The sequence below is a fragment of the Martes martes genome (genome assembly GCF_963455335.1).
Source record: "Martes martes genome assembly, chromosome: 10".
NCBI classification, from domain to species: domain Eukaryota; kingdom Metazoa; phylum Chordata; class Mammalia; order Carnivora; family Mustelidae; genus Martes; species Martes martes.
In genome coordinates, this window is record NC_137898.1 from 9,385,669 (window position 1) to 9,457,264 (window position 71,596).

Below are 71,596 nucleotides of genomic sequence, written 5' to 3' on the forward strand. Positions count from 1 at the left end.
ATGGGAGGATGGGTTAACCTGGTGGTGGGTATTAAGGAGGGCATGTATTGCATGGAGCACTGGGTGTTATACACAAACAATGAATCATGGAACACTACATCAAAAACTAATGATGTTCTGCGTGGTGACTGACATAACATAATAAAAAAAAAAGAAAAAAGGAAGTGTGTGTGTGTGTGTGTGTGTGTGTGTATTCTTTTCCCTCTTTGGCATTTTTATTTACATTCCCTAAAAATTCCACAAAGTGAAGGAGCAAGTTAGTACTGGGACCTTTTCTCAATGTCAAAGTATTCACATGCACCCACAATTAAATTCACTGAAATAAAATAAAGCATGTGTAACACTTGCTGTGGCATAATGAGTGACCAACTTAAAACCTGCTTGTCCCTGTTCAGTGGATTGAGAGCTCAACATAAGAAAACATAGTTACCGGCAGCTGTGCAGCATTGCTCAGAGTTTCACTTGACTGGCTGAGAAAACACTGCTTCAGTTGTCTCATGGCCTCCTCAGAATCAGGAAGAGATGAGTAGTAAGGTCTAACTAAGTTTTGGTATTCATCCATGCTCACTTGAGGATCGATTGTTTTGTTAATCATTTCTTCCAGTAATGGGCATCCAGAACCTGGAAAAAAACATGCAAAAGTGGTCTCAGTTATGTAGGTATGAAGCCATTTGGGGGTGTCCCTAGGATGCTGGTCATCTTCTTACATCCTAGGAGACACACATTCAGAGAGATCATGGTAAATGGTCTTGAGTTCTCAATTCTAGCAGAATAAGCTCAGGATCTAGGAGTTCCTTTAAACCTGAAAACATGTGTGCCCCCTCTCCACCCACACACTACCTCCATAGCCCAGAGAAGCCAAACACTAGTAACCATGAAACAGAAGACACTGGAGAAATGAGATGCTCTGCACTGGACTTTGGGGAACAGGAGGTCTTCTAGAGGGCCCTGACACAATCTTCTCTCCAAAGACTGTCCTCCCCAGACAAAACTCACCTGCAAAGCAGGAAAAGGGGAAGGCAATCAGCACAAGGACTCCCAGCAACTTCATGGCTGAGGGCAGCTCTGGTTGTCTGGTGTGTCAGGGAGGAAGGAACTCACTTTGGTGACAAGCACCCAGGAGTCCTCCTTTTATTCTCGGGCTCACTACCTTCATCCCTCCCATAAATGAGGGAATGGTCACACGACGAACCTGGCTTTGGACCAGGAAATGACAGCAAGAATCAGCTGCAACCCAGCTAGCTTGTGCTCTGTTTGTAGAAACCTAGGAGACAGAGCTGCTTGGATCCAAAACAATTTTGGAAATGCTGTAATGATACATGGCTTTAGATGAAATGAATGCAAAAGTGCTTGCTAACTAATCCTATTACAACAAAGTGAGCATGTGTTTTCATCCTTGTTCTTTTATTAGTGTGGTCTTCAATCTGCTTGCACCCTTCCCTCCTCCTCCTTCAAGGTTCATAAAGCTTCCTATTCTGTGTGTGGGATCCTGCTCCCTTAGCACACCATCTAGGCTCAGTGCAATACCACATACTTTTTCTTGAGGGCAGACTGCTCTGGCCCATAGACACTTTAGTCAGGGTACTTGATATTTGGGAAATAATCACAAGTTAGAATGGCCAAAGTTAACAAGATAGTAAACAATGTGTGTTGGAGAGGATGTGGAGAAAGAAAAACCCTCTTACACTGTTGGTGGGAATCCAAGTTGGTGCAGCCACCTTGGAAAACAGTGTGGAGATTCCTCAAGAAATTAAAAATAGAGTTTCCCTGTGACTCTGTGACCCCATTGCACTACTGGGTATTTACCCCAAAGATACAGATGTAGTGAAAAGAAGGGCCATCTGTACCCCTCTGTTCATAGCAGCAATGGCCACAGTCACCAAACTGTGGAAAGAACCAAGGTGCCCTTCAGTGGACAAATGGATAAGGAAGATGTGGTCCATAAATACTATGGAGAATTGTGCCTTCATCAGAAAGGATGAATACCCCACTTTTGTATCAACATGGACAGGACTGGAACAGATTATGCTGAGTGAAATAAGTCTAGCAGAGAGGGTCAATTATCATATAGTTTATTTATGGAGCACAAGAAATAACATAGAGGACATGGGGAGATGGAGAGGAGGAGGGAGTTGGAGGAAATTGGAGGGTGAGGCAAACCATGAGAGACTGTGGACTCTGAAAAACAATCTGAGGGTTTTGGAGGGGAGGGGGGTAGGAGGTTGGGTGAGCCTGGTGATGGGTATTATGGAGGGCACGTATTGCATGGAGCACTGGGTGTGGTGCATAAACAATGAATTCTGGAACACTGAAAAGAAATTAAAAAAATAAACAAAAATTTTTTAAATTTCTTTTCAGTGTTCCAGAATTGAAGGGGCGGGGGGTGGGAGGTTGGGGGAACCAGGTGGTGGATATTAGGGAGGGCACAGATTGCATGGAGCACTGGGTGTGGTGAAAAAACAATGAATACTGTTACGCTGAAAATAAATAAAAAATTTAATTAAAAAAATAAATAAAAATTAAAAAAAATAATCACAATGTCTCATTCTCTCTGAAGGCTCTTTTTGCAAAGAATATCTCATTTAATTAATTCAATTTCATTAATTCAATCTATTATAAATGTATGAAATTTTTTTAGTTGTTTAGAATTTTTTTTCCCCACTGATTCGAAAGATGATATGAAGCTATAGAGCAAGTGGTTGCTCAGCAGAGGCAGTGTGAGTGAAGGAAATGTGACCAGGTCTGGGCTCAAACAGATGTGGATTCAAATCTTGGAGGCAACACCTAATTCCAAAGTGTCCTCAGGCAAGTGAAACTTTCAAGCTTCCTTTTCCTCATTTCTCAAATGAGCAATAATAATATCATACCTGGTTTTGCAAGGATGATACTCTGTGAAGAGCTTATCCAGGCTTCAAACAAGGTAATTGGGAATAAGTGGGAGGTTCCATCCATCCATCCATCCATCCATCCATCCACTGTTCAGTAGTAACCGTGAACTTTCCCCATGACTGGGGCCTGTGCTATGTGACCCAGATTCAGTTGATCCACAAGGAATTTGACCTTGGAAAGCTTACTTCTTACAAGAAAGACAACAAACATGCCCATAACAGAATGAGTGATATCAGAAAGTATCTGCTATACAGAATCACAAAACAATCACATGGGACAGCATCCTGTACAGAGGTCCAGGCCAGCTCCAGGAGGATGGACTTTAAATCCTGGATGAGTAGACAATGATATCAAGGAGAAGATCTGGGAAAGAGTGTTCTAGGCAGAGGGAACAGCAGGTACAGAGGCTCTGGAGCACTTGGTATTTGGCAAGATAAGGAAAGGGAACACAATGTGCCGCTGGGTGTCAAGAGAGACACAGGACAGCTTCGTTCTATACAAATAGAAAAACTACATCAGTTTAAGCAGGGGCAATAGGATGGTAATAGGAACAAGAGAAACAAAGTTGGCTCAAGTTAAAAAAATGAAAAAGAAATCGATGAAAAAGCCAGAGACATGAGTCAATGACTCATGAATGCAGCATTTGCTGTTTGAATTATTTGGGTTATTTTTTCCCATCATTCACCTCCAGCATAAGTAGCCAAGATCAACATTAATTTAGGGAGAGGCTAGAAATAGGATAGAAGGTAATGTTCTTATGTGTGTACTTTCCCTTAGTTGACCATTGTTGCCAGTCTTCGTTCCAATGAAGGGCTTTAGTGATGAAATGAAAGACTTTTTGGCTAGGTCTTAATGGGACTCTCCCTGGTGCCCAAGATATTATGAAATTGTCCTGTTACCTGCTGGGAAACAGGTGTCTGTAGAGGTTTCTTATTCAGTAAAAAATAAAATAAAGTACTATAAAATAAATAAAGTAAAATAAAATGAATTAAAATAAAATAAAGTCCCACATCATTTACATGGTGGCCACAATAAGAAGTGTATATATATATATTTTTTTACCTTCATGTTTTCTCCATTGCAGATGATAATCATTCTCAAATGAATCAAGAAAGAGTAAACTCAACCCACAAAGGACTCATTGGCAAGCCAGTGTTGACAAGAGACAGGAGAAACCAAAACGTCAGAATGCACGTGTAGCTAGCCTGATGTTTTCTCTTCCCAAAAGGGGCTTTAAGTCAGGTCCCCAAATGATGCTCAGAAACTAGAGGAATGAAGGAGCCTTCAGTTTGGGTGTTGGTGTGACACCTATTGATCCCCTATTATGACAAACTGATGTATAGGTGAATTTGTACACGTGCAGATTTTACTCCCAATACCTTGTGTCATGTGAGAGAGAGAATGTATGCAGCAAGGGAGAGTTATTTCTGACATGCCCTCTGGCTCATGCAAGACCTGTGTAAATGTACACCAGTATTTTGGACATATCAGGTCTTGCTATACTTCATAAAAGTAGTAATATTCAATGAAAGCTACCTTTTCTCATTGTTTCATACATCAGCACAAAAACCTATCAAGAAATTATTTTAAAATTTAGATGATCTTTAAGTGATTTTAAATTGTAAGTTACTGGTATGAATCAACTTTGCAGTATTTGAGGAGAAGATAGCCCTTTTTTTTTTTTACTCTTTCCATAAAACCAGTTCTGCCCCTCACCTGAGGGGCTGTTGGGATGTTAACCTCAGGCATGTTCTTTGGAATGAACCTCTTCCTCATTATGATCACGCCAATCTCTAGAAATTAGTGAGGAAGGAACTTACATAGGCCAGCAATGATAGGAAAAGTCATGGCCTTTGAGACATCTTGAAGGCATTGAGAGGTTTGCTGTTCACATTATCTAGCCATTCTTAGATCAGGAACATCCCTTGCCATTGGCCAAGCCTGGTATGGAGAATGGCTGTATCTCTTCGTAAACCAAGAATAGTCCTGTTATTGTCATAAGTCCTCAGAACAGAGCTAGGCACAGAGCAGTTGCTATGAACATGTCAGCTGCCAGTGATTCATTTTATAAAATTGAGAAAGCTCTTATAATAGATATTGAAGGAATATTAGCACAGTCAGAGACTATTGGAAACTTGGTTGAACTTCACATTCTCTGAAAGAACTAGAGAAGGTCATGTTGAGATCCGAGGTAAAGGTCCTGTGTTTGAATAAAAAGCACTCTATTTTGATCCATGCTTACTTGGTACTGTTCTGACTTCTTTTTGGAAGAGTTTTTTTGAGGTATAATTCACACAGAAATTTTCTGTCAAATGTATCCCACATACTGTTGGTTTATTAATCTTCTCAAAACCCAGCAGAAATGAGTGTTTACCCATTTTCAAAATTCAATAAAACATGAATTGCAAATAATAATAGAACACTCCTTCAAGGCAAGGTACTGGAGCAAACCTTGTTTAATCTTGACAACAACCACCAAATGCAAAGGATGGTGATGAGATTTATTGGCCCAAAGAAGGTACTTTAGAGTGTGAGAGACGTCACAAAATGGATGCTAGGAGAGCAGCATAAACCAGGATTCTTCTGAGAAAACTGAGATGTATGGTCAACCTCCCTTGGTTGGCAACTTCCTCTGCATTGTCCTGGCTGTAATCTGAAGGTAGCCCCTGTACACAGAGGGTAGGGAGAAACCAAAGAAAAGGCCAGTAACTCCGGTTGGTATGTGGCAGATTTAATGATCTAGGGAGCTCACATACAAGAGTTGTCTTGGGTAGCTACAAGATGGATAGATTTCTACACTGACATACCAGAATCCGAAAGTTTACAGAGAGACTTTAAGTGGGTTCAGTCACATACTCAGTACAGATGGTCTCAACATCATCTGTTTGGGGCAGCTTCTGGGAGTGAAGCAGGCAAGTGGAACCTACATTTGAAGGAAAGGAGACATAGGTGAAGAGACTCCAATTGCTTGGATCCATGTCATGGGTCAGCTGGAGGTCATGTACTCTCTCCCAAGACCTCCCCATGAAGTGGGCGTATCTTCTCACCCTGGCTGCAGACAATGGGACCAGGGAGGTCAAGTAATTTGACCATTAGCCCACACTTGTGGGTGGCAGCCTGGGTAAGGACACAGGTGTTCTAGGTGAGAAACAGTTCTCAACACTATTGACCTCCTTAGTTTGAGCCTTATGGGCTTTCCTCTTATGGCTCAACTGGATTCTTGTGATCTTGACTCACATGACTGCCCTATGTGTACTCCAGGTTGATTTCTGTGTAGGCCCACAGTTTTCTGCTGAGACCTTTGCTCTCTGTGGATTCCCTTCACCATAGTCCTTGCCTCAGTCCCACTGGGTTGAAACTCCTTATTCCTTCCCAATGTCATATCAAAGACAACTCTCTTCTTGTGCCTTTTCCTGACTCCAAATCTCTAGGGATATCCCTTGCCAAGACTCCTTGCCTTTCGGTGTGCAGCTCTCTCCTGACATCTCTGGGATCCTGATCCTATGGCCCTTCCTCCCTGTTATGCTCCTACAAGGTACTGCCTGTACAATTCTGATCTTTGGGTGATTGCAATGATACAGCAGGCACTTAATTAATTGTTGTGTAACTGTTTTCCAGGATAGATTGGTATTTATACAAAGATTCCTCTGACTATATTACATGTTTTATTACTAGGTCTATTTATAAATATATTTAAATTTGAATCTTTAGTGAAGTCAGGGATCAAACCTCACACAAAACCCAGTCACCAGACTGTCATTCTAGTACTAACACTACCTTGTTTATGTTCCTGGATGAGGATTTTGGTGTCACAACAGGGAGAGGGCTCGTGAGGACAAGAGGAAGTGGGAGTCCAGGCCATGCATGGACTGGGCCACCTGAATCTACCTATTCCCCAGAAGTAATCATTATCTTGAGCCAATGTAACTTTGATCCAATCTCTCCCAGATGCATGACTTGGGGGTCACAAGCCAGATTTGGAAGCCAAGCCAGTATTAGGTGTCACCTCCAGTGAAGTCTCCTTGTCTTATTCACTAAAATGGTGAACTTTATTTAATGCGGCCATGCCATAAATTGTGTATTTAGATATTTAATCCCCGTAGACATCTGACAGTTCATATGGATCTTTGGATATCTACACCATTATCTTCTGTATTGAATTGGTCATTTTCCCTCCACTACATGTCCACCTTTTTCTGCTACCTGTAGATATGCACATTTATGAACCTCTAGTCCTCAGGGAAATTACAAGGAGTATATGAGTGAACTGACATAAAGTAATTGCACTGTGAGAAGAGCAATTTTCTACTGAAGCCGAGTGACCCTCTTCTTCCATCTATACCTGTAGGCATTTGTCAATGTCTGGAGATGTTCTGGGTGTCCCCATGGGGTGGGTGGAGTGATATTAGCAATAAGTGGGTAGAGACTAGGGCTGTTCTTAAACAACTTGGGATGGTTATGACATCCATTCAAAAAAACCTTTTCAACCTCAACTGACATTATTCAATGTCAATAAAGCCTTGTGTGAGAAACTCAGTGTTAGAGAAATCACCAAAAGCATTTACCTGGTGGAAAAAAAAAATCTGTAGTGCTAGTTAGCCTCCCACTAAGTGTACAGTGAGTGGAGTTTTGGTGCAGACAGGTGCTGGCAAGAGTGTGGGCATCTGTGTCACTTGGTACACAGAGCTCATTTTGTTTTCATTCACAGAGGGCCTTGGTTTCTCCATTCTGTCATCCACATCCTCTTTGTCCTTCAAAATCCAACTCAGTCATCACCTCCTCTCAAAGTCTTCCTTCAGAGTGGATGCACAGCTCATGAGGCTTTGTTCTTATTAGAATGTTTTATGGCCTTTGGATTCTATGATAGAATCTCATCCTCAGGGATATATTGATATTTTTTCACATCTTTTATGTCTTGCCATTTAATATATAGTTAATTCCTTAACGAAATCCAGTAATTCTTCTATTAAAATACATGTTACTCCTTTTTTTTTTTTAAAGGTTTTATTTATTTATTTGACAGACAGAGATCACAAGTAGGCAGAGAGGCAGAGAGAGAGAGAGAGGAGGAAGCAGGCTCCCTTGCTGAGCAGAGAACCCGATGCGGGGCTCGATCCCAGGACCCTGGGATCACGACCTGAGCCGAAGGCAGAGGCTTTAACCCACTGAGCCACCCAGGCGCCCCACATGTTACTCCTTTATTTGATGTGGTGTGGATTCCAAGTTGATCTGAGATAATTTGCCACATTTAACATATATTTGACTAAATTTTTCATTGATCATTTTTTTGCATCTCCTCTTCAATATTGCCATTCCTTTCATTTCTAAAAAATTCCTGGATTTTTCAAAAAATTCATTTTTTAAAGCTTACTTATTTTTATTTATTTTTAAAAGATTTTATTTATTTATTTGACAGAGATTACAAGTAGGCAGAGGCAGGGAGAGAGAGAGAGAGAGAGGAGGAGGAGGAAGCAGGCTCCCCGCAGAGCAGAGAGCCCGATGCGGGGCTCGATCCCAGGACCCTGGGATCATGACCTTGAGCGGAAGGCAGAAGCTTTAACCCACTGAGTCACCCAGGTGACTTACTTATTTTTAATAATCTCTACAACCTACATGGGGCTTGAATTCACAATCCTAAGATCAATAGCTTCATACTCTTCTGACTAAGCCAGCCAGGCACTCTTCAAAATTTTCATTTTAATAGTGAAATGGAGTCTTTGCCTGGTTTTGGGATCAAGATAATGCTGAATTCATAGAATGAGTTTTGAAGTTTTCCTCCTGTGTCTATTTTTTGAAACTTAAATGTTCGGTAGAATTCCCTTGGGTAACCATCTGGCCCTGGACTCTAGTGTTTTGGGAGGTTTTTGATTACTGCTTCAATTTCATTACTGGATAACCAGTCAGAGACTCCATCAAAAAGGAGAATTATAGGTCAATATCCCTAATGAACGTGGATGCCAAATTTCTCTACAAGATATGGTGTAAGAGAATGGTTGAGTTTCATTATTCTACACATAGCTGTCCAATTTTCCAGCACAATTTATTGAAGAGACAGACTTTTTTCCACTGGGTATTTTTTCCCACTTTGTTGAAGATTAGTTGACCATAAAGTTGAGGGTCCATATCTGGGCTCTCTACTCTGTTCCACAGGTCTATGTGTCTGTTTTTGTGCCAGTACCATGCTGTCTTGGTGATCACAGCTTTGTAGCAAAGCTTGAAATCAGGTAATGCGATGTCCCCAGTTTTGTTTTTCTTTTTCAACATTTCCTTAGCAATTCGGGGTCTCTTCTGATTCCATACAAATTTTAGGATTGTTTGCTCCAGCTCTTTGAAAAGTACTGGTAGAATTTTGATCAGAATGGTATTAAAAGTATAGATTGCTCTAGGCAGTATTGACATTTTAACAATGTTTATTCTTCCGATCCAAGAGCATGGGATGGTCTTCCATCTTTTTGTGTCTTCTTCAATTTCTTTCATGAGTGTTCTGTAGTTCCTTGAGTACAGATCCTTCACCTCTTTGTTTAGGTTTATTCCCAGGTGTCTTATGGTTCTTGGTGCTATAGTAAATGGAGTCAATTCTCTTAATTTCCCTTTCTGTATTTTCATTGTTAGTGTATAAGAAAGCCACGGATTTCTGTACATTGACTTTGTATCCTGCCACGTTCCCGAATTGCTGTATGAGTTCTGATAGTTTGAGGGTGGAGTCTTTTGGGTTTTCCATAGAAAGTATCATGTCATCTGTGAAGAGAGAGAGTTTGACTTCTTCATTGCCAATTTGAATACCTTTGACTTCTCTTTGTTGTCTGATTGCTGTTGCTAGGACTTCTAAAACTATGTTGAACAAGAGTGGTGAGAGTGGGCATCCTTGTCGTGTTCCTGATCTCAAAGGGAAGGCTGTCAGCTTTTCCCCTTTGAGGATGATATTTGCTGTGGGTTTTTCATAGATAGATTTTATGAAGTTGAGGAATGTTCCCTCTATCCCTATACTTTGAAGTGTTCTAATCAGGAACAGATGCTGTATCTTGTCAAATGCTTTTTCTGCATCAACTGAAAGGACCGTGTGGTTCTTCTCTCTTCTCTTTTTGATTTGTTCTGTCACACTGATTGATTTGCAAATGTTGAACCACTCTTGCAACCCAGGGATGAATCCCACCTGGTCATGGTGGATAATCTTTTTAATGTGCTGTTGGATCCTATTAGCTAGGATCTTGCTGAGAATCTTAGCATCCATATTCATCAGAGATATTGGTCTGAAATTCTCCTTTTTGGTGGGGTCTTTGCCTGGTTTGGGGATCAGGGTAATGCTGGCTTCATAAAAAGAGCCCGGAAGTTTTCCTTCTGCTTCAATTTTTTGAAACAGTCTCAGGAGAATAGGTATGATTTCTTCTTTGAAAGTTTAGCAGAATTCCCCAGGGAATCCATCAGGTCCTGGGCTCTAGTTTTTTGGGAGGTTTTTGATCACTGCTTAATCTTGTTACTAGACATTGGTCTATTCAGGTTGTCAATTTCTTCCTGATTCAGTTTTGGAAGTCTATAGGTTTCCAGGAATGCAACCATTTTGTCTAGGTTGCTTAACTTATTGGCATATAGCTGCTGATAATAATTTCTTGATGATTGTTTCTATTTCTTTGGTGTTAGTCATGATCTCTCCCTTTTCATTCATAATTTTATTATTTTGGGTCTTCTCTCTCTTTTTTGGATTAGTTTGGCCAATGGTTTATTGATCTTACTGATTCTTTCAAAAAACTGGCTTCTAGACAGGACCCATCCATATGTTGTCTATAAGAGACCCATTTTGAACCTAAGGATACATCCAGACTGAAAGTGAAGGGATGGAGAAGCATCTTTCATGCCAATGGACCTCAAAAGAAGCCTGGGGTAGCGATTCTTATATCAGATAAATTATATTTTAAATTAAAGACTGTAGTCAGGATACAGAAGGACACTACATCATTCTTAAAGGGTCTATTCACCAAGAAGATCTAACAATTGTAAATATTTATGCCCCCAATATGGGAGCAGCCAACTACATAAGACAACTGTTAATCAAGATAAAGAGTCATATTGATATGAATACATTAATAGTAGGGGATCTTAACACACCACTCTCAGTAATAGACAGATCATCCAAGCAGAAAATCAATAAAGAAATAAGAGCCTTGAATGACACATTGGACCAGATGGACCTCATAGATATATACAGGACATTCCACCCTAAAATACAGAATACTCATTCTTCTTGAGTGCATATGGAGCTTTCTCCAGAATAGACCACATACTGGGTCAAAAATTAGGACTCAACGGATACCAAAAGATTGAGATTATTCCCTGCATATTCTCAGATCACAATGCTTTGAAACTGGACTTCAACCACAAGAAAAGGTTCAGGAGTTGAAACACCTGGAAGAATGTTTAAGAATGTTTGAATCAACCAGAAAATCAAAGAAGAACTTAAACAATTCATGGAAACCAATGAGAATGAAGACTGTTTGGTCCAAAACCTCTGGGATACAGCAAAGGTGGTCCTAAAGGGGAAATACGTACCCATCCAAGCCTCCCTCAAAAAAATTGAAAAATCCAGAATACATCAACTGTCTTTACACCTTAAAGAACTGGAGAATCAACAACAAATTAAGTCAACCCCACACACAAGAAGGGAAATAATCAAGATTAGAGCAGAGATCAATGAGGTAGAAACTAGAGATACAATGTTTAGGAATTTAAAATCACAAAATCCATTTCAATGTGATCATACACAACAAATTAAGCCACTGAAGGATACTGTGGGAAAATTTTAAATGAGCAAAACCCCACTTAACATGAGAGAAATCCCAAAGGAACCAAAACCAAATTCTGAAGCACACTTTGTTAGCATTTAGGATAAAAAACATTCCTCATTAGTGGAGTCAGTTAGATTCAGTTTGATATTTGACTTGGCAGTGAGATTATTTATTTTGTTTGACATTTTACTTGTGTATTTTCCTTTTTGTTACCTAAGTATGATAGAAGATATTACTGCCAGATACTATGCTGAGTGTTTTTCCTGTAGTAATTCATTTATCCTAACATAAATCCTATGAGGTAGGCACTATTGTTATCAACTTATTTTGTAGATGAGGCACCAGGCTAAGAGGGTCAGCATCTTGCTGATGTGTCCACAAGTACAAAGCATAACAACTGAGCTTGAACCCAGTAGTTGGACCCTGAATTTGTATCCTTACACACTGCTCATGCTACTCAGTGAATGAATATATTCTACTTTGAAAGAACCAGCACTTCAGAATTCAACACACAGTGTAACACTGCCTGACGAGGATTCTGAATGGGGCTGGATTGGATATGTAAAGTAATTTGAGGAGAGTATACATCCTTAAATGTTCTACTATTTCCTTCAGGCAAAAGTATATGCCCCTATTTTTTAAGATTCCTTTTTACATCTTAAGTAAAATTTCATGATTTGATCCTTAACATTTTGCTTATTTCCACTTAGTTTACTCTGACATATTTTTGTTGCTGCTATCGTTCTGTTCCCAATGGCATCATTTTTTCCATGATTTGAATGGTATTAAGAGGCTAATAGGAAAGTCATTGGTGTTTACAGGCTGATCTTATATTCAGCTACATAATGAACTTCTATGAGTTCTAATATTTTTTTTTAGTAGATCATCTTAGATTTTCTTGCCTTGATCAACTATCTCTCTGTGGTGACACTTCTATTGATTCATTTTTTTCTGATTATTTTCTTGCTGAAAGAGAATGCTTTAACACAATGGTTCCTTTTTTAAAAAAACAGCCTTTATTGTTTTAGGGAAGTGTTAGGTTCACAGAAAAATCAAGCAGAGCATAGAGTCCTGGTGTGTCCCTCACCTCCACATATGCACAGCCTCTCACACCATAAACATACCACAGCTTATGGTACATTTCTCAAAACTGGTGAGCCTATACTGACACATCCTAACTACTCATTATCAGTAATTTACATTAGATTTCACTCAGGATGTACATTAGATGGGTTTTGACAGACAGATAATGTCAAATATCCAGCATCATAGTCTCATACACAGTAGTGTCACTGGCATGCGAATTCTCTGCACTCTGCATATACATCCTTCTTTCCTCCCCAATCCATGGAAATCACTGATATTACTGTCTCCATAACTTTGCCTTCCCAGGATGTCATAGAGTTGTAATCATACACACGCAACTCTTCAGGTTGGCTTCTCTTGTTTAGTAATATTTATGTAAAGTTCTTTTATACCTTTTCATGGATTACAGCTCTTCCTTAAGAGATCAATTCCATAGAATGTTAGAACTATATTCCATTGTCTGAAGGTACTACAGTTTCTTTATCCATTGATCTACTGAAGGAAATCTTGATTGCTTTCAAATTTGGGCAACTATGAATGAAAGTGCCATGAACATCATGTGCATATTTTGTGTAGACATGCCTTCAGCTCCTTTGCATAAAGACTTAGAATCACAATAGCTGGATTGTATGGTAAGACTGTGTCAACAATGGTCAGTGAGTCAATCAGCCCTGCCTACAATATGAAATCTCCATTAAAAATTGTTAAATAGGTAAGAGTTCTGAGAGAGTTTCTGGGCTGGTAAACACATCGATGTCCTGGGAATGTGGTGTCCCTGAGAGTGCATGGAAGCTTTGTGCCAGTCCTCTTCCCCATACCCTGTTCTATGTATTCCATTTGGCTGGACTGAATTGTATCCCTTATAATAAATCAGAAAATATAAGTAAAGTGAAAAAAAAAAACAAAAAACCTACTGGGCACCTGGGTGGCTCCCTGGGTTGAGCCGCTGCCTTTGGCTCGGGTCATGATCCCAGGGTCCTGGGATTGAGTCCCGCATCTGGCTCTCTGCTCAGTGGGGAGCCTGCTTCCCTCTCTCTCTCTCTCTGCCTGCCTCTCTGCCTACTTGTGATCTCTCTCTGTCAAATAAATAAATACAATCTTTAAAAAAAAACTACCAAACTATTTTCCAAAGTAGCTGTATTATTTTGCATTCCCAGCAGCAGTAAATGAGAGTTCCTGAGCTCCACATCCCTACCACCATTTGGTGTTGTAGTAAATTATCTTTTTAAAAGAGTGAAAAAAGAAGAGAACTGGAAAAGAAAGGAATTAGCTTGAGGATCATCACCCAGGAGAATTCAACTGAGTCAGAAACTGAGATGCAAGCAGAGAACTTCACTGCCATTTACCTCTGTTCCATCTGACATGTCATCACCACCTCCAGCCTTCCCTGACTGAAAACACCGCTTTGTTACTTTTCAGTTCACATGCCAAGACATATTGACATCCAAATGAACAAGATTAAGCAAGTTAGTTGACTCAAATGTAATAGCTTGTAGATTTGGAGCAATCATTGAAGTTGATAAATTATGTTTCCACATTCTCTGTCCATAGCTGGCAAGCAAAAATTAGTGCTCTCTTTTAATTGCCATACTATTATTGGTCACAGGAGGTTTTACAACACAAATGACCTATAGGGAGGATTACAGTTTCCAGATATCATCAGCCCACTGTTTTTATGATGATATTTTTATTGAACATGATATTTTACTTTCCCCACTACTGGCAACCACCATTTACTTTATATTTCTATGAAACTGACTACTCTAGGAACCTCATATTTGTGGAATTATCAGTATTTTCTCCTTTTACTGGCTTCTGTCCCTTAGTGCACTGTCCTCAAGTTTCACCCATGTTGTAGCATGTGACAGGCTTCCCTTGCTTTGTACCTCTGAATGTGAATAATCCTACATTATATGTATGTACCACAATTTCTTTATCTATTCATCTGCCCATAAACACTGGGTTCTTTCTACTCTTGGCTATTGTGGATAACGCTTCTATAAACATGGGTACACAAAAATGTGTTTGGGACCCTCCTTTCAATTCTTTTGCACAGGAACTAAGAGGTGAACTTGATTGATCATATGCACTTTCCTTTTAATTTTTGAAGGGATCTCCAGGCACTTTTCCTCAGAGGCTGCACCATTTTCCATTCCCACCCAAAGGCACAAGGGTTCCTATTGCTCCACATCTCTGTCAACACTTGTTCTCTCTCTCTCTCTTTCTTTTTTCTTTTTACAGTAGCTGTCATAATGGGTGTGAAGAGTCCATGTGATTTTGACATGAGATCTGAAGCCCAGCATGAAAGCACTAAGGCCAATAAATCTAGATGTGTCTCGCCCCACCACCATTCTGCCCCCACATCCCACAGAGTACAATGGAAGCTCTCCTTGATTTGGCCCATCCTGTCTCTCCAGTCACATAGCCTTCCCTCTGCCACCATGCACTGTTGTCTGCATTACATGTTTCAGGGTAACCTGCATACCTGATGTTCCCAAGGAACATGGTTTATGCCTTCTCGTCTCCCCTCCTGCTGCTCACTCGAGGTCCCTCCTTTGCCATTTCTTCAAGTCACAATTCTGTATACTCTTGAGTGGCTCTCCCATATGCTTCTCTGGATAACCAGACTGACATTCCAATGCTTTTATTTAGAATTTTCCACACCTCCCCTGTGGGAGCATGCTGCTCATACTGGGGAAGAGGCAAAGAAAGAGCCTGTCTGGTGACCCTGTTGCTTGCTTGGACCCTGATGACTCTGATGGGTGACCCTACCAGTTGTCAAGTAAAACTAAGGAGGAGCTTCTTTTTCTCCATGTAAAGCCTGATTTATTTTCAAATATCTTTTGATATTTATTAAAATAATAGCTTAGAGGAGGAAATGAGTATTGAGTAGATAGTCTTCCTCTTGGCATTGTCTTCTCTTGGGATGCCAAAAACCACCCATTTCTCTCACTGGGATCACCATGCTACTAACCTTTCTCCCTCACCTGCCTGAAGGGAAACTTGGCATAGCAGGCATTGTTTCATATTGAAGATACTCCCTAAACAAGTTTAGTGGTTTGTTGATTTATACTCATTCATTCTAGGAATATTTGCTTTTCCTCTCTTGTGTGCCAGGCACTATGTTAAGTAGAGATGAACAAAACCAGAGGCTGCCCTAGCATTTCAGGAACTAACATCCAGGAGGAGCTTGCATCAACTATTTGGCTATACATTTGTAAAACTATAACCTTAGTGGTTGACTTATTTCACTCAGCATAATCTCCTCCAGTCCTGTCCATGTTGTTACAAAAGTTGGTTGGGTGTGGTGCATAAACAGTGAATCTTGGAATACTGAAAAAATAAAATTAAATTAAAAAAAATAAAATAACTACAACCTCAGTGTTTGCTACAAAGGAGAGGTGCATGCTGCCAGCAATGCCTATAAATAGGAACTGTGACCGTGACATTGGGGTCTCTGACACTGATGGATTGCTTGAGCCCTGAGAGAGGAATGGAGGGCTTAAAGCAGGACCCTGACCATAGGTATAAATTGTCCTGGGTTCCCCAGGATCCTGAGTTCATCTCCTAGTTGCTCAACTTTCACTAAAGCTGGAAACCAAAGAAAATAAACCACGAGGCTATCCCTGAATGTCCTGCTGGGGACTCTGGCTCTTTATTGCTATAAGGTTGAGTATCATTTCTCATCAGACAGGCACCAGCTCTGGTGAGTACCCTGTTGAGAACTAGGTGAACTTAAGTGGCTTTCTTGCTTTTCCTCTGCTTGTGACCTTGCACTCCCCTCAACCCCATCTCCAAAGCCCATGCTCTTTTTCTCAGTGCCCAACAGTCCGGAAGTTTTAAAAATTATTCCAGGCAGGGGCACTTGGGTGGCTCAGTGGGTTAAGCCTCTGCCTTCAGCTCAGGTCATGATCTCAGGGTCCTGAGATTGAGGCCCGCATTGGGATCTCTGCTCGGCAGGGAGCCTGCTTCCCCTTCTCTCTCTGCCTGCCTCTATGCCTACTTGTGATTTCTTTCTTTGTCTGTCAAATAACTAAATCTTTAAAAAAAAATTATTGCAGGCAAATTTTAAGAGTTTTCCACTGAAATCTCTTTCCTTATCTGTGATCTGTGTTTCAGAAAAAAGAGGTCCTGAGATTTAGGTCTGAATTATGGCTCTGTCACTTACTAGTGCTTTGACCTTCCACAAAATGCTTAATCTCTCAAGTCTCTTCTCATCCTTGAGTTTGACATATACCACAAGAGTAGCTATAGCAGTGAACTGAGATTAACTGTGTCAAGGGTCTAACTTTGGCTGCCAAGCAGATAACTGATATTTTCCAGACATTCTCCTCCCCAGAGATTTTCAGGTGCCAGTTGAGTCCAGCTTTTTCACTCATGAATTCAGACTCATAAAATGTTACAGCTAGAAGGGTTTGGAGAGAGTTCTCACTTCCAGAAGAGCCAGTGTTCTCTTAGTCTCTGATAATAATCTTCAAGGGGGCTCTGGGAATAAGCAGCACTCACTCACTAAATCTACTACTGAATAGATCTCATTGTATCTGCCAATCTTTCTCATTTTCTAGGAGTGTTGCCAGTATTTTGTAATAGAAAGAGTACACTTGGAGGGGTGAGATTTCTGTTTATCTAGAATAATTATGGCCATCCATTTTATAGGGTTTTTTTTTTTTTTGCATGACTTCTTACCCTTGATACTGACCCAAGTCTTCTTCAGTCTTTCTATTTTGTCTGACTTTCTCAATATCTTCCTTTCTCTCTGTTGCCTCTGATTTAAACCTCTCAAATTCTCTGCATAGTTAGATATTTGATCCGGATCAGATCACATCCTGATAGGGTACCTCCTTGACTACAGCATAGTTACAAAGATTTAGAGGGATAGAGAATGCACACTAGGGAAAGTTGTTACTTCAGGTCTCCACATAGTCTAGTGGGATCAGGAAAGAGCCCCAGTCCCTGCCTCTCACCTTCTCTAAGATATTCTTCACATCACTGCTGGAATAAAAAAGCCAGTCATAACTTTGTGGGTAAGCTTAGAATGTGTTCAAACAGATTACCTGGGGAGTTGTGTTTGTATGAGTGTGTGTATCTTTTTAACATATCTGTATCCAATGACACAATCTTAGTCTTTAGTCTCAAGCTAGCATATTCCAACATATAAATAGTGTGACTTTGGGACTCCTGGGTGGCTGGGTCAGTTAAGTGTCTACCTTTGGTTCTGGTCATGATCCCAGGGCCCTGGTCCTGGGATGGAGCCCAGCATCTGGCTCTATGCTCAGCAGGGAGCCTGCCTTTCCCTTGCCCTCTCCCTGCCACTCCTCATGCTCTCGCTCTCTCTCTTTCTTAGTTAAATAAGTAAATAAAATCTTTTAAAAATAAATAAATAATGTGGCCTCCTTGTCTCCAGATTGACCATCCCATTCTCTGCCCTCTGGAATGATCTGACTCTACCATTCACTTAATAATTGATTACTAAAATCTTCTCTTCCCTAATATCCAAGACAAAAACAAGTTGTCATTCCATTCAGGCACACTTAATTGTTTGAAATAAAAAGAAAGTAAATTTCAGCACCAGGAGAGTCTTCGAAAGAGGGAATGTGCTTTAAAAAGGATTAAACTAACAATCAGTAAGCCTGTATTCGAGGCTTGCCTCTGCTGCTTGCTCTGCAATATGAGGGAGTCACAGCTTCCAAGGTCAGGCATTGTCATTGGCACTATTGTGGGATGAGATCATAAATCCTCTGGGGTTCCTGTCTAGTTCTGACTTCAGGGATCTAGTGCTCGCTTTGGCAGCACATATACTGACTTCAGGGATCTAGAGGGGGAAATGATTTTCCTTACACCAATTGTATTTCTTTTTCTTCACCAGCTAATGCAATCACCTGCCCAGCTTTTGCACTTGAATTAAGGAGCTTCCCCCCTTCTAAATGCAGCTAGCTACAAGACTATAATTCAGATACTATGTGACCCACCTCAAGAAATCATTCAGGCCAAGTTGGAAGTGAGGAGCTGCACAGGTCAGATACCCTATAACAACAACAACAACAAATGCTAATTGCAAGCACATTGGTAATTCCTTTCTTTTTTTGTGCATAGAAGCTTCTGCTCAGCTGAACGGCCAGGAGGGCATTAAGGATGGTGCTCTTTCAAGGACCCAGGTGGTGGAGGTAGCTGCCTCCCTGCTCATCCCTGATAGGGTGAAAGGGGGTTGCAGGGTGGATGACATTACACCTGGGGAGATACACTAAGGCAGCACCAAGGATCTGACCTCCTTCTCAGGTCACCACCCTGGGCACCAGATTCTCCATACTGTCCTGAGGAGGGGACACCGGGGGCCTCACCATTGCTGAAGTGTGACTGGGTCCTTGCCTGGGAGCCTTCCTGAGGGGTAGTTCCCCCCATCAAGTGGACACAACCACAGCAGAATTCCACAGGGGTGCTGGGATTGTTGAATAAGGAGACAGCTAGAAGGCAGGGAACCCAGTCTACTGTGAGCACGGAGGGCAGCTGGCTAGGCAGTCCAGCAGGCCACTTCCTGCCAACAACTCTCTCCCTTATTGCACCAATGGCCAGAGACCTTCCTTCCTCTGTCTCCTGCATCCACAAATGAAGAGGAAGCACTTAAATTAAATCTTTTTCTAGAAGTAAGATATATAACAATGTCTCTCAGCCCATTGTTGGGTGTAGGTCATAAGATTCAGTCACAAAGATGCATGGGGGCTAGGTTTTCAGTGCTTAGAAGACATGTGCCATCTGGTTGAATTTCCACATGATGAACCTGGGACTCTTCTGAAAAAAATATTCCCAAATATCCCCACTTCCGTGAAAGATTAGTCTTCTGCCCTGGGATAGCAGAGAAAAAATCCTGGGCTGCTCCTCCTTCCATTAGAAATCTGACTCTTACATCCATTTTGGGTTTATCTTTGTGTGGTATAAAAGAATGGTCCAGCTTTATTCTTTGCGTATGGCTATCCAATTTTCCAAGCACCATTTATTGAAGAGGCTGAAATAACAGACAGGAGTCCATCAAAATCCTAGAGGAGCACATAGGAAAATGAAGTGTCAAGATAATGCACAACTACAACTATGTAAAAGCGTTCCCCTCTCTCCACATCCTTGCCAACATTTGTTGTTTTCTGCCTTGTTAATTTTTGCCATTCTAACTGGCATAAGGTGGTATCTCAGTGTAGTTTTGATTTGAATTTCCCTGATGGTCAGTGATGTTGAACATTTTTTCATCTGTCTGTTAGCCATTTGTATGTCTTCTTTGAAGAAGTGTTTGTTCATGTTTTCTGCCCATTTATTGACTGCATTACTTGTTTTTTAGGTGTTGAGTTTAAGACATCCTTTTTAGATCTTGTATAGCCCTTTATCTGATATGTCATTTGCAAATATCTTCTTCCATCCCATGGGTTGCCTCTTTGCTTTGTTGACTGTTTCCTTTGCTGTGCAGAAGCTTTTTTTCTTGATGAAGTCCCAAAAGTTCATTTTTGCTTTTGTTTCTCTTGCCTTTGGAGAAGTGTTGTGAAAGTTGCTGTGGCCAATGTCAAAGAGGTTACTGCCTATGTTCTCCTCTAGGACTCTGATGGATCCCTGCCCCATGTTGAGGTCTTTTATGAAGAATCAACAACAAATTAAGCCAACCCCACACACAAGAAGGGAAATAGTCAAGATTAGAGCAGAGATCAATGAGATAGAAACTAGAGATACAGTAGAACACATCAACAAAACTAGAAGGTGGCTTTTCGAAAAAATCAATAAGATCGATAAACCATTGGTCAAACTAATAAAAAAAAAGAGAGAAGACCCAAAATAATAAAATTATGAATGGAAATGGACAGATCACAACTAACACCAGGGAAATAGAAACAATCATCAGAAATTATTAACAACAGCTATGCCAATAAGTTAAGCAACCTAGACAAAATGGTTGCATTCCTGGAAACCTATAGACTTCCAAAACTGAATCAGGAAGAAATTGACAACCCGAATAGACCATTGTCTAGTAACAAGATTAAGCAGTGATCAAAAACGTCCCAAAAAACTGGAGCCCAGGACCTGATGGATTCCCTGGGGAATTCTGCTAAACTTTCAAAGAAGAAATCATACCTATTCTCCTGAGGCTGTTTCAAAAAATTGAAGCAGAAGGAAAACTTCCAGGCTCTTTTTATGAAGCCAGCATTACCCTGATCCCCAAACCAGGCAAAGACCCCACCAAAAAGGAGAATTTCAGACCAATATCTCTGATGAATATGGATGCTAAGATTCTCAGCAAGATCCTAGCTAATAGGATCCAACAGCACATTAAAAAGATTATCCACCATGACCAGGTGGGATTCATCCCTGGGTTGCAAGAGTGGTTCAACATTCACAAATCAATCAGTGTGACAGAACAAATCAAAAAGAGAAGAGAGAAGAACCACATGGTCCTTTCAGTTGATGCAGAAAAAGCATTTGACAAGATACAGCATCCGTTCCTGATTAGAACACTTCAAAGTATAGGGATAGAGGGAACATTCCTCAACTTCATAAAATCTATCTATGAAAAACCCACAGCAAATATCATCCTCAAAGGGGAAAAGCTGACAGCCTTCCCTTTGAGATCAGGAACACGACAAGGATGCCCACTCTCACCACTCTTGTTCAACATAGTTTTAGAAGTCCTAGCAACAGCAATCAGACAACAAAGAGAAGTCAAAGGTATTCAAATTGGCAATGAAGAAGTCAAACTCTCTCTCTTCACAGATGACATGATACTTTCTATGGAAAACCCAAAAGACTCCACCCCCAAACTATCAGAACTCATACAGCAATTCGGGAACGTGGCAGGATACAAAGTCAATGTACAGAAATCCGTGGCTTTCTTATACACTAACAATGAAAATACAGAAAGGGAAATTAAGAGAATTGACTCCATTTACTATAGCACCAAGAACCATAAGACACCTGGGAATAAACCTAAACAAAGAGGTGAAGGATCTGTACTCAAGGAACTACAGAACACTCATGAAAGAAATTGAAGAAGACACAAAAAGATGGAAGACAATTCCATGCTCTTGGATCGGAAGAATAAACATTGTTAAAATGTCAATACTGCCTAGAGCGATCTATACTTTTAATACCATTCCAATCAAACTTCCACCGGCATTTTTCAAAGAGCTGGAGCAAACAATCCTAAAATTTGTATGGAATCAGAAGTGACCCCAAAATGCTAAGGAAATGTTGAAAAAGAGAAACAAAAAACAAAAACCTGAAAGTAATATTTTGTGGCACACACATTTTTTTCCATTTTTTCCATAAGAAGAGGTGTCTGATTCCTTGCTTTGGATAACATCAAAGGACCTAATTTAGCTAGAGATGAGAAATCATTAAAAGTGATTTGGAGTGACAGATCACAATGTCATTTTTAGCTAGTGCTTAGGGAAATTCAAAGAACTGAGTGACATCGCTGCCATAGACTCACTCTTTTCCCCTCTGCACATTCCTGTGACGAGTATTTTCACGGTTTACATGCAGAACATGAATAATTCTGCCTCATTTTGACAATAAATGATATTAATGGATATATAAAGCTAAAAAGGGCCTCATTCAGTTCTTTAAGAGATGACGTATTGCGTGGAGCATTGGGTGTGGTGCATAAACTATGAATCGTGGAACACTGAAAAAACAAACTAAAATTTTTTTAAAAAGAGATGTATTATCAATAACATTTTATATCATGGATTTAAGAAGTATAAAAGGTTGAAATATATCTGTCTTTATCCAAAGCTGCAAGCATTGATGGCACCCAAATCCCCACTGTGCCTTATCTTACACACTTTATAATTCACATTTTATTTCTTCCCTTGTCCTTGTGCACTGTTGAGCCTCTGAGATTTTTGCCCTGAGGCTCCTCAGGGAAATGTGTGAGCTGACCAAGTCATCCACTACCCCCACCCATCATCTGCCAGCAACCCTCATACCCCTAACACTTGCTCAGACTCTTGCTATAAGCCGTGAGCTCTAAAAGAATCCCATGACATGGAAAAGGCCATTGGGTATCAGAGATTATTTCCTTCACCTTGTTTGCTAACTCTTGCCGTAACACAATGGTACTAAATCTCTTTCCTATGTCATACATAGGGAATAGAATGAAGAAAAAATTTAGGAATGCTTGGTTTGCTCCAGAATTTTCCATAGCAGTTTCTCATGTGCACTGACCTACTTCTGCATTTCATAATGCTGGGAATCCAGTCCAGGTGGCATTTCAGACACAACCTGGTGTTTGAGGACCCTTCATCCAACTGCACATTGACTTCATATACCATCACCCATCACCAGGGTCCTCCCATGACCCAGCTGTAATCATGTACTCTCCTGGTGTCACCCTTCCTTCCTGGAAAGACAGAAGTTTGTTTATCCCATTTTGCATCAGCAATACAATTGTTAACTTTGTATTTGAAACTAATTAGAATTTAAAGGAACTATGCAATGGTATACACCCTAGAAGAACACATGTTCCAGTTTACCCAGATCCACTTATTATGGGTGAGTTACTCTATTTGCCCCCAAACACAGCCTCTTTGTGGGAATTCTGTTCAAAAAAAGAATAAGAAACTGTCTCAAATTATGAGACAAATTTTCCCACAGATTTACAATATCTTAAACATCAAATTACAACCACATATCATACCCCAATCCCAGAGCTCTGGCAAGGTCATTCCCAAACCAAGGCACATTATACACTAAATAAATCACAAGTAACAAGTCCACTGTGGCCTAAAGCCCTCTTATTGATACAATAAGCATACAGGCTACATTAAAAGGAGCTGGGAAGCTCTGCACCTATGAAATTGTCATGGACCCAGGAGATTTCCATGTAGGACTCCAGCAATTTTCTTCTGCCATGAGAAGAAAACACTTGAATGTCAAGGACTCTTTTCACCCCAAGCTCCTTTTCACCCCAAAAGCTCCTTTTAAGTCAAGGCTGCCCGACCAACATGGAACTTTGTCACAATTTATGTGCTCTATCTGAGTGGCAGATGTTACATAGAGCAATTCCAGAGGGGCTGCCTTGTAGCACTCAAGGTCAGGTGCTAACAATTCTTGAACCTCTTCACACAAGCAGGTGTGCTGGTCCATCCCTGAGGTACATTCTTCTCATTATAAGTCAGCCCATATGACTGAGAACATACGAATGAGAACCTTGAGGACAGCAAGTCACAATCTCATCACAGTTTCCTCCCAAACAGGGGGAGTTTGAGTCCTCTGCAAACATTTAAGAACATGGCACTCAGATGTCACTTAGGATGGCAAAAATAAGCAGATTTTCTCCATCTTTAGCTTAGGGGCAGGAAAGTAGTTACCCAGTGGCATCAACAACAGGTTGAGTAAAGTTGTTTCTTAATTTTGGAAGCATTGCATGAAGAAGGAGGCCAAATAACCTGAGGACTTGTGAGGTGTGCCAGGAAACCGGTGAACTAAAACTCTGTAGGATTCTCAAGACTATTTACTTAGCCGACCTTTGTATTTTTCTTACCACAAAGACTGTTCTTAAATAGTCTTTTGTAGTGAAATGGATAGTAAAAGTAATCTCTGCCCTGTGGGTATTGATCCTATTTAATCTCCATTATCTCTAATATTTATGTACCCATAGCTTTAGCATGTTCCTCAAATCTCTCCTTGTAGATTTGCCACTCTGGGAATAAGACATAAGACATAAGGGGACTTTTCCTTCTTTTATTTTTACTTTGAAATAGTTTTATTAGCTCATAAGACCTTTGCATATTAAAAAATACCCAAAACACTATGCAGTATTAAATCACAATTACATTTTTTTACCAACTCAAACTACCCTGAATATACATCTTTTAAAGAAAAACAAAATCCTACAGAACTGAATTCTGAAACGACATCATGACTAAAACTGACAAAATAAGATAATTCCTTATAACATTAATTCATTGCACAAAGCTGCCAGATATTTTCATAAGCATAACCATAACCATTGCACAGAGTGCAAATGGACACAGTTTCAATGTTACACATTTAGTTGAAGTCTGTGTGCCTCCACCTAAGGAACTCTGACACTTCTGGCAAAAAATGTTGGTGTTGTTTAACTTTCACCAGGCAACCGATTCACAATCCAGTTACTCTTGTTCTCCTTAAAAAACAGACACATCCTTCTGCTGTCAAAGCCTACGAGAGTCATTGTCGCCTTTGCTTAAAGAAATCAACTCCTCTCTATTCCTCCATCAGACATTCTTGATCCACAGGCTCACTGTACATGGGGTTGTTCTTGTGCCGTAGCCCAAATCCTTCATCAGCTTAGTGGGTACCATCCTCAGGTGCAGCAGAACAGGGGGCAGAGACCCCTGGTGGTTTTGCACGCATGCTTTGATGTTGCAGGCACTGTACACCTCAGTGGACTTAAGGGCTCTGATAAAATAGACTACACACTGAGCCAGAAGCACCTCACATTCAGACATGCCTATAAAATGATAGTCTTGGTGGGCAGCAACTGCTTGTGTTGATGCAGAAGGGTGTGCCAGACCTATGTCCTCACTGGCAAACCTCACCAGCCTCCTTACCACATACAACCGGTCCTCTCCTCCTTCAAGCATGCACACAAGCCAGTAGAGGGAGGCACTCTGGTTTGAGCCCTGCATCGACTTATGAAGTGCAGAGATGCAGTTGTAATGCTCTTCTCCTGCTCGGTCATATAAAATATGAGATTGTCGGAGGCCTTCCTTTATGTCATTTTCAGTGATCAGAACTCTACTGAGAGAATAGTTTTGCCCACTCTTCTTACAGAACATCTTCCTAGAGTTTAACCTGGCCAGTACTGCCAGCTGTAGTCCATTCAATCCAGCTAGGGCATCCCTGTTGCTAAGATAAACCGAAGATTCTATTGCTTCATCCCTGTTGCTAAGATAAACCGAAGATTCTATTGCTTTATCTTCTGTGAACACAGCTGGCTTTGAACTGCTGTTACTTTTCTGGCTCAGAGGGTCAGTGGGATGGCTGGAGTCTAGGATGTGGATTCCCAGGTTAAACCATCACCAGTGACTCTACGGGAAGCTTCTCAAGAACGATAGCACAACAGCAGTTTAGGGAGAACTGCATTGACCTGGAAGGAAGGGTTTTCCATGGTTGCCCCAATCGGAGTGATCGTCCCACATTCCACATGAGGAAGGAAAGTGTGCTGCTGAGATTTATTGAACTAAAGAATCTCATCAATAAAAAGGATGGTTTTCCTTTTGAAAAAGGTCTTTTTATTTTGAGCTTGTTTTATGATGTCTCACACATCATTTGTCTTGGCATTTGTTGCAGACAATGTCACAAATTGTATGCTGTTTCTTGCTGTTTTTGGCTATGATGTGAGTCAGACTGGTCTTGGAGCAGCCCCATGGTCCTCAAGGGACTTTTCTTATTCCAGCATTTCCTAGTACACAGTTATTGATCAATAAAGCTTATGGGTGCATTAGTTGATGTATTTATTATACAAATAAGTCATGTTTATTATATTGTAGGCAAAAAACTTACAGATATTAATTTTTCTATGGGCCAGACTATTGGTCTCCATCAAGATGAGAAATAAAACCCAAGCTCTGTAGATTAAACCATTGTGTGCCAGATAGGCTCTATGTTTCCTTAGTTCCAGAGTTGCTTTGTCCTACTCATGTCTCTATTGTTAGAACTGAAACCCTATGAGTTACATATCCCAGACTCTCTTGCCAGTGCTGCTTTGTGTGGTACTCCAATGGAAGGCTCTGATGGGAGTTTGAAGATGGAAAGAAGGCAGATGTCATGTTTTCTCAGCTTTTTAAAAAAATTTTTATTTATTTTTTAAATTTCTTTTCAGTGTTCCAGAATTCATTGTTTATGCACCACACCCAGCGCTCTATGCAATACGTGTCCTCCATAATACCCACAACCAATCTTACCCAAAGTCCCACCCCCTGCCCCTCCAAAACCCTCAGATTGTTTTTCAGAGTCCATAGTCTCTCATGGTTCACCTCCCCCTCCAATTTCCCTCAACTCTCTTCTCCTCTCCATCTCCCCATGTCCTCTGTGTTATTTCCTATGCTCCACAAATAAGTGAAACCATATGATAATTGACTCTCTCTGCTTGACTTATTTCACTCAGCATAATCTCTTCCGGTCCTGTCCATGTTGCTACAAAGGTTGGGTATTCATCCTTTCTGATGGAGGCATAACATTCCATAGTGTATATGGACCATATCTTCTTTATCCATTCGTCCGTTGAAGGGCATCTTGGTTCTTTCCACAGTTTGGTGACTGTGGCCATTGCTGCTATAAACATTGGGGTACAGATGGCCCTTCTTTTCACTACATCTGTATCTTTGGGGTAAATACCCAGTAGTGCAATTGCAGGGTCATAGGGAAGCTCTATTTTCAATTTCATAAGGAATCTCCACACTGTCTTCCAAAGTGGCTGTACCAACTTGCATTCCCACCAACAGTGTAAGAGGGTTCCCCTTTCTCCACATCCTCTCCAACACACGTTGTTTACTGTCTTTTTAATTTTGGCCATTCTAACTGGTGTAAGGTGGTATCTCAATGTGGTTTTGATTTCAATCTCTCCGATGGCTAGTGATGATGAACATTTCTTCATGTGTGTGTTAGCCATTTGTATGACTTCTTTGAAGAAGTGTCTGTTCATGTCTTCTGCCCATTTTTTGATATGATTATCTGTTTTGTGTGTGTTGAATTTGTGGAGTTCTTTATAGATCCTGGATATCAGTCCTTTGTCTGTATTGTCATTTGCTCATCTTTTGATGTCACCCCTTGCAGTGGTTGCAGAACTGGTGCCTCCAGGACCCACAGAAGCCCAGCAAGGACAACGTTTTACCAATTATGGGAACATGGAAAATGACCCCCTAACCAGGGGACATTCAGGAAGGCTTCTTGGGGGGTATGACATGAAGATAAAGAAAGTACTCATGCTAGATTAACAGTCAACCTTCAACAACTTTACACAGGGTCAAAACAGAGGAAGACTTGGTCTCACTGCATGCTAGGAACTGTATAGCATGAACAACATGGACCTGGGGCAGGGGGTAAAACTGTGACCAGGTGAAACCCAGGAGGGCTGAAGATCTTTTCAGGGACTCTGGACCACTTCCTTCCACTCCAATGCCTGGGTTCCTTCAACCCATGAACAGTAACCCTCTCTGGAAGTGACCTCAGATTGTCTCTGGAGACTTTTTACTTCATTCCTCTTTTGTTTCATTCCCTGGGTAGGAGATGCAATGATCAGAGTCCCAATGTTTATTGAATGTCTAGGAACAATGAATACTTAGAGAGAGAGAGAGACGGACCATCCCCAGTTAGAGAATGGCAACTCCCCAATTTCTACCAGCAGAACTGATTCTGCCAATTGATTCTATTAACTTATCATGATTGAGCACATAATCTATGCTGACTTGGGTCAAGAAAAAAAGTGATGGAAATATTAAGCATCCTCCTGTCAAGATGTGCATAGTGATATGATTTAAATAGACCAATGCAGAGAAACTTGTGAATATTAGATATATTATAATAGCATAAATGAGATTTAAACCAATACTAGCCAATACTAAGTCATCTCTTTGGAAGGGAGGGATGACAGGGCCTTTTATAAACCTTTTCTCTCTAGGCTGGGCAAATACACTTGGAATGGGAGAGAATTTCAGTGAATGCTTTGCTGAGTTTGAAATGTGGTGATGATTTAGGTGGTTTCTTTGGTCCATTCAACTTCTCCAAGCACAGCCTTGGAGCATCTCCCATGATCCCTGAGGGTCAATCATAACTCTCCTCATTTAACCTCCAGTGCTTCATTTCTTGAATGCTCTGATACCAAAATTGTGTCTGCCTGCTCCTCTGCCTGTCACATTCTCTAGTAAACACCAGGATTCAGCAAAGAGGGGGAGTTGGAGAGAGAGAGTGACTGTACTAATATTTGCAGGAAGGTAAATCCTGGTTTTCTTTTTTTTTTTTTTCTTAATTTTTTATTTCTTTTCAGCGTACAATCCTGGTTTTCTAAACAAGGTGTGAGGTGATCCATTGAGACTTGAAGGATCAACGTGAGTTGTCCGGGTGATCAAGGTGGATGCGGTTATCCAGAACAAGGATGTGGAGCTTAGCTCATTGCTGCTGGGAGGGAGACATCTTGTGGTCCTCTCTCGGAATCACACCCATTCCATAAAAGGTGAGCATCCATATCTGCCTTACTCATCTGTGCCTATAACCCTAAACCTCAGGAAAATGGTTGCTTCTCTGTGTTCCTGTGAATATGCTCATTTATGTGCCAGCTGATGAACAGGATTCATAAGCGTGAGTTTCATCCCTTTTACACTCCCACATTTAACCCATGTTGGCTTCTTTTTAATTTAAATTCAATTAGCTTACATACAGTGTATCTTTAGTTTCAGATGTAGTGTTCAATGATTCATTAGTTGTGTATAACACCCAGTGCTCATCACATCACATGCCCGTGTTGGCTTTTAAATGAAATTCCATAATTCCTTCCTTTATCATAATCCATGAAGAATCTCCATCCCCAGTGGGATGCAAATTCTTCTTAGAGTGATATTGCTTACAGCCTCAGGTGCAGTGGGATTGCTGGGTCCCCACATAGAGAGGGTTCGCTGCCCCATTGAAGGGAATCATTTACATGCTGCCAGCCTCCGTGTTTCTGGTTGCTTCTCCCACCCCCACATTTCACAGTCATCTCCAGTACTAAAGAGAGTAAAGACAGGACGCAATGCAGGTCAGATTATGTTGGAGATTCCATTTCTTTGCTGATGGTTCTTTTTTTTTTTTTTTTTGTACTGTCAACTGGAATGATCTTTTCTTCAATTCCATTTTGACTTCCTTATCATCTCTGATCTGGACTTGCCTGCGAACCTGTTTCTCTCATTGGTTTTCCCTTGCCTGGGTCCTCCCACTGACTGATTCTTTTATCAGGGTCATTCACTCACAAACCTCTTGTGGAACTTGCCTTTTGTAGAGCCCAAGGGCAGGCTTCCCTGAAATGTGCCACTTTGGCATATTGATTATTTCCAATAAAAGTTACTTGAGAGACAATCAGTGCATAAGGACACTCAGACCGTCCTCCGTTGCCTCGAAAGCAGGAAATAACTCTCCCCATGTAAGGTAAGATCTCTGTACTGGGAGGTAGACATTCTTATCACCAAAGATAGAAAATGTGGACCTGGAAAACTGTAGAAAGAATCCTTGTTACTCTTTTTTTTCTTTATTTCTTTTCAGTGTAACAGAATTCATTGTTTATGCACCACACCCAGTGCTCCAGGCAATACGTGCCCTCTATAATACCTACCACCTGGCTCCCCCAACCCCCCACCCCCCGCCCCTTCAAAACCCTCAGATTGTTTTTCATAGTCCATAGTCTCTCATGGTTCATCTCCCCTTCCAATTTCCCTCAACTCCCTTCTCCTCTCCATCTCCCCTTGTCCTCCATGTTATTTGTTATGCTCCACAAATAAATGAAACCATATGATAATTGATTCTCTCTGCTTGACTTATTTCACTCAGCATAATCTCTTCCAGTCCTGTCCATGTTGATACAAAAGCTGGGTATTCATCCTTTCTGATGGAGGCATAATACTCCATAGTGTATATGGACCACATCTTCCTTAAGTCATATTATTGACCATACCTTCAGCTTAGGTGCAGAGTTGAATAGGATACCAAAAAAATTTGTAATTTGCTTACAGCTTTTATCACAAATTAGCACTGAATTGTCAGATGCATTCTCTGCATCTATTAATCACACAATTTTCCTCCTGTATTAATATGGCAAGTTACATTAGTTGGCTTTCAAATGGTAAAGCTACTTCGCATTCTTGGGGAAAACCCTATTTGTTTCAAATGTATTATTCTCTTTATAGAACTTGTATTTAATTTTCTATAATTTTTTTGAGAATTTTTGTGTTGAGGTTTATGAGGGTTTGGTGTCTAATTTTCCCTTCTTGCAGTGTCTGTTTCGTTTTGGGATCAGGGCAATGTTGGCCTCATTGATGGAGGGGAAAAGTATTCTTTCCTCTTTAATTTCCTGAAAGAGGTTATGTATAATTGGTATTATGTCTTTCTTGAATATGTGGTTGCATTTACCACTAAAGTGACCTAGGCCTAGAGTATTCTTTGTGAGATTTTATTTTTTAAGATCTTATTTATTAGAGAGAGAGAACATGAGCTGAGGTGGGGGTGATTGAAAGAGGAAGCAGACTCCCCACTGAGCAGGGAGCCCAACATGGGGCTGGAGCCCAGGACCCCAGACTCATGACAAGGGCAGACTCTCAACCAACCGAGCCACCCAGGCACCCCCCTTTGTGAGATTTTAAATTCAATTTCTTGAATTTTAAATTGATATTTTAAATTCAAATACTTTAAATTCAACTTCTTCTAACAAATTCAGTTTCTTTCATAAGTAGGGCTAGTTAGCTTTCTATTTCTTCTTGAGTGAACTAAAATAATTTGGATCTTCCAAGGAATTTGTATTCATCTAAATTGTCCAATTTATTAACTGCTTGTAATATTCTGTTGTTTTACTATCTATAGACTCTATACTGGTTTGTACCTCTTTCATTCCTGACAATGGCCATTTGTTTCTTCTTTTTCTCCTGATCAATCTAGTTAGAGGTTTATGATTTTTTTTTTTTTTGAGCTTCTCAAAGACTCAGCTTTTGGTTTAGTTAAATTTCCTCCATTATCTTTCTTTCTCCAGTGTCATAGATTTCTGTTCTACCTTTGTTATGTCCCTTCTTTTGCTTATACTTTTATTTGGTCTTCTTTCTCTAATTTCTTTTTTTTTTTTTAAGATTTTATTTATTTATTTGGCAGACAGTGAGAGGGAATACAGGCAGGGGGAGTGGGAGAGGGAGAAGCAGGCTCCCTGCCGAGCAGGAACCCGATGCAGGGCTTGATCTCAGGACCCTGGGATCATGACCTGAGCAAAAGGCAGATGCCTAATCACTGAGCCACCCAGGCGCCCTTCTTTTTCTAGTTTCTTAAAGTGGAAGCTGAAGTTATTGATTCAACACCTTTTATCTAACAGACATTTTAGTACTATAAATGTTCCCCTACATACTGCTTTGGTTGCATCACAAAATACAAGGTCAACACACAAAAATCAATTGTATTTCTATATACCAGGAATGAACAACTGGGAACCAAAATTAGAAAAACAATACCATTTACTGTAGTTCCAGGAAAATAAAATACTTAGCTGTAAGTTCAACAAAACTTGTACAGCATCTGTATGCTGAGACCACAAACCACTGACGGAAGCCCCAGATGCAAATAAACGGAGAGACAAGACATGTGACGGTTTAGAAGACTCACTATCATATGTGAATTCTCCCCAAATTTATCTATAGATTTAATGTAATTCCAATCAAAGTTCCACCAGTGCTTTTATATAAAAAAGCTCATTCTAAAATTTAGATGGAGAGGCAAAATTGATGGACAAGTCAAAATAATTTTGCAAAGGCAGAATAAAATTAGAGGAGTCACACTAACAGATGGATGTTACACACTAACAGATGGATGCAAGCTACAGTAACTTTGACGATGTGGTACTGGTAATAGGAGGGACTCACAGATCAGTGGAAGAGAATACAAAGTCCAGACATAGACCCATACAAAAACGGCCAACGGATTCTTGACAAAGATGCAAAAGAAACTCAGAGGAAAACAAAGTCTTTTCAACAAATGATCCTGGAACGACTGAACATATGCCCCCAAAACCAAATACACCAAAAACATAATCCTCACACTTCAAAAAAAAAAATTAACTCAAAGTAGATCATAAACCTAAACGTAATATTGGTAAAACTATAAAACATGTAGAAGAAAATATAAGGGAAATCTTTGACAACGGGGGCTAGACAAAGATGTAGGAGATGGGACACCGAAAAGTTCAGTCCATAAAAGAAAAAAGTTGATCAGTCCTAGGTAAAGACACACTCGCCAACGGACTCCACACAACAGTTTCTAGTCCAAGAGCATATGGAACTAATTTGAGCTGTGCACCATACTCGAATGAACCACCAAATGTTATCTTTTTGTTTTTTTAAGTGGGCGGAGTCCTGATGAACTTGTCTATTGTGTATGCTCACTATTTCCTCATTTTCAAGTACTCTTGAATTTAGCCTTTACTCAAGGGGTCAGCAAAGCAGGGGTCCTCAAACTTCCTGTAAAGGGCCATAATATTTTCAGCCTGGGGGGCCATAAGGCCTCTGTTACAACTATTTAACTCTGCTCTGCTCAGCAGAGCAGCCGGAGACAATAGATATTTGTTTCTATTAGGTGGGTTCCAGTGAAACTTTACAAAAACTGCCTGAGGTTTCATTTGGCCCATGAGGCCGTAGTTCACCAACCCCTGTCCTAGAGGCTAGAGCAGATGAGAAGGAGCTGAGCAGGCAGCTCTGAGGCACAACCAGAGCCGCTAAGTGTCAAGCACTAAGCACTGAACGAGTAGCTGTCTGGACTGTTGGAGAAACACCTCAACAGCTTGCAAGCACTGGTCCCAACGTGGTTTTGGGAGACATCTTTCTAATCAGAACTCCTGCTTTAGCAGAGTGCACACCTTGTCAAGTCCTTTGACCATCCATGCAGCAAGGGTGGAGCCTGTGGGGCTAGGTGACAGAGCTGTGTCAAGAGCCCAGTCCTCCCGGCCTCAACCTCCATGTCTTTCCCACTGAACAAGCCCCTCTTTACAAGGAGGGAGCTCCCCAGAAAATGAGAAAGTAGCTTCACCTGCCCCATCGTGCAGGTAACTGACTTGAGTCTCAGCACTGCCCAAGGACAGGATCAGAATCACCCACTGCATCAGCATCTTGACGTGGGAGACCCGGCTGACCTGGAAGCACACCCCAGGAGAAGAAACAGTGCCTTGGCCCCCAGCCCACCGGTGGCCTGAGAAATGGGGCGGCAGGGCCTGGGTCCGGGACATTCTGCCAAGGCCCCCCATCCCCACAACACCCACAGCAGGCTTGAAGGAACAGACTTTATTATTCTAGCTCTCGAACACTAGAGGCTAAAATTCCGCTGAATTCTACCAACCTATTTACAGAGTGCTGTGTGCAGGCCAGGCAGGGCTGGGCTGGTTCTCCCCCAACCTCCCACCCAGTGCAGCCTCCAAACAGGCCTGGGCCACGTTCTGCCTGCAGCACAAAGAGGACATTTATATACACCCGGCAAACGCCCCGAGACAGAACACCAGGCAGGATGGCACCGAGCGACAGAGGGGCGGACAGGCAGACACACACACAGGGGCTGAGACCGCTGAGAAGGCCTGGGGGCCTCAGTACTTCTTCAGGCTGTAGGCCAGGCTGCTGGGGACCCTGGCACCCAGCAGGGGCGGCGAGTTCCAGACAGCAGAGCTGGTGCGCTTGTGGTAGCGGGGTTTGCTTTTTTTGAAGATGTCCTCCAAGTCCAGCGGGAGGATGGTTCCAAAGAGCTCGAGCAGGTTTGGGGGGTGGTAGTACTGGTGGATGATGGCCTGGCTTAGCTGAGTGCCTGTGGGGGGACACGGAGGGTCAGGTCACTGCCTTGGGGCTCCTCGTGAGTCTCTCCAACCCCCGGCCCCTTGTCGCCTTCTCCGCCCCAGCACGCCCCCACGTCTGCCACACTGGCCCCTCTCTCAGGGCCCTCGTTCCCTGAAAATGCTCTTCCTGCCTGTTCCCTGTTCCTGCCCGTTCCCACCGCCATCCTCTGGCAGCTTCACCTGAACACGGGTCCCCAGGTGCTCGCGTGGGCCAGGCCCTGGGTCACTGCATGACCTCGTTATCCCCACAGCCACCAGAGAGGCCGCTCCTTCATCCTCCCCATTTGATAATGGTGAGACTCGTCCAAGGGCCCATGGCTAGTGACTGGGGGGAGCTGGGGTCTGGAGACCAGCCTAGCTCCAGAACGTAAGCACGTACCTGCCATCCCCAACCGCTGTGCTCGGGTGCTTCTCCCCCTGACAGCCACGTCCCGTGGCACAGGGAGCTTACCGACGGGGTCCCCCTGGGCCAAGGCTATGGGTGGCATACAGCCCTGTTAGGGGGACCCTGGGGGGTCAGGAAGTGGAACATGCGCCTGGCACTTATAAACACTAACTCACTTCATCCTAAATAAACTTTCTCAGCAGGCATCACCCCCACTTCACAGATGAGAAAACTGAGCCAGGTTAAGCTGGTGAAGATCAAGCACCATTAGGCGGCCCCTTGGGCATCTGACCCCCCTGCCTGCTGCCACCTCCTAAATGACCTGATGTCAGACGTTAAGGAGACTAAATCAGATTCTGGCCACCATGGAGTTCAAGCGAGGTGACACCGAAGGGAGCTGTCTACGGGGTTCTGGGCCCTTCTCTCAGGGCAGTGAGACTGCATCCCACCCTCACCCCAGCTCAGCTCACTCGATAAAGTGCTCACGGTACGCACGGGCCCCGCCCCTTTCCCAGTAGGCCTTGCACCCCGGTCTTCGGTGGCCTGGTCACCCCCACCCACACTCCTGTTTAAACATCGCAGCTTGTCTACTCCAGGATCAAATCCTGCTCAAGCGTCCCTGCCTCAGGCGTCCCCCAGCTGCCCGGAACTGCCAGCTCCAGTTCTTGGGGTGCTGCCTAAAACCTGTTAGCCCATCTTGGTGTTACTCCTACCCGAAGCTGCTTATTTGGGTCTACCTCCAGCTGGCCCATTGGGTAGGGCTCCAAGGGGGGGGCACAGAGTCAAGTGCGAACAGCCAGCACCATGCCTGCGGGCAGCCAGTCATAATTTAACTCATTTCTTGAGAAGAGAGGCGCCCCCCACCATCCAACTGGTCCTCAGATGAGCCCACTGGCCATACGGTGCCCGGCCTCCCCTGGCACATCCCAAGGTCCACCACAGGCTTGTTGGGCCAAGTAGCCAGTCCATGGGTACAACAGCCTCCTGGCAGCCACAGCTGCCAAGCCACTATGTCCAGGATCCAAGATGTCACAGGGGTGGACCTGGGTCTCCTGAGGAACTCTGAGCCCTGCTTACCTCTGGCCCAGGTGGGGATAGGCTTCCGGGGATGGGCCTCGTCATCGGTGGAGTCGTCACTATTCAGGTCCATCCCGTAGTTATCTGGGTTGATCTTGGGGGGGGCCCTGTGGCCCTGTGGTGTCATCTGATAGGAGGTACAAGCTGGAGACTGGAGAAGACGAACATGGCTGTCAGTTCCCCCTGCCCGCCTTTTATCCTCTCTCACTGCCAAGGACCACTGGGGCTCTAGTCAGCACCCCTCATTTCACGGAGAGTAAGAAAAGTTCAGGGGTTCAGTTTTTAATTTAAAAAAAGTCATACCACAATGACTGTATCTTCCTTTTTCCTTTTTAAATTTTTTTTCATTTTATTTTATTTCTTTTCAGTGTTCCAAAATTCATCGTTTGTATCTTCCTTTTTCAAGTTAAAGTGCTTTGCAAACATTCTTTCTGGTCAATGTGTCTCCAGCAGCCAGGGATATCCCCCTGGGAACCCCGTGACTGGTACTTACTTTAACCATCTGTTATAGACGAACATTTGGCTCAATGCATCCTCATAAGCTATACTGCAATGAAAACCCCTCCACGTACATTGTTTGTAAGAGCATTAGGCTGTTACAAGGGCTCGTTACAGAAATTCTGGTACAAGGGGCGCCTGGCTGCCTCGGTCGGTTGAGTGTCAACTCTTGATTTTGGCTCAAGTCATGATCTCTCTCCTGTAAGGGTACCTTTCTTTCACTTTATACTCTTTAAAAGAGTTTAGTTTCTTCTTCTTCTTCCTTTTTTTTTTTTAAACTAATTCTACTTTAAAGAGTAAGAAAATATACATATCAAAAATGGTAAAAACAACTGGGCCACCCGGATCCTTCCTCTTTCTTCCGGTCCTAGTACATGGTCTGTGCCTCCAGCTACTGGGAAGGCCTCTCCACTCGGGTGCCCGGCCTCACCTGCACATCCACAGTCACATTCAGGCCTTTGCTGGCCGCCGCCGCCGCCGCCGCCGCCGCCGCCCTGGCTTTCTTCTGCTGCTCCTCCTGCAGCCGCTCCTCGGCCAGGCGCTGCTCCTCTTCCTGGGGCGCGCGGAGGCCAGTGTCAGAGTCTGTGCGTGTGAGCCGCGTGCCCTCGCCCCCCCACGCCAACCCCACGCAGCCAGGCATGCGAGGCACCTGCTGGGCCGGCGGCCCTCAGGCCGGCCCTGAGCTCGGCAAGGACCCCCTGGGAGCCCCAGGCCTGCTCCCCTTTACCTTCTTCTTCTTCTCCTCGAGCTCCCTCTGCAGCCGCTCCTTCTGCAGCTGCAGGGCCTTCTCCCGCTCCCTCTCCTGCAGCTCCCTGAGGACCAAGCAAGAGCCCGTCAGGGCAGGAAGCCGAGTCCTGGCCCAGTTCCCAATACGAGAAGAGCCTGCCCTTTCGCAGACCCCAAGTGAAGGGGGCAGCCGCCTCCTGGTGACGGCCACGCGTGTCTCCCTTCCACACGCTCACGGAAAGCAGGAGGCACGAAGCCAGGACGCCGCCTGGGCCGGCGGGGGACTGGGCCCCTCACCTCTCGGCCTGGAGCCGCTCCTGCTCCCTCCTGCGCTCCTGCTCCCGCTGCTCCGCCAGCCTCTTGGCCTCGGCCGCCCTGCGCAGCCGCTCCTGCTCCTCCTCCTTCTTCTTCTGCAGCTCTTGGTGCCGCCGCTCTTCCTCGTCCTGTGAAGGGAGAGCAAGGTCGGGGGCCCGGGGCCAGCCTCGGGCCGGCGAGGGGAGGGGGCTGCAAAAGGAGCGAAGACAGCGTGGGCAGGGAGCGGCTCCCTCCCAGCCGCGAGAGCCCGGGCAGAGCTCCACCAAGAATCACCCGGAAAAGTGCCTGTCGTGCAGCAGCAGAGCCGGCAGTCAAGGGCAGAGACTGGAGCCAGACTCCCCCGCTGTGTGACCCCGGCCAAGTGGCTTAAGCTCTCTGGCCGGATAACTGGGAACAACAGTAATACCCACAACCTCAGGAAGTTGCTGAGTTCATACCCCGAACATACTTCGGTGTCTGGCATGTAGCAGATACTAACTAAATTGTAGTTATTTGGGGCGCCTGGGTGGCTCAGTGGGTTAAAGCCTCTGCCTTCGGCTCAGGTCATGATCCCAGGGTCCTGGGATCGAGCCCCGCGTCGGGCTCTCTGCTCAGCAGGGAGCCTGCATCCCCCTCTCTCTCTGCCTGCCTCTCTGCCTACTTGTGATCTCTGTCAAATAAATAAATGGAACCTTTAAAATAAAATAAAATAAAATAAAAAATTGTAGTTATTTGTACTTAACCGCCTAGTGACAGATTTGTGTTCCCTGTCGTCCATCCGCACACCAACCCTATCAAGTAGATACCACTGTTACCAGAAGGACCTGAAGCCCAGCAAGGTCGAGCGACCTGCCCAGGGTCACACAGCTGCCAAGTGGCAGAGCCGAGACCGGAAGTCTGGCTCCGGGGTCTGTACGCTTAACTCTCGAACTGTCACCTCCACGGCAAACGGGAGGGAAGTTCCTGTCACTGTCCACGTCTCCCAGGCATTTGCTCAACCTCCTCCGAGCCTGAAGCCACGGGAGCCCCTGAGACCAGCCCAACCAAGTGGGGTGCGCCCAGCGGTGCTGGGGGACTGAGGCACATCCCAGCCTTCCCCACCCTTCCTGAAGCCTGAGCCCGTCGGCCCACCTGCCCTCATACCTGCTGGAGCCTCCGGAGCCGCCGCGCCTCCTCCTCCTGCTTCCGGCGCGCCTCCACCTCCTCCATCTTCTTGGCTGCTGCCTTCTTCTTGGCTTTCTCCTCAGCCAGCCGCTCCTCCTTGGCCTGCAGAGCCCACCCAGATGCGTCCGTGAGAGCATACCCCTCCTCACTCAGCCCTGCAGGACGGGCGCAGAACCCTGCACCCCCTGCCCCTGCCAGACCTGCTTGCTCCCCACGGAAGCCACGGCCCCCCGAGTCTGACCTGCTTGGGGCCCACCGGGGGTGCAGCCCAGCCCAGAGCGCAGCCACCCACCAGCCCGAGGCTCGCACCTTCTCGGTCTTCTCGTCGATCTGAGCAAACTTCTGCTCGATCTGCTTCTTCTTCTCCTCCTTCATCTGCTCCACCCGTTCCCGGGCCTGCAGCACCTTGCGGAGGCGCTCCTCACGCTTCCTGCGGGCACAGGGCAGTGGTGGGGAGCCCAGCCGAGCGGAGCCGGGACCGGGGCCGGGGCGCAGAGCACTTACAGCTTCACCTCCTCCAGCCGCCGTCGCTTGTCTTCCTCCACCTTCTGCCTGCGCAGCAGCTCGGCCTCCTCCTTCCGCCGCAGGTTCTCGAGGCGCTGCCGCTCCTTCTCCTGGGGCGAGGTGGGGTGGGATGGGGCGGGGTGGGGGGGTGAGTGAGGCCCCGGTGTAGCAGGGGTGCCCCCCGGGCCCCTGCCAGACTGCTTGAGAGGCAGAGCCGCCCCCAAACATGCCTCCCTCCCCAATCAGATTGAGGTCTGGGGCTACGGTCCTTCTGGGGGGACCCTAAGGCCTCCCGAGTGCCCTTGACTGAACCCTGCCACATCGCAGCAGCGCAAAAATCGGGCTCAAAATTGGATCTATGTTCTGATTACAACTGTGTTAAAGTGCACTCGCGAAGCGACTGAAGGCTAAGACCAGGAAGGGACAGACAGCTGTAGAAGTTACGGTTAACATTCTATGCAGGGCATGGTGGGTACATAATGTTCATCTATTAGTACTAGGCTGTCACTTTTATGCTATGTGTACACACACACACACATACTCTTTTGTGTTTCTCAGTACTTGAAAAAAATGGAATATGGCCAAATGCTAAAATTAAGGATGGCAGATTCTCTGTGATACAGGAATATTGTGATTTTTACCACTTTTTTAAAGTACTAGTTGGTTGTTCAGCAGATCAGGGCTGGGACCCTCCTCCTCCACGTGCCCAGAAAGCCCCAGAGGCACAGGAGGGGGCAAGCAGAGGGCACAGGTGGGGGCACGGAGCACTCCCTGGCCAAGGACAAGAGCAGTACTTGCCTGCTGACGGCCAGGGCAAGAGGGGGGCGGCTGGGACCTGGACCCCTCTCCTGCCTCCCACAAACTCTTGCCTCTGGGCTCAGCCACCTGGAGGCCCCTCTCCTGCATGAGTGACTGTCCATTTCCCCTCAGCCTCTGCCCTTGACTACAGATTTCGCACCTAGAAATCTGGGCCCAAGGTAATACGACCCTAAAGATGCAGAGCAGGGCTCCTCCTGGTTGAGAGCAGACACTCCTCGCGGCCTCTCCCACTGAACGTGGCCATAAACACCTGCACCGAGCAGCTGTGTGAGGGCTATGCGGGCAGACAGAGGGGGAAGAGCAGGCTTCGGAGCATCACCGAATCCACAGTAAGTTTATTATTTTTCCTCTCGTCTAAACTCAACGAGGTCTGAAACCCCAAAGGGCCCCGTGCGGTGCAGACAGACAGAATCTGGGCAAGGCCCTTTCGTTTTGACTCAGGGAATGGAAAGGGGATGTCTAATGCTCAGAGTATGCAAAAGGCCCAATCTTGGTTTGTCCTTTTCTTCCTCCTCTCATGTCCCAGGCCACAAACAACCCCGTGGCAGTGGGGACAGCCGCAGTTAGAAGAACCTGCGGCATCAAAACCCTGAGGGAGGAGAAGCTTCCCCTCCATACTGCGGGGCTGTGATCCTGGAAGCTTGGAACAAGACTGCTGCTCCTTTCTAACTTTTCTTTTTTTTTTTTTAAAGATTTTATTTATTTATTTGACACAGAGAGATCACAAGTAGGCAGAGAGGCAGGCAGAGAGAGAGGAAGGGAAGCAGGCTCCCCGCTGAGCAGAGAGCCTGATATGGGGCTCGATCCCAGGACCCTGGGATCATGACCTGAGCCAGAAGGCAGAGGCTTTAACCCACTGAGCCACCCAGGCGCCCCTGCTGCTCCTTTCTGTCCCCGCCAGCAGCTGACTCCGGGTGTGGCTGTGGAAGCATGAGGCAGAGCAGGGTAATAAAGCCTCAGCTTCCTGGCTGGGGGAGTGAGAGGGGGAACCGCAGACACAGGAAATGTACAGTGTGGATGGAGAAAACAACACTGTCAGGTTGCGTGTGAATGCCGAGGCTCAGCTGCGAGGGGCAGACGCATACACAGGACCCTGACGATCGCACCGCTATTCTAAAAATGTTTCGACAGTAGTCACATTCTTGAGACAACTGGCAAAACAGAAAATCTCAGCAGACAGAAGATCCAGAAAAAAAGTAAATTGGAAATTTGAGAGCACAAAATACAGTAACGGAGATTTAAAAAAAAAAAAAAAACCTCAGTGCCTAGGTCCAAGAGTAGAATGGCAAAGACAGGCAGGTATGGATATACGTGAAAATAAGTCAATGAAACGCCATCTGATCCAGAGAGAAAAAGCTACTGAAGAGAAACGAATGGAGCCTGAAGGATCGCGGGACACACAGGAAGGGCCGCCGCCGGCATGGGTGTCGTCGCCGCCCACAATGGAGAGAAAGAATGTAATACTAAAAATTTCTTAGCAACAGTGGCTGCGAACACTCCACATTTGGTCAAAGATGTAACTGCAGGTTCAAGGTCACCCAGACAGAAGTCAACTCCCATCCCCTGCTGTCCTGTGAGGAACACACCTGGGAGGCAAAGTTCACGTGGTACCTGGAGTGCCCACCACCCTCTGTTCCTGCCCCAAGGGCCAAGTGGACTCCTGCTTCCCACAGGGCTCAGCAAAACCGGTTTTGTTCTGGAAGTCTGAGTGCTAAAATTTCCCAACACAGGTCAGGGAAACTGTCCTGTGCATTGTGAACTTTATAGGAGAAAGCAAGAATTGTCCGTGTCGTAGAATCCGTGTGTGCCCTCTGTCCCAAGCCTCCAAGGTGGGCTGGGTTGTCCCTGCTCCCCAGAGGCCGCACTGAGGCCAAGGCAGCAGGTGAGAAAACCAAGCTTGTTGAGCCCCTTCTGCCTCCAGGAGCCTCAACCAAGCAGTCTCTCTGCCTTTCACTCAAAATCACTTCGTACCAAGCCCTGGGCTGGGTGCTTGGAACACAGGACTTTGGTTCATCCATTTCTATGAAACGACCTTGATCTCATTCTGTAGCCAAAGGAAACTCAGCCAAAGGTTAGGAAAGGAGTCCAAGGCCCTGAGGTCCCTGTGACCCACTTACGCCCCGTCTCGGAACGGAGAAATGGCCCACCAGCCCCAGATGCTCAGCTGAAGGGGACCAGCCCCCTTGCAGGAGAGGCAAGTTCAGGGCCTACCTGTCTAACTGCTGGGAAGCCCCCTGACCTGTCTAGCCTGAGGCCCTCCGCTAAGAGGGAGAAGCCCTCCTAGCAGTAGGCCTTTTAAAGCGCCAGTGGGAACCAAGGAGACCCCAGAAAGCCAAGACTCCAGGCTGAGCCGATACCAGCTATCTGGGGCTCCTTCCTCAGGGCCCGTGGCCCAGCTCAGCTCTGAGGTATCTGGGAAGAGAACAGCTCCCGTGGCCTTCTTTCCAGAGGCTGCTATTGCCAGTTCCACTGCTACGCCCACAAAACCCAGCCTTGAACCCCGGCTTCCCCCCCGGCTCCGCCCCTCAGGGCAGTAGCTAAGGTCTGTGACCCGATCCATCTTGGTGGCTCTGGGGATCAGAGACAACTTATCTGTTCTCTTCACAGCCCCAAACCCTGAGGGGGAGCCCAGAGCTGGGGAGTAGGGAGGGAGGTACTGCGTGGAAATCCAAGCTGTGGCCCCCACCAACGGCCGCAGGCCGCACCCCCTCTGCCTCCCCCGGCTTCAGGGAGGTTCTGAGATCAACACACGTCCTCCCGGGAGCAGAGACAAGGGCAGAGAGGATAGGGCCTGCACGGGGAGGGCACCCGGAAGGGCTGGGCGTCTCCAGGCAGCCACCCAGCACCTCCGGTTCCCCCACCCCCTCGGCCGCACCCCTCCATTTCCCATGTTAGTGCTTCTACACACGCTGGTGGGTTTGCAGGAGCGGGGCTAGCCAGGTAAGTGCTAGGGGGAGCTGGGTTACCGGGACAGGAAAAGGCTTTACTTACAACGAAGCTGCACTGTGGGGAAGAGGAGACAAGGAAAAAGCCAGGAGTTAATGGCAGGCTGGGGGACGCCCTGAAAGCTGGCCACCCTCTTGGCCATGCCAGCATCGGTGTGGGGCCCGCAGCCTCTCATCAGCAGCCCCCTGCCGCCTGCCAACTCACCAGCCCCCAACCCCAGCAAGCACAGCATCCACGTGTGTCCCGCACCTTAACTACTCAAACTCCCAGAGGGGGTGTGGGGATGGATGGTCATGCCTTGGCCAGCTACACCATTTCTACTACTCCTCAGCCCAGTGGCCAAGGCCCAGGTGTCACGGGCAGCCAGCCAAGCCTCTCAGCCGTGGTGCAAAACCCAGGGAGCAGGGACGGTCCTCCAGTGGCCATGGAGGACCTTGGCCAGGGCCAGGTCACAGCTGCCTTGGTCCAGATCCATGCTCCTCCTGGCAGCCGAGGGGACTGGAGCCTCCGGCCGCACCAGCCGGTTGGAGCAAAGCTCGGCCAGGGCCACAGGCTCCCTCACCTTAGGGTCCACGCGCAGGGGAGTGTTGCGCTTGATGAAGGATTTCATGACGCTGCTGCGGGGCGCTGAGGTCGGGGTCATGAGCATCTGGTTCCTCTGCACGGTGTGCAGGAAGGTCCGGAGGGGCCGCACCACCTGCGGGAGGGGACCAGGGTGAGGACAAACCTGCAGGGGGCGGGGCACCAAGGCAGGGAGGGCGGGCAGGCAGGCGCCCGCTCACCTTGCTGGCAGGGCAGGGCGGGGAAGGGGTCTTGCTTCTGGGGGCCTGCAGCTCCTCGTCCTCCAGCTGCGGCTCCCCGTCCTCCAGCTGTGGCTCCTCGTCCAGCTCACTGACCGCCTGCTTGTAGCTGCGCTTCCTCCTGCCGCAGCGGGGTGAGAGGCGCGGCGCAGGGCTGAGCCCGGGACCCTCCCCAGAGCCCCAACCTCACCCTGTAAGAGGTCCCCCCGTGAACAGAAGTGGGCCCAGCACAGGGCTCCCGACTAAAACGCTCTGCTGAGGTGGGGTCTCCCTGACCAACCCTCTATCGCCAAGAGGAAGGTAAGTGGCCTGTCCCAGGTCACACAGCCAGGAAGGTGCAGAGGACGGGGTCTGGGATCGGGTCACCCACTCCCGGACCAGGCCGGTGTCATCGCAGTGAGCCAGCTCCTTCATTCAGCCAGAGTACTAGGCCCCCTCACCTCCCCAACCCCCGCTGAGAGGAAACAGAGGCCCCCAACCCCATGCCTGCCCTCCCGAACAAGAACTCCAGGTTCATGCCCCTCTGGGCCCCTCAGAATTGTTGCCTGCAAGGCCCTGTCTGGATGCAAACCTGACACTCTGGGGGCGCTCCTTGGGGCCATCTGCTTGGTCAGTCTTGGGCTCTGTGAAGACAGCAATTTTGGTGAGGCTGCAGGGACAGCTTGGAGGGGCCAGCCACACCCCCCCACCCCGCCCCCAGCAGCCGCCACAGCAGGGGCAAGGCTCTCTTCCTGGCAGACCCCAGGGTGGCCAGTGGCAGACGCCATCAGCCTCAGCACCGAATGGCCTCGAGACATCTGGGGACATCCGGAGCCCAGCATGCTATGCCCTGCCATGGACTCCCTCACCGCCCAGCCTGGCCCCATGACAAGAACGTCAGGACAGTCCTATTGAGGTGACCCCAACCATGTCTCTCCACCAACACTGAGAGTTGGTGGGGGTGGGTACCCTTCAGGAGCAGAAGCCTGTGGAAACTGGAAACTCTAACAGACCCCTCACCCAGCTTCGAAACCGCACTCCTCCAGGGCCTATGGGCTGGGGCCAGCATGATGGGAGGAGGGAAGGGCTCCTCACACGCGGTGTGGGGGTAGCACCTTCTGTTTCACTGCCCAAGGAGAGCACGCATCTCCCCCTCCTGCTTAATACTCTCCCCCAAAGGGACCTTACAGCTCACCCATGGGCTACAGGGCTGGCGTGGCCCTTGTCCCTGACCCCCGCATAAAGCTGGGAAGCCATGTTCGAAGACCCCATAGTTCTCGTGCTCTTCCCACTGAGGAGACATAAGCCACGCCTTGGACGCCTGTGGCAGCTAGTCTGGGGGTGCCAGAGCCCAGAGCTCTCCTGTCCTCTTCACACAGGGGACCCACAAAGGTGAGAAGTGAGCCAGCGGCCGAGACATAACAAGGCCAGGTGTTCATGCCCCAGCACAGGGTTCCTCCCACTGCCTCTGGCGGGGGGGGTGGGGTGGGGGGGGCGGGCACAAGCCTCTGACAGACAGACAGACAGTCGGGCCAAGGCCACCAAGGCCAGCACGGCCCTAGTCTCGGTACACGGCAGGTCAGAAAGACTCACCTCGCTGCCCTTCAGAGGGCGTTTCCTGGCCACCAGCCACAGGCCGCGAGCCAGGTGTGCTAATGGCGATCTTGGTGGCACTACGGGGCGCGTTCTTGGGGACCTGGGGGAGAAACCAAGGCTCTGGGGTCTCACCTGGGACTCCCAGGCCCTTGAGCGCTCCTCTCCCCGGCCTGCTCGCCTTACCTCCGGTTCAGCTGCCTCCACGGGCTCAGCCTCCTTGCCGGGCTTCTGCTCCGGGCTGAAAGCAGAGCAAGAGGCATGGGGGACCTGCCCAGCCGGCCTGGGTCCTCCTCACAGGAGCCCCTCCCCACCCCATCAGATGCGCTGGCCTGCGTCACAAACCCACAGTGCCAGGCGGGCCAGGAGGACAGTAGCCAGAGCCAGCAGCTCCCTGGAGTGGCGGCCGCCTGGGCAGACAAGGATGGTCAGCTTCCGAATTCAGCTGCATTTGGGATGTCAGCCCCTTCCCGGCTCTACCCCAATCCCGCATGCCCCGATAAGCCACAGTCTCTAGTGTCTTGTGAGGCCACCTCTCCATTCACAGAAGGGCCAGTAGACCCTTTGGTTTTGCCAACCCATGAAGCCCACGCCCCCAGGGTAAGGCTTGGAAGAGTCAAGGCCGGGCCAGGGCTGACAACTGTGTGCGGCTACAGCCGTAGGCAGTCCCTACCAGGAGGGAAAGCTCGGGCACAGGAAATGCTTCTAGCCCGGAGCTCACGTACACAGGAATCCATGTGCCCTGCCCAGCCCTGGAAAGGTCCCCAAGCCCTGGAACTGAACTCACCCAACTTTCTGGGGCACCTCAACATTCAGGAGCCTCTCCAGGTAACTGTGACCTGAGGGGAAAACAAATGAACGAATGATGCCTCAGAAACTGGCCAGGTGCCGCTCCAACAGGACCAGAGAGCCAGGTGCTGGTTGGGGCTTGGCCACCCTTCACTGCAGCCAGACCCTCTCTACCTCAGAGACCTCCCTTCACCAGGCCCAGACCCTCTCCACCCCAGAGACCCCTCCCTTCACCACCGCGGAAACCTTTCTCTTCACCAGACCCAGGCCCTCTCCACCTCAGAGACCTTTCTCACTAAACACAGACCCTCTCCATCCCAGAGATCCCACCCTTCACTGGGCGCAGAGGTCCTGGACATTCTCCCTGCTCCTAGCGCCCTCAGTAGAGCTGCTGGCTTATGTCTCCTACTACTCCCTAGCAGGCAAGCTGCCCATCTGAGGGCTGGTCTTGGCTCCTTCACAGGGCTAGGAGTATCTAGTGAATATCTGATTCCAGGCCCCCAACATCCAGCATGGGGCCCAACAAAAAGCAGCTCATTCATTCAGCAATTATTCTTTGAGGGCCTACTAGGTACCAGGCCCCGAGCCAGGCCCTGGGGACCCAATGGTGAGCGAAACAAACAGGGCCACTCTCCGGTCTACAGAACCATCAAATAATGCAGTGAAAGACAGGTGGTATGTGTGACGACAGGAAAGAGCAGAGGATTTTGAAAGACTACAAGGGGGCCGGGAACCGAGCTGGTTTAGGGGCTGGGACGTGAAGGAAAACAAGGACACAAAGGGGTGGGGTTGGCAGGGAGAAGGATGTCCAGGTCAGTGGTTCCCAAAGCGTGCTCTCGGATTCCTGGAAGTCAAGCGCCCAACCCTTTCGGCCAGGATCCGTGAAGTCCTGTTTCCACTGCAACACAGAAACAGTTTCCCCTTCTCACTGTGCTGGGATTTGCCCTGAAAGAGCAAAAGCGATGCTAGGTGAGACTGCTGGAGCGTGAGCGCTCTACAGAAGTCACGAAACCGGCCGTACGCCACACTCAGCACAGAAATGTCATTTCCCTTACGAATGTCCTCAATGAAGGAGTAAAAACTATGAATTTTATCAGATCTAAACTTAAGTGCATGTCTTCCGAACCCTCTGTGTGGAGGGTGGAACGTTTGCGCAGTGCCCTCTGGTGCATAGCCATGTCTCTGCGGAAAGTGCCCATGTTTGAGTACCCAGAGCTCAACTAGCCACTTTTTCACGAAACTATTTTTCATGGAAAAGGCAACTGGCAAACCATGGCTATTCAGTCTTGGATAGTTGGCACTACCCAAGTAACTTAAAAAATGAAGTGAGCCTGTTGCTTAATATGAAACAATATTTGTTGCCAATAATTCAAAAAATGAGGCCCCCCCAAAAGGCCAAAAATAGAATCTTGAAAAATATGTATGCACTACCATGAGCTTCATAGCTTCCCAATACCTAAAGACTTTTCCAATGAGATCAGAAAGCAAATGAGCTCCTTTTAAAGAAACAGATGATGAAGGGTGTCGACATTTGGAAGATGCACGTAACTCAGTAACACAGTGCTATCCAAATGATCGATGCACGAGGCTACAAAATCAGACATGGCTAAAAGTTCCGTTCAAAGTGAAAGACAGACCAGGGTGGGATCAAGGATAGTTTCTGATTCTACACTGCAATGAGCTTCTAAGAAGCCACCACTTGTGTTGAGAATGCACAAAATTATCTGGAAAAAAAAAAAATGAATGTGCACAATTATCTGAAAAGACTTTTAAAGTACTCCTCTCTTTTCCAACTACGTATCTGCGTGGGGCCAGCTTTTCTTCATATGCTTTAACCCAAACAACACAAGCCAGCAGATGGGAGTACAGAACCCAGATGCGTCCTTTCGAGCCACACATACAAAAAGATCTGCAAGATGTAGAGCGTGCCCAGTCTCCTCCTTACAGTTGTTTTAGAAAAGAGTTACTTATTCTATTCACTAAAAAAAAAAATCTAACATTAATAGATAATGAGCTTTTTGTATATCAAAGTATTGAATAGTATTCTTAATCTTTACTACCAAAATAAGTAACAGGACTACAGAGAATAAAATATTCAATACTACTGAAACATTTTACAGTTTCTAATATGGTAGCTATCAACGGAAAGAACCCTCATAACCAGAAGCTCTTTGGGGTTCTCCATAATTTTTAAGACCGGAAGCAGCTGTTAGACCGGAAGTTGAGAGCTGCCGGTCTAGGCAGAAAGAACAGCACCTGCGAAGCCCGTGAGGCGGGAAAGGGCGGACTTTCCTGAGGTGACGCTGAGACGCAGCCGAGGTGAGGCCAGGCAGTGCCCCTGGGCATAAGGGAAGGCATAAGGGAAGAAGAACAAAGGGCTGGAGCAGCAAACTTGAGGCACAGAGAGAAGAACAGCAGGACCTTGCTTTGGGGGGGGGCGGGGGGGCAGGTAGCAGGGCCTCGGGCAGAGCCCGTCTACAGTCATGGGGGGGCCTGCTCCCACCTGCGGGGGCCAGCAGCCTTATGGCTCCCCTCCTCGTCTCCCATCCCAGCTCAGTGCTCGCTGAGGGAGCCGAGGGATGAGGAGACACCACATGACCACACCTTCCGCCAGCGCAAGGACTCCTCCGGAATGTTAAGTGCCATCTCCATGCCATTCGGGCCTCAGGCCAGGTGTGGTGGCAGGGAGATGGCGTCAGTCCTGGCCCAAAGAGCAGGCCCCTCCAAACACGCTGAAGCAGGCTCTGCCTAACCATATCCCAATCCCCCCCGCCCCTCCCCAGCCCTGGCGAGCCCAGTGGCTCCCTCTGGCCAACGTGCACCAGGCCAGGATCGCAGGGAATGAATGCCCCCCGCCCGGCAGCCCCTCGCTTCAGTGCCCCATCTGACTTCCAGGGGTGCTCCCCACCCCGCCCCAGGCAGCACCAGGCCCCTTCACGGGCAGGCCGTCCTGTCTCACCTCCCCACGACCCCGCTGCAGGCATGTCCCGCACCTCCAAAATTAACAAGCTGCACTCAATCCTGACATCAAGGCTGCTTCTGGGGGAACACAAACTAAGACACCCCCCCCCAAGTTGCCTGTCAGCCAAGCCCCAGAGCCTGGGCATCAGGAAGGGCTCCAGGAAGCCTCTCTCCCTCTCACCCTCCACACCCTTGCAGCCCAATTCAGGTCAGGGTCAGCCTGGCCACGCCCAGACGGAGCTTCAGGAACACAGGCCTTCTGGGGTCTTACGGTTTAAGACTGACGGAGCCGGTAACCTCCCCTTGCACTAAGATGAGGTCCAACATTCAAGGTAAGTGTTCTCACCATTCAACGGATGGGAAAACTGAGGTCCTGAGAAGGGTGTGCCCAAGGTCACCGAGGCTCTGTGGGACTCCAGGGCTTAACTGCCAGGTTTTACCATCTCCCTCCTTTCCCTCCTCCTTGCACCTCAAGGTGGACGAGCCCCGCACTCAGAGTGAGGAAGACTTGTCTAGAGTCTCTCCCCCGCCGCCGCCCCGGCTCTAGAGCTCCAGGCTCACCCGCTCCATCAGACCCCTTCCAAGGATCAGATTCAGGCGTGAGCTAAGCACCGAGGCAAGTCAGACACCTCAGCCACTCTGAGAATCCAAACATGGACAGTGAGCCAGGTGCCCGTACTGCGTGTCCTCAGGCCCCATGACCCAGAGCAAGTCCTTCCCCAGGGAGGGAAGAGACCTGGCAAGGGGAGGCAGCCTTACCTGCCGGACCGAACCCCACTCCAGGGCCCTCCACAAGGCCTCCTCAGCCAACAGCCCGCCATTCCAGAAAGGTTGAAAAGGGCTCAAGCCCGTTTCCCAATCTTATAGATTAGGTGCCTGCCATAAGCTTCGGGTTCCTTCTCTGTAAAGTGCAGGAATTCTAACAGGCTAACAGTGTTACTGCAAGGGCCAAATGACAACCTAGCATTTCACACATCAGGAAGCGCCAGGCTGACGTTGACCCCAATTGTGAGACACATTCACTTAAAACCTGGCCCTTCTTCTCCATCAGTCCCACTGCCTCACCGTCCTCTGGCTGGACCCCGGCGGCAACCTCTTCCCTAGTCTCCCTGCCTCCTTTGCTCCCTTCCTTTTGGCCATTTTTCACACAGTGCCAGGGGCCGTTCAACAACCATCAAGGGATGACATCCTCTGCATCAGTGGGGTCAAGCCCAAGCCCCTTGGGTGGCACATGAGCCCAGGATACCCCATTACCTGCCGTGTTACTCCTCTGGGTGTTTGCACAGGCTGTTCCCTCTGCCGGGTATACCTTTCCCCACATTCTTTCCCACCTGCCAAAGCCGGGACACCCTTCAAAACCCTCCCAGCTCAGACCCCACCTCCTCCAGGCAGCCAGCCCAGACTCCTCCCAGCTGCCCATCCTCCTCTGTGGCTCATAATAGCTGCTCCCACCAGAACAATATCCCCTGAGCTGGGACCAGATGATGATAAAAAATGACTAACGCTAAAGATGCCTGAGTGGCACAGTCAGTTAAGGTTAAGCATCTGACTCTTGGTTTCAGCTCAGGTTGTGATCTCGGGATTCTGGGATGAGACCCACGTCAGGCTCCACGCTCAGCACAGAATCTGCTTAAGACTCCCTCTCCCTCTCTCTCAGGCCCTCCCCCTTGCGCACACTCTCTCTCTCTCTCTCAAATAAATAAATAAATCTTAAAAAAAAAAACAAAGGTTATTGTTAACAGTGGAGGCCCATGAAGAAGTTTCTATAACCTGTTTAAGGTCACAGGGCAGGTAAATGGCTGAGTTCTCTGTCCCGCCAGAATGAGCCTGCTGCGGTGAACAGCCCAGTCTCTTCCCCTCAGTATGCCCAGACCAACAGTTGTGCTATCAGGAGGCAGCCTATAAATGCGGTCAGTTTACGTGAGCCTCTGTGGGAAGAAAGTGGAACACACTAACCCTGGATTAAAAAACCTAGGTTTGAACCTCAACATTGGCCATTAATCACAGGGACACTGTGGCCAACCTCCCTGGACCTCAGTTTCCTCATCTGTAAAATAAGAGGGTCGGACTAGATTTGCACTCCCCAGTATGGTAGCCACTAGTTTAAATCTAAATTAAGTAAAATGTAATAAAACTAAAAATTCAGTTCCTCAATCACACTAGCCACTTTTTGGGGAGCTCTACAGCCACATAGGGCTAGCAGCGGCTACGGTAGGGGACAGCAGACAGGGCACATTTACTTAGCTGCAGAAAGCTCTAGGGACAGCGCCTTGCTAGATTGTTCCCCGGAGCTCCTCTGGCTGAGCCAGGCACCAAGGACCCTCCAGGGGGCCCCCACCAGCGGCGGATCCCCACGCCCCAGACTCACAGATGATGCGGGCTGATGCAGCCGGCTCTTCGGCGGCTTTCTTGCCAATCCTTCTGCTAGACCTGCGGACAGGTTTCTCCTTTCGGTCCACCAGCGAGTACTTCTCGGCCAGCGACACCTGGCGGCCAGGGGAGGACGGCGCGATCAGGCTGCGCCGCACTGACTGCGGGTCCACGCGGGTGCCCGTAGGCGTGGAACAGTTGTCCGGCAGGATGGGAGCCAAGACCCGCTCCTGCCACGGGGACGCCGGAGAGCCCGGCAGGTCCTGCGGGCCCGGGGAAGCCTGCGCGATCCTGAGCTTGGAGGCTGACCGGCTTGCTCCGACCCCTCGGCCCTTGGGGTCCTGGGGTGTGGCCATTAGGGAGGTCACGGTGACAGATTCCAGTCTCCTGGCCTCTGGCTTCTTGGGGGTTGATTCCTCTTCCGACATCGAGATGCTGGGGGAGGCGGGAGCTGCGGCTGGAGGGGACGGAGCCTGGGAAGGCGCCTGGGTGGACGTGATTCCGCCGAGGTGCTGCTCGGCGCTCCGGCGCTCGCTGACGCTAATCTCCACCACCGGTACCAGCTGGCCCTCGGCGCTGTTCGCGGGCTTCTTGGTCAGCGCTGTGGGAGACTCGGGGCTGGACGAGGGGGCAGCGGACGCCGCGGTGGCCGCCACAGCTGCGGCCGCGGCACGGGTCATCCGCCGTAGGACAGAGCCGTTCTCCCCCACCACCGTGGCCAGCTTCTCCACCTTGTCCTTGCTGCGGAGGTGCCGGGAGCTCAGCTGGCTGCTCCGGGTTTTTCTGCGGGACAACCTGCCGGAGGCAGCCGGAGCAGAAGCTGAGACAACGCAACACGGCAAGGGGCACCCCACAATCCAGCAGGGGCACACGCATCTCCCCAGGAGCCACTAGCTTGCATGGAGTATGACTCAGAGGGCTGGCTGGGGGAAGACCAAAGCCAAACCCCAGCCGAGACCGCGGGCTGCTCCTCTCTGAGCCTCAGCCTCCTTACCTGTAAAGCTGGGACAATGCCAGACCGGACAGAACTGCTGGGAAGATTAAACTCAACACAAAGCTCCCACTGACTGAGATCACACTGTGCCAAGCATCTAGTCATGCTGAGGAGGCTCTAGTCATGCTGTCGCTAAATCCAAAAGAAGACCCTGAGAGGCGGGGACTACCCTCCTCACCTTAGAGACAGGCAAACTGAGGCTCGAAGGTGGAAAATTAACCCAAAGGTGGAAAATTAACCCAGCCGAGAAGGGGCAGAGCCAGGGTGTGTGCGTTAGGGACTACCTGACCCCAAGACCCAGCCTCTCTCCCCCAGTACTCTGCAACTCACAGTCATCTCCATGGGCATTGTCAAACACAGCAACAGGAGGAACCCTGGTGCACACCTCTGGTTCCTTGCTCCCAAGCAGAAGTTTGGATTCTCTTTTTTCTCCCACGTCTGGAAATCCTTCCCATCCCCCAAGATGCAGAAAACACACACACACACACACACACACACACACACAAACACACACACGCTCTGGACTCCACGGTCTAGGGGTCTTCGGTCACGCTTTATTTCCCTGGGACATTCTACCCCTCAGCATGGCCCACATGGTATCCACCACTACCCCCGCCGGCCTCTGCTCCCCATGAGCAGAGGTTCCGCCTGTGAACCAATGCGTCCTGGTGGGCGCCAAGCCTCCAAGGACCCCACCTGCCCAGCTGACCCTCCTCGCACCTTTTCCGGATGGGGTCTCTGTTTTCATCCTGAACATAGGAAACCCGTCTCTTCTTCCGCCGGTTCTTCTGAGAAGGTGTTTTGGGCATCAGCTCAGGCTCCTTGCTGAATTCTCTGTTTGGTACAAGGACAGTGATGTTCGAAGCTGCCCCAGAACCGCAAGCCCGCTCCCTGACCCAGTCTGGCCCCACCCATTTCCTGGCAGTGACAGGTTGAGCCCAGATGACCCGCACCAAGCTTTGTAGGCCACATGCAAGCCCCCTGCCAGGCATTCGGGGCTTCGTCCCAGAGACACAGAGCGCAGAGCAAGGCTCCCAGGCGAGCCTCTGCAGCCCCATCCTGAGGCCCAGCCCAGGACCACCTCCCCTTCTTCCCATTATCCTAGGGGAGCCCCCAGCACAGCTCGCACTCTGGTGGGACCCCTGGCAGCCTGTCTTACGGGTCAGGTAGGGATGAAGGCTGTTGTGCTCCCAAGGCACCTCCTGCCAGCACACGCCTGCCTTTACCTGGTGAACATGCGCTCGGCCTCCTCCTCGATCTCTTCCAGCCACACCAAGTCCTTATTGTCCACATTGCAGATGAACTCCATGAGCTTCTGGTCACATAGCTCCAGCAGGTGAATGGGCCCTGGGGCTGTCGACCCCATGATGGCTCTGGCTGGTGAAAGCGAACAAGAAGCACAAGGGCTCAGGGTTGGGGGCTAGGACCTCCCCCAGGGGAAGAGCCTGCCAGGGCCCAGCTCCCGTCCTCAGCCACAGTCACCCAGTAACTGAATCAGAGCCCCTTCCTGCTCACAGCCACTCCCACAGGGGCAAAATCCCAAATGCCAATCCACTAACCACATTTTGGCAAAAAGGAGGGCCCCCCTTCTTGCTGTTCAAATGCCTTCCCAGCTGACCCCCAACCCCCAACACACAGCCCACTGTCCCCTTAAGTCCACACTTCCCAGCCAATTCCGGTAGCAACAGTCCTTACAAATGGCCTTTTCTGGGGCTTAAAATGACAAGACATGGCCAACTGCTTTCTTGGATCAGGGAGAAACTGCAGGCAGCACAGGACCCCTCTCTACCTGCCCAATCACAGGCCTGTGGGGTCTCCCCTTACTACCTGGGGTAAGCAAGGGCTAGACACAGCCACCCTGAGCTACACACAAGTTGACCCTAGGCATCTGGCCAAAGAACATCAGCTCCAACAGCTTCTTCAAAAGGTCAGTGAACAGAGGATTCTGCATTCCAAAGGAGTTGGTAAGAAAGTAGGGGTTCAGAGACATGCTCCTCTCCAAAGAGCCCCCTACCACCTTCTCCCTTAAACTGAAATGCCCTAGAAATGAATGAGAGAGCATGAGGGGAGTGGATAAGCAATGTCTTAATTTTCAGAAAATACAAAAAACACAAAATCAATTTCTCTTCATTTCTAAAACAAACCAGCAACTCAGGTAATCCTCCTTAAGGCTCAGTTATAAAATCATCATCAAAGCCCCAGGCCAGGAAGAAGTGTTCATTACAGTCACAGCGGGAGCTCAATAAATATCCTTACAGGGGAATGAATGAGTGATGGACATCAGCCATCATAACAGACGGCATGTCTCATGCCACGACAATGACCCACCACCCTGATCTACACCCCTAAAAGCAAGAAACTGCAGAGCTCAGCCTCCCACTGAAAATGGAATCTCCTGGTTGGGACGCCTGGGTGCCACAGTCGGTTAAGTGGCTTGGTTTTGGCTTGGGTCATGACCCCAGCGTCACTCTGCTCTCAGCTGGGAGTCCAGAGTTTCTCTCTTCCTCTGCCCCTCCCCAACTCTGCGCAAGCTCTCTCTCTAATAAATAAATATTAAAAAAAAAAAATCGAAGCTCCCGGAAGGAGGTTCTAAATCACTGATCCCTTGATACCTTATAGAGCTTAACACCAGGCCCTGTTGCAGCTTCACAAGACTTCCTGGGGCCTGATTTCCAGGGCACACTAGCCTTTGTTCCTCAAGCAAGATCTGCCCTCCATCTGGAAACTTCTGTCTCCGATTTGTACCTGGATCTCAGCAACTCAGGAAGGACCTGACCACCACCATGATCCCATCTATAGATTTCAGTTCTCTGCATGGCACTTGGGTAACTGCGTATCTACCTGTTCACTTACTGCCTGTCTCCGCCCACTAAACATTTGCTCCCCCAGGGCAGGCCTTTGTCTGTCTTGCTTGCAGATGAAAGCCCAGAGCCTGGCACAGTGCCTGGCATAAAGGGACTACTTATTGAATGAATTAATTCATCTGTCAGTTCTACACCTAGAAATAAACATCCTTCAGGTACCTCTCCCCCCAGGCAACACACAAGGACACCATTCTACACAGGTTAAGGCACGCCATACACAGGTTAGGCTCCTGCTCCTAGATGCCAGAAGCAGCCCTAATCAGGGTAGGGCCAGTTACGCAGGACGGCAGAAGCTTTGGGCAGAGACAGCCCTGAAGCCAGCCAATCACAGGCATGGCCTCTGTGCCGCAGTCCCTCCCCTCAGACCCTCTGTCCCAGAGCTCAGCCCTGGCAAACTGCAGAACCCCAGTTCCAGGCCAGGAAAGAGAAAATTGTTTAAAGAAGCCAAAACCAAAACAAAGGTTCGCTGAAGAGCTACAGCAAGCAACACTATACTATCTTTTTTTTTTCTTTTTTAAGTAATTGTTCAAAATAACAGAGTTGGTGAGAGCTTCTTTCACAACGTGCAAAAGAAGTGTTTATTTAGGCTTCTTCCATTATAAAGTTTTTGTTTTTGTTTTTTAAAGACCTCAGCTTGGCTCTTTAAAAAGGGTCACTATAAGTTAGAACAGAGATTACTCTAAGAAAGGATCAGTGTACCACAGAGGCTCCTGGAAAGAACAGTAAGAAAATCTCTTCTGCCCCATGAAGAACCTGTGTGCACAAATCAGGGCAGCCGACATCCCACCAAGGGAGAAGGGAGCGCACCTTCCTCTCCCAGTGCTTCCCTCACACCACCCACGAGACCGGAGGTCCGTTTTTTGAGGTGCAGGAAGTGGAGCACTTAACCGTCTACCACACCTCAGCGAAAGACGGTCGCGATCATAAATAGCTGCTCCCACTTACCGAGTCCTGCCTCAGTGCTCAGGTAGAGCATCGTCCCATTTACCGCCCACCATGATCTCAAGGACATCCGTGTGCAATGAGGAAACTGAGGCAAAGAGAAGTCGAAGTCCCCCAGTAAGTCAGGGGCGGGGCCTGGATTTAAACCGTGCTCCTGACCACAATCTTTGCCGCCGGCTCGATTTCAGTCTCTGAAGGGTGGGCGCCCCCTTTGGGCCTGGGCACCCGCAGGGAAGATCACTGCGGCGGGATGGAATCGAATCGCTCGCTGACTGCGAAAGTCCTTGCAGAGGGACAAATGAGGGGCGGCCCTGGCCTCCGGAAATGGTCAATTTAAAACGTTGCTCAGCTAGTGGGGGAGGTGTTCAGCGAGGGTTAACTGTACAGAAATGCCATCTGGCATAATCCCGGGTTGGTGTGCGTTTCATGTGCGTCCAGGTCTACAAAGGGTCTCCCAGCACAAAACAAGGCACCCGACCGGAAAGGGGGAGGATTATTATTCTTTCGGAATCTGGTGACCTAGGCGGAGGATAAGGGGTCATCTCAGGCCCCAGGACCAAGGCAGGTCACCTCGCCACCTGGAAGAAGTGGCCCGTGCATTTCCAGGCCGCGGGGCGAAGCAGGGGGTGTCACGCCCCCGGTCCGGCGTTGGCGGGAGGGTAGAGAACCGCCAACCACCCCCAGCCCCGCCGGCCGCCCCGCGAACTCACTCGACTGCACCGCGTCTGCTAAGTGCTGCTCCGATCCAAGTCCGGCGGCCTCCCTAGCAGAGCCCCCGGCCGGCCCAAAACCCTCGGCTCTGGGTCTCCAGGGCTCACCGCTTCGGAGACGCAATGGGGCCGCGCAGCGCGGCGAAACCTCCGAAATTTCAAAACTGACGATTCGACCAATCCCCGGCGAGTTTGTCAAGACGCTACAAGACTCTAAACCAATCAGATAAGAGAAAGCTCCAGCCCGGCCACCTATTAGCTACGTGGGTTGGCAGTCTGTGGGACTAAGGGGTGGGGAAAGGAAGGGCTGAAACTTTAACCAGCTCAGCTTCCGGGAGCGACGGCAGGCGGCCGAGGGAGGAAGTCGCGCCCGGCGGTGGATGCGCGCGCACGGCCCCTCACGCCGGAACTGCAAGCCCCAACATGCACTGCGAGGTCCCGCGGGAGGCGGGGGAAGTCGTTGGGGAGGGGCGGGGCATCGGTGGGGCTGGACCTCAGAACGCTGCTTATCGCGGAAACCTTACGCTTTGCAGTTTCTTAAGTCTAGCTCTCTTCTCCATGCTGGATGGCATCCATCTGCCCTCTGCCATTTTTGAGAATTAAAAACGATATTCTTTATAGAGCGCGCCAGACTTTGTGGTTCTCCAGAGCCCAGCAGCCTGGGTCCCACCTATACTGGCCCCTGAGTGTTTCTTTGGAACAGTGTTCTCAACCCCAAAATGGCAATATTACCCTGTTGAGAATCTTCTTTAGTCATTCACTTTACTCTGAGTCAGGGTTGCCAAAGCAATTAAATCTGGAAGAGGTTTCATACACCGGTGTTCATAGCTGCAGCATTATGAATAATAGCCAAGAGGTGGAGGCAGTCTAAATGTTTATCAGCTGATGACTGGGTAAAGAAAATGGGGCATAGTCATAGACTGGACTATTTTTCAGCCTTTCAGGGGAAAAAAATGCTGTCATCTGCTACGACACGGGTGAACCTTAAGGACACGATGCCAAGTGAAATGAGTCAGTCTCAGAAAGACCAACACTTCATGATTTTGCTTATAAGAGGTATCTAAAGCAGTCAAACTCTTAGTGGTGTGTTTGCCAGGTGCTGGGGGAGAGGAGGGGAGAGGGGAATTATTCAATATAGTTTCTGTTTTGAGAGATGGAAAATTCCTAAAGTTTTAGGAATCTGTTGCACAACCATGTGCTTATAGTTAATATACTGTAATGTCCATTTAAAAATGGTTAAGATGGTAAATTTTTATGTTTTGGCCAAGATTGGGGACAAAAAGTTAAGCTGGATCATCTTTCCAGTTCCTATGTTTCTGCGGCATAGCTTTTTTTTTTTTCTTTTAAGATTTAATTTATTTATTTGACAGAGAGAGATAGCAAGAGAGGGAACACAAGCAGGGGGAGTGGGAAAGGGAGAAGCAGACTCTCCACAGAGCAGGGAGCCCAGCCTGGGGCTGGATCCCAGGACTCTGGGATTACAACTTGAGCCAAAGGCAGATGCCCCTGAACCTCCTACCCAGTCTAGTTCCACTGCCTCCTTTCACAGGGGAATAACAATGACCTTCACCCCCGGATGCCTTGTTGGCCCCCCACATTTGTCTTACGGAGCCTCCTTCAGAGATGCCCTGCACTGCCCATTTCAACCTCCCAAATCATGTTACAGCAAACTGAGAGGTGGGAATGTGGGAGGAAAGTGTGTGTAAGGAGGAGAGAAGTCTTGTTCTACTCCACCTAGCCCTAGAGGCCGGTGTCTACCTTGGAACACTGCCCTGTGGAACTCAGGGAGGAACAACCAGGCCAGTAACAGTGGAAACTTACCTCCAAGCTACCATTTCCTGAATGCCCACTCTGTGACTATATTCGTTCCCGCACCCTTCCGTGCATGATCTCCTCACAACAGGCTGTAGAGTTTTATCCCCCTTTTAACTGGTGAGAAAAGAGGGTAAGTAACCTGTGGAGATACAGTAGCTAAAGACCTGGAATCAAACCTCAAGTCTTAGGGTGCCTGGGTGGCTCAGTCGTTAAGCCTCTGCCTTTGGCTCAGGTCATGATCCCAGGGTCCTGAGATCAAGCCCTGCATCGGGTTCCCTGCTTGGCGGGAAGCCGGCTTCTCCCTCCCACTCCTCCTGCTTGTGTTCCCTCTCTCACTGTGTCTCTGTCAAATAAAAATAAGTAAAATCTTAAAAAAAAAAAAAATCAAGTCTCTGGAAGAGCTTGCCTCCTCTTTAGGAAGAATTATTTAGGGCAGATGTGAGAAAAGAGATGTATTTAGATGCCTTCAAATCACAGTAAGACTACCCTGCCCCCCCCCCCAAAAAGAAGAATTAGACTTACTCTTTTTTTAAAAGTTTTTATTTAAAAAAATATATATATTTTATTTATTTATTTATTTGAGAGAAAGAGAGAGAGAGAGAGAGGGTGCTACAAGAGTGGGAGGGAGAATCTGAAGTAGACTCCAAGCTGAGCGCAAAACCCGACCAGGAGCTTAACCTGATCGTGACCCGAACCAAAATCACAAGCCGGACACCTAACCTACTGAGCCACCCAGGCACCCCAAATGAGTTAGACTTACTCCTGGGTTTTACCTGAATTATCAGCCCAAATCTCCAAGTCTGCTCATCCAAAATAGCAAGTTCCGGGGCACCCGGCTGGCTCAGTCAGTGGAACATGCAACTCTTGATCTTGGGGTCCTGAGTTGGAGCCCCAGTAGAGATTATTGAAATAAACAAATTTTATTATTTGTTTTATTGAAATAAACAAATAAACAAATTTTTTAAAAAACTTCCCCTACAAAATCAGCTGCCCCTCTTAATTCAATTTAATAACTTTTGCACCATGTTCCAGGCCTTGTGCTGAGGACACGGCAATGAGCCTAACAGATGTGGCTCTGGTCTCATGCCGTTTACATCATGGTGGTCTATATTTTTATTGTTACAAAGTTGGGATTTAGAGTTGGATTTCTGACAGTGAAATAGAGTAGCAGCCACAGGTAGAGATTAGCATAAAGAAGCCTGTCATGGAATGTTCTGGAAAGCAATGAGGAAGCAATGAGGAAGCCTCCTCCCAGACGAGCATGGCAGCCCTCCACACCTCAAATATATATACAATAAAAATTGTATATATATTTGAGGTGTATGGAGTGACATTTTGATGCATTTATATGTTGTGAAATACTCATCACAACCAAGCTAATTAACATATGCCTCACCTCACATAGTTACTCTTTCTTTTCTTTCTTTTTTTTTTTTTTGATGGTGAGGTCACTTAAGATCTACCCTCTTAGCAAATTTCAAGTACACAATACGGAATTGCGATCTATATTCACATAGCTGTACATTAGTAGATCCCCAGAACTTAATCATCTGGCATAACTGAAACTTTGTGCTCCTTGAACAACCTCACCCTTTCCCCCTCCACAACCCTTAGAAACCACCATCCTACTCTCTGATTCTATGAGTTAGCCTATTTTAGATTTCATATATAAGTGAGATCGTGTGTCTTTCTTACTTCATTTAGTGTAATGTCCTCCAGGTTCATCCATGTTGTTAGAAATGCCTGAGCTTCCTTCTTTTATAAGGCTAAATAATATTCCATTCTCTCCATATACGACATTTTCCTTTAAAAAAAAAAAAAGTATTTATTTATTTGAGAGAGAGAGAGACAACAAGTGGAGGGAGGAGCAGAGAGTGAGGGACAAGCAGACTCCTGTTCCTGAGCAGGTCCTGACTGTGACCTTGAGACCATGACCTGAGCCAACATCAAGAGTCAGACACTTAACTGACTGAGGCACCCAGGTGTCCTGCCACATTTTTTTTTTCAAAGAAAAATTATGCATATGTTTTTATTTGCTTTTTTAAGTAGGTTCTACACCCCACGTGAGGCATGAACTCACGACCCCAAGATAAGACTTGCGTGCTCTACCAACTGAGCCCACCAGGCACCCCTATTTATACTAAATTTTCCTTAGCCATTCAATCATCAACATTTAGGTTGTTTCCATAACTTTACTATTATGAATAAGGCTACAGTGGACATGGGACTGCAGATACCTCTGAAACAGTAACATTTCCTTTGGCTATAGACCCACAGGTGGGATTGCTGGATCATAAGGTAGAACTATTTTTAATTCTTCGAGGAAGCTCCATACTATTTTCCACAGTGGCTGCGCCAGTGTACATTCCTACCAACAGCGCACGAGTGCTTCCTTTTCTCTTTATCTTTGCCAACACTTGTTATTGTCTGTGTTTCTTATGATAGCCATTTTAACAGGTGTGAGGTGATAACTAGTGAACTGGATTTGTGTTTTTCCGATAATTAGTGATGTTGTGCATCTTTTCGTGTGCTCAGTGGTTGTGTATCTTCTTTGGAGAAATGTCTATTCAAGTCTTTTGTCCAGTTTTTTAAAAAAGATTTTATTTATTTATTTATTTGAGAGAGAGTGAGAGAGAGCATGAGAGGGGAGAAGGTCAGGGGTAGAAGCAAACTCCCATGGAGCTGGGAGCCCGATGCGGGACTTGATCCCGGAACTCCAGGATCATGACCTGAGCTGAAGGCAGGTGTTTAACCAACTGAGCCACCCAGGCACTCTCCTTTGCCCATTTTAATTTATTTTTTATTTTTATTTTTTAAAAGATTTTATTTATTTATTTGATAGAGATCACAAGTAGGCAGAGAGGCAGGCAGAGAGAGAGGGAGAAGCAGACTTCCTGCTGAGCAGAGAGCCCGATGTGGGGCTCGATCCCAGAACCCTGGGATCATGACCCGAGCTGAAGGCAGAGGCTTTAACCCACTGAGCCACCTAGGCACCCCCTTTGCCCGTTTTAAAACTGGACTGTTTGTTTCATTGTTCTTGAGTTGTAGGAATTTTCTTATATATTTTGGATATGAACCCCTCATCGGATATGTGGTTTGCAAATATTTCCTTCCATTCTGTAGGTTGCCCTTTCATTCTATTGATTATTTGCTTCACTGTGCAGAAATTTTAAAGTTTGAGGTAGTACCATTTGTCTATTTTTGTTCTTGTTACCTGTGCTTTTAGGGTCACATTCAAGAAATCATCGCCAGGCCACTGCCAAGGAGTTTTTCCTCATGCTTTCTTCTCGGAGTTTACAATTTCAGGTTTTATATTTAAGTCTTTACTCCATTTTGAGTTAATATTTAGGAGTTAATTTCTTTTTAAGATTTTATTTATTTATTTATTTTACAGAGAGAGAGAGAGCGAGCGAGCATGGGGGTGAGGGGAGGAGCAGAGGGAGAGAAACAAGCAGACACCTTGCTGAATGCTGAGTTCAATGTGGAGTTTGACCCCCACAACCCTGAGACCATGGCTTGAGCTGAAATCAAGAGTCAGATGCTTAACCCACTGAGCCACCCAGGCACTAAGTTAATTTCTGAGTTAATGAGTTAATTTTTAAGATAGGGGCCCAGTTTCAGGGCACATGGGTGGCTCAATCAGTTAAGCATCTGCCTTCATCTCAGGTCATGATTGGGGTGTGGTGTCCCTGCTCAGGGGGAGCCTACTTCTCCCTCTCTCTGTGCTCCTCCCCGCCCCCACTCATGCTCACGTGCTCACGCTCGCTCGCTCGCTCTCTCTCTCTCTCAAATAAATAAGAAAAATCTTAAAGAAAAAAAAAAGATAGGGGCCCATTCTTTTGCTTGTGAATACCCAGTTTTCCCAGTACCTTTTATTGAGGAAACTATTTTGTCCCCACTGTGCATTCCTGGTGTCTTCATCAAAGATTAGTTGATCATATATGTGTGGGCTTATTTCTGGGTTCCCTATTCTGTTCCGTTGGTCTGTGTGTCTGTTTTCGTGCCAATACCACACTTTTCTATTACTATGACTCCGTGATGTATTTTGGAATCAGGAAGGGTGATGCCTCCAACTTTCTTTTGCTTAAGACTGATTTGAGCGATTTGGTCTTTTGTGGTTGCATGTGAACCTCGGGATTATTTTTCCTATTTCTATCAAGAATGCCATTGAAAGTTGGTAGAAATTGCACTGAACCTGTAGATTACCTTGGATAGGACAGACATTTAACAATATCAAGTATTCCAAGCCATGGGCACAGGATGTTTTTCCATCTCTTTATGTCTCTTTATTTCCTGTCATTAAAGTTTAATCATTTCCAGTGTACCGGTCATTTACCTCTTTGGTTAAGTGTACTCCTAAGCATTTAATTCTCTCTGTTGCTATTGTGAATTGTATTGTTTTCTTTCTTTTAAAAGATTTATTTATTTATTTATTTATTTATTTATTTATTTATTTGAGATTGAGAAAGAGAGAGAAGGGGGAGGAGTAAAGAGAGAGAGAGAGGGAGAGGATCCCAAGCTGACTCCCCGCTGAACGCTGAGCCTGACCCAGGTCTCAATCTCAGGTCTGTGAGATCACAAAAGGAGAGGAAACCAAGAGTCAGGTGCAACGTGACCATCTGTGCTCAAGAATTTTCTGGAAAGGGTCACCTGGATGGCTTAGTCGTTAAGCGTCTGCTTTCGGCTTAGGTCATGATCCCGGGGTCCTGGGATGGAGCCCCGCGTCAGGCTCCCTGCTCAGTGGGAAGCCTGCTTCTCCCTCTCCCACTCCTCTGCTGTGTTCCCTCTCTTGCTGTGTCTCTCTCTGTCAAATAAGTAAATAAAATCTTTAAAAATATATTTTAAGAAAAGCACATACGGGACAAATCTAGGAGAATATAAAATGGGCTTCCTTAAAACTCTTTCTTTCTTTCTTTTCTGTTTTCTTTTTTTTTTTTTTTTTTTAACTCTCACCGTGGGAAGTGTTTCCCAATTTGGTGCACAAAGACCACCAGGCTGAGCTCTGGGGTAGAAGCTATAGTCAAAGATACAACGTGGGCTCTGAATGATTACCGAAATCAAAAAGACTTTGTTCTGTGTGCTGGGCAAGGAGTATCCTGAGCTAGCACATAATGCCAAGCAAGGTGGTAACATTAGAGTTATGTCCACCTCTGCCTGGGCTCGGTTTTAACTGTGGTTCCTGGCTAGAGGATTTCTGACTTCCAGGACCAGAAATAATAATTGAGTAATGTGCAACCGCAATTACAAGGTTGGGGGCTATACCGCCAGCCCCTTCTCTAAGTCAGGGAGTCCTTGGTGCACCCTATGGACTTGGAAGAATAGATACATAAATTTTAAAAATATTTTTAAAATATTTAACATTTACTAGCTTTATACATGTGAAATGAACTTTAAAACGTCAAGACGAAACAGGGTTTTAACACGTAACTTGAATAAACTGAATATTTTAACAAAATCCAGTCACTCTCGATTTACCTTCTGATGCACAAAGGCCACTCTCGAGGGCACCAGAAGATTCTTCAAAGTTATTGTACAGGAATTACCAACAATCTCGTCATCCAACTGGTATACCCGGGCTGAGCGCTCTTCTGTCCCAAAGATTCCAACCACCTCAGCCACCCATGGGTCAAAGGTCTGCATCCGCAGTTCAGCGGGGCTTCAGCTCACGGCACCACCTCAGGACAGAGAGACCAAGCAGTCCAGGGGCTCAACCCCAGATGTTTCCTTACCTCAGTGATTACGCTCCGGCTCTTCCTTCGGTCCAAGGCCTAAAAAGAAGGGTCTCATCCGTGGAGGTCCATTTCTACCATTGTTTAAGACAGGTCCTGCACCTCGTCCCGTTCCTTCATCACAGCTGGTAGAGGAAGTCCTCTGTGATGCGTGTTTTATTTGGGGAGCCTCTGTATTGAGGTCGTAAAAAAACCCCACTCTTTTTTGTTGCCTCCTTATGATAATGGCTGAAGGAAAGTTAATAAGAGAGTGCCTGTCTATTCATTTGCAGTGAAAGATAAACCTCACCGGACTAAAATCCTTGTGTATTATCTGTGCAGTCTCCCTGAGAAGCAAGGCACAGACGGAAATAGCCAGAAACACTTTCACTGAGGATCTATTAATGAGGAACCATTGCCTTGAGCAACCAGAATGAGCCTGGATATAATCATACGTGTTCTTTCCCGGAAGCACAATGGAAGCCAGATGTAATCTGAAAGTTGTCCCGCTACTGGAATCGGCGTGGGGAGGCGTGGGAGATGAATGAATCACAGCCTAATGGCATCAAGCTCTCAGCTTATTATGGGGAGAGTCTTACTGATGGGATTGGAAATGCATGAAGTCCTGGGGTGCCTGGCTGGCTCAGTCGGTGCAACAAGTGACTCTTGATCTTAGGGTTGTAAGTTCAAGCCCCACTTTGGGTGTAGAGATTACTTAAACTCTTAAAAAAAAAAAAAAAAAAGAGGACATGCGTGAGGTCAGCCATACTCCTTATATCCATCTCCACCTAAGAGAAATCCTTTCCTATGGAACGGGAAATACCCGAAATTTGGTGACTATCACTCAGTCTCTCCTGGGGGGGCCCTGGGAAAGGAAAGGCTAGCATCTGCTGCTCAGACTTTCCTTCTGCGTTGTTTGGGTGACTTTGCATTTCTCTGGTCCAACAAGTGTCTTCGAGTTGAGCTCACAATCCTGTTTCCTTCGTTTCAAGATCCATGAGGAGCACCTCACTGTAGCTCCAACGAATGAAGGTCTCACATGCATTAATTCTTTGCTCCATTCCAAGTCTTCCTCTCTTTTACAGACTCTCTTGTCTGGCTCTGGGCTGCCCTACTTCCTTTCTGGTGCTGGCTGAAGGAGATAGTGTATAAGGTGTTCCTACTCGCAATGACTAGTTGGACCACATTCCTTCCAGCTAATGATTCTGAAATGCTAACTTCTGAAATGCTAAGAACATAGGTCCTGTTCACATTTTGAAATGTCACTGTTCATGGGCTACTTGGGAGAAAAGTCAAGTTCATTTGGTTCTGCAGCATCGAAGTGTATTTGACCGACTGGAAGGGGCTCGTCAGGGAATGCTCTGTGAACCCCGTGTGAGTTTCCTGGGGCTGCCGTAACAAAGTCCCACAAACCGAGTGGCTTCTGTGACCGAAATGTATTGTCTCACCTTTCTGGGGGCCAGAGTGCAAGATCAAGGGGTTGGCAGGGCTGGTCCCTCCTGAGAGGGCTTGCAAAGGAGAATCCGAGATGCTCTCCTGAAGCTTCTGGTGTTTGGCCCATGGTCTCTGGGATACCCTAATCTCTGACTTCATGTCCACGGCATTCTCCCGCGCTCTTGCCTTCTTAGGTCACACGACAGTGTCTGAGACATCCTCCCGCAACCGGAGTTTCAGGGGGAGGCAAACCGACATGGGGGGCTACTATCTTTCTTTCGCTGCCACTGGTAATGGCAGTTCTCAGCGCACATGAGGTCTACAGGGGGAGGTGGAGCCCAGGCAGCCGAATGGAGGTGGAGTGTGATGCAATGGGACAAAAAACCCCTGGGCTCCGCTGAGTGACTTCAAGCCTCAACATTCCCATCGAAGTGAAGGAAGTGAAACAGGTAGCTTCTTCAGGTCCCTTGGAGCATCTGGGGAATCGAGTTAAAATCTCTGAATTTAGAGATGAACGCCGTGCCCGGTGTCCACCAGAAGGCAGTAGCTGTCTGCATGTGGATCCAGGGCTCTTTGACCAGATGCCTCGCCTTAACTTGATGTCCGTTTGTGAAAAAAGAAAAAAGAAGGGGTCAGATAAGGAATTTCTTTTTAGTTTTCCCCTCAATACCAAACTACTCTAGAAGAATGACTTGTAAGTCACAGCCATGGCAATAAAAAAAACTGTGTGTTCTCTTGCTTTCTGCATCAAACTGAATTTCCCCAGAACTGAACCCCTCACCTGATGCCCGGGTGGCTCAGTCGGTTATGCATCTGACTCTTGATTTCTGCTCAGGTCATGATCTTGGGGTCCTGGGATCAAGCCCCACATTGGGCTCCTTACTTGGCAGGGAGTCTGATCCTCCCCCTCCCTCTGCCTTGGGCTCTCTCTCTCTCTTTCTCTCTCTCTCTCTCTCAAATAAAATCTTAAAAAGAAGAAGAAGAAGAACTGGCCTGTCACCCATAAAGAATCATCTCTTTCTCCTCATAGGTTGAACTTGGAGATCACAGACTTGTTAAGAATTTCAGACCTGAAAACGAAGGGCTCTTTGCAGTTGAGGAAACAGACCAGAGCAGTGAGTGGCTAGTTCAAGGTCACAGAGTGGCAGGGCCAGAACCAGAAACCATCAACGTCAACTTTCTCTGCCGTGTAAGGAGAATCAATCTCTGAGGTTCCTTCAGGCCTGACTGGATCACCTGACCAGTGATCCCTGCTCCCCGTGGTGGTTCTAACTAAGCATTACATTTTGCTCGGTAGGTTGGTTTTCTTAAAAAATAGACTTTATTCTTTTAGAGTATTTTTAGGCACGCAGCGAAACTGAGTAGAAGGTACAGCGATTTCCCATATACGCTCTGGCCCCAAGCATGCCTAGCGACCTTCCATTGTCGATATGCCCCTCTAGAGTGGTACGTTTGCTGTAACTGCTGACCCTATAGGGTTCGCTCTTGGCGCTGTACAGTCTATGGATTTAGACAGATTTATAATAATATGTATCTACCATGAGTGTCTCACACAGAATAGCAATTTCACTTCCCCCCAAATGCTCTGTGCTTTGCCTGGCAGCCGCCCCTCTGACAATCACATATCCTTCTACTATCACTAAGCTTTTGCCTTTTCCAGATTGTCACATAGTTGGAATGATACAGTATGTCACCTTTCAGGATGTGCCCCTTTCACCTGGCAAAATTCATGCCTTGATAGCTCATCTCTTTAAAAAAAGGGGGGGGTATTTATTTTAGAGAAAGAAAGAGCATGTGTATGTGAGCAAAGGGAGGAGCAGATGAAGAGGGAGGGAAGCAGACTCCTGGCTCAGCGTGGAGCCTGACATGTGGCTCATTCCCACACCCCTGAGATTGTGACCTGAGCTGAAATCAAGAGTCATACGCTTAGCCAACTGAGCCACCCAGGCGCCCGGATAGCTCACTTCTTAGCACTGAATAGCATTCCACAGTCGGGGTGTATCTATTTATGTGTTCACCTGCTGGAGCACATCTCAGTCGCTTCTTGTAGGTTGGCTTTTTGAATGTACAGAGATATATTCTTCAAAACATTCCTCATCAGAATGAGCCTCAGTTACAGCCCGTTAAATCCGTTATCTCAAATTAAAGCTCTGATGAAATCCATGACAACAGTGGTTCCCTGGACCTGGGGATGTCACAAAGCAGTAAAATTAACAAAAATATTTGGCCATCTACATCGGGTTCATTTTACTGAGTAAATATGCAGGTTTGAATTTTAAACCCACCTCTTACTGTGATCCTGCTACCATAAAAGAAGAGAGACTTTAACTAAAGTAGAGGGTACACGATCTCTAAATACATCCCAGTGAGATAAATACATTCCCATGTGGAAAACTCTGGCATTGTTCTTATCTGTCTCATTTTGTCCAAGTCAGTAAAATCCTTGTCTCCCACTGAAGCCAGCCCACGGATCAGCCTCGGGAACCACGGCTTCAAGAAACTGGCCGACGTTATACAAGTTTCTCTACAAAGAGCCCTTCTGCCTATGAATGGCTCCTTTCAAGAGCCAGGGGAGCTGACAACGTATCTTAGCCGGTAAGAGAAAACAGGGACGGTGGGAAAATATGTCGGCTCAAGCTGAGTTTAGGAAGAACTTTCTGGGAGAAGATTTGGGAATTCTATTCCTATATGATAAAACACTCTTGGGGCCCAAGAACATTTCCTTCTGTGAATGAGAACATTCTGGACCAGGAAGGTGAGGGTTGTACCCTAGAACTAGGCTGGGGACTGCCGCCCTGTGGGTCGCTCACACTCACCTTCAGCAATGAATTGAGAAGCCAGAATTCCTGCTTTTATTTACTCAGTGGCTTTTTGGCAGACTGTCTAATCCCAGTCCAAGGTTTTAAAGGGTGCTATAAGGTTGCCAGCAATAGCCGCTTAGATAATGCTGGAACTTCTTTTTAAACAATGTGCCAGTTTTGCAAATCAATGTTCCTCACAGCAGCTCGGGCACGCCACTTTCTCCGTCTCTTACCTTATATTATCTGAGAAAAGATATACTTCAAAAAAACAAAACTTTATCCCCTTGTGGGATTTACTAGGTACATGCAAGTCAGGGTACAACTCCCTTTTGGTCATAGACTGTACCCATGGGGCACCTGGTCACTCAGTCAGTTAAGCATCTGCCCTCAACTCAGGTCATGATCCCAGGATCTTGGGATCGAGTCCCGCATTGGTCTCCCTGCTCAGCGGGAGTCTGCTTCTCCCTCTGTACCCCCCTTGCTCTCGTGCTCTGCTCTGTCTCTTGCTCTCTCTCTCTCTCTCTCTCTCTCTCTCAAATAAATAAATCAATAAATCATCTTTTTTTTTAAAGACTGTACCCATGTTCTGTTTTATCAATAATGTTGCATTTTGCTATCTCTTAACTATACTCTGCCCCTCTTCTTCTAAGAGGAGAAAATCAATGTAGAGCTCTTCCTGGATGGTAGGGGCATTCAGGGCACACCCCAGGCACTGCGGGTTCCTGAGAAAACTAGGAACTCTAGAGGCTTTCTGCAGGAAAACAGGAAACCCTAACTGCTTGGAACGTAGAGGGATTCTCGCCATGACATCGCTCCTGGACTTGAAGTTATGCCCAAAGATCTCCTGTTCTCAGAAAAGCTGAAAGGAAACATTCTAGGTGTGAAACTGGGGGCGCACGCCCCTGCAGACCCCACAATTTAGACACAGGGCTCAGCCCTTTGTCACTGTCTAAGAAACCAGCAAATGGGCCTCAGGAAATAACCTGAACTTGCCTCCCCAGAGGTCCGTGGGATGTCATTCTGCCCGAGATAGCAAACATAACATGCAGTGTTTGCAAGAAAAAAAACAATAGTAATTTTGCAGCTTAGTGATAGTCCCAGGATGCAGGACTTCTGCCTTTGTACGCTTAGAGATGACATCACGAATGCAAACAGCCCAGGAGGGTTTAGCAGTTCCCAGGTCCCTAAGCTGAAAGGCCTCCTCACTGCAATCACACTGAAACCAGCAAGAAGTTGCCAGGCACCAGGGCCTCGAGAAAGGAAATACTACCGCTGACTCAGTCCCTAACCCATCAGCATAATCCAAGACCCTTACCCTGAATTTGTACCCCTCCTTGTAAGCCATCAGGGTCTTTGGGACTTTTGAGCCTGAGCTCCCTGTTCTCCTGGGTGGTACCACACCAGTAAATAGCCTATTTCAGGGCACCTGGGTGGCTCAGTCGGTTGAACGTCTACCTTTGTCTCAGGTCATGATCCCTGGGTCCTGGGATCGAGTCCCGTATCGGGCTCTCTGCTCTAGTGGTGTCTGCTTCTCCCTCTCACTCTCCTTCTGTGCCCTCTCTCTCTCTCTCTCTCTCTCTCTCTCAAATAAATAAATAAATAAATCTTTAAAACAACAACAACAACAGCAACAAAACAGCCTACCTTCCTCACTGCAAAAGATTGCTGTCAGTTTTTACTGGCTTGCAGTGCATCAGGTGGACAAACTTTGGTTTGGCTGGAGGTGGGCTGAACGAGGGAAGAAGGTAAAATACAAAGAAAAGGTTAAGGACTTTATGTGCTATTATAGTGGCTCTGGTGGGTTCGTACAGTTTTCTCCAAAGGTAAGTGTAGATTACTGGCAAAGGCTTTTCCACTAGGAAAAGAGCTCTGTGGCTCTTAGGGATGTTCTAGAATCCTTCAGGAGACTGTTGTGGAGACTTCCACGGTCCCTGCAATTTAGGTTTTCATCACCGTGAGAGCTGTGACGGTCCCCCTTCTGGATGTTTACATCATAAACATCCAGTTTTCAAAATAAGATAGGAGCTGCTGGCTGGCTCAGTCAGAGGAGTGTGCAACTGCCGATCTCGGGGTCATGAGTTTGAGCCCCGCATGGGGTGTAGAGATCACTTAAAATAAATAAATAAATAAACTTTGAAATAAAAGAAAATGTAAAAGAAATTGTCAAAACAATATATCCTTATTATAGAAATGAGAAATATAGAACTAGAGGGTGATCACCAGACTCCCACCACCTGATGGCACTGTGGCTATATTTCTTCCTGTGGCTCTGTGTCTTTCTAACACAGCCGCAATCAGGGTGTCCCAACAACCTTGTGTTCTTTTGTTACTTTAATGCATGTGTGTCTTATCATGCTACCACTTCACGAGTCTCCCTTTTATGGGCTATGAATTCCCTTCTTGTGGGCAACATGTTTTAGTTAAATATTCCCTTTGATGAGTTTGAGGACAATGAGGTTTTTGTTTTGTTGTTACCGCCTGGAAATCTACAAAACGTGTCCGTTTTGCCAAGGCCTTGCCTATGTTAGCCATCGTTATGTTTCAAAATCCTTATTAATTGAACAGATACAAACAGCAGCTCATCTTTATATCTATTTCTTTTGTTTACAGTGAAATTAAACACTTCTCCCCAGCCTTTCATTCCACCTTGTATTTTGGCGACATCCTGGTTAAGCCCTTCAGGCCGAACCAGTTAGAATGATGTTTCCCATTGATGACCATTCGGAGATGAGCAATAACTATTCAAAGGGGGAGCATTCTGCAGAGAATGGGAGAGGGGCAAAACACTCCATTGTGATGACCAAATACTCTATAAAAATATAATTATAAGTAGATGAAATGTCATCTAAAAATGGAAGACTAGAACTTCTCCTTCTTTGTTCTGAGGGTAGTTGTAATTTGGTTCAGTGTATGTATTTGACATTCAGTATATCTCCTTGTCTAACTCCTCCTCTAGTGAGTGAAGATCAGAAAGTGGCTGCGTGCAACGTGATTGATCAAGGGCCCCTTAGAATAAAGGATTCACATATCCAAAGACTCCAAATGTGTAAGCTTATGTCCTTTCCTACAACTGTTGAAATGTCCCACCTCCAATTGGAAGGCTGTTTGACTGGTTTTA

The 71,596-nt window shown here is 46.8% G+C and overlaps 1 protein-coding gene and 1 pseudogene across 2 annotated transcripts; both read right to left on the minus strand.

Annotated features, from left to right (window-relative positions):
• Positions 1-24,938: 24,938 nt before the first annotated feature.
• LOC308351938 (ATPase WRNIP1-like) lies at positions 24,939-33,711 on the minus strand (annotated as a pseudogene). The gene is made up of 2 exons: positions 33,516-33,711; positions 24,939-26,145 (listed from the first exon to the last, which is right to left on the minus strand). The product of its transcript is annotated as an ATPase WRNIP1-like (transcript).
• Positions 31,875-56,880, minus strand: INCENP (inner centromere protein). The gene is made up of 18 exons (XM_080816775.1): positions 56,721-56,880; positions 53,431-53,581; positions 52,925-53,038; positions 51,209-52,005; positions 45,878-45,929; positions 45,277-45,331; positions 45,091-45,193; positions 44,090-44,141; positions 43,501-43,639; positions 43,281-43,415; positions 38,954-39,063; positions 38,759-38,879; positions 38,429-38,551; positions 37,289-37,434; positions 36,993-37,077; positions 36,696-36,818; positions 35,768-35,918; positions 31,875-34,277 (listed from the first exon to the last, which is right to left on the minus strand). Exons 2-18 carry the CDS (start codon positions 53,568-53,570, stop codon positions 34,063-34,065), a joined length of 2,661 nt encoding a protein of 886 aa, XP_080672901.1. The 5' UTR covers positions 53,571-53,581; positions 56,721-56,880; the 3' UTR covers positions 31,875-34,062.
• Positions 56,881-71,596: the final 14,716 nt, after the last annotated feature.

Coding starts and splice junctions, on each gene's coding strand:
- INCENP (XM_080816775.1), bottom strand. CDS start 53,570: ATGGGGTCGACAGCCCCAGGGCCCATTCACCTGCTGGAGCTATGTGAC. Junction 38,552..38,758: donor TCGACGAGAAGACCGAGAAG/GTGCGAGCCTCG, acceptor TGGGCTCTGCAG/GCCAAGGAGGAGCGGCTGGC. Junction 35,919..36,695: donor ATGTGACTGTGGATGTGCAG/GTGAGGCCGGGC, acceptor CGTCTTCTCCAG/TCTCCAGCTTGTACCTCCTA.